The sequence below is a fragment of the Lolium rigidum genome, chromosome 7 (assembly GCF_022539505.1).
Source record: "Lolium rigidum isolate FL_2022 chromosome 7, APGP_CSIRO_Lrig_0.1, whole genome shotgun sequence".
In the NCBI taxonomy this organism is placed as follows: domain Eukaryota; kingdom Viridiplantae; phylum Streptophyta; class Magnoliopsida; order Poales; family Poaceae; genus Lolium; species Lolium rigidum.
In genome coordinates this window covers 74,756,923-74,828,327 of record NC_061514.1, presented here as the reverse complement: position 1 = coordinate 74,828,327, position 71,405 = coordinate 74,756,923, and the positions used below count along the sequence as shown (strand labels likewise).

The window sequence follows — 71,405 nt, the reverse complement described above, 5'->3', positions numbered from 1 at the left end:
TCAGCGGCCTGTCAACGATCAACGTCAGTTTTATCTTTTGCATAGCTAGGATGCACACAGCCGGAGAAGAAAAGGACTGCTAGTACAAGCCAGTTGACGAAACCTGCTGGTGCAAGATGAATGGGATCTACAACCAATGGCGACTGCGGTGGTGTCTATGATGGAGGATCCCGCGAACAGGACTTCGCCTACGCAAAGGAGAGGAGTAGGGATGAGAGACATCATGTGGAGGTGGCCGGCTAGGGTTTAGATGCCCGTGTCCCCTGCGCCCCCTCACCTTGCATAGGGACAGGGGTGTGTGGCCAGCTTGCCCCTCCAAGACATAGGGACGGCGGCCAAATGGGGGGAAGTTTCCTCCCCTTCCCCCACCCACCACAAGTTGGTGCCCCTTGGGTTGGCCGCATGGGCCTTGTGGGGAAGGTGTCGAGGCCCATGTAGACATGGGCACTCCCACTTAGTCCATGTTGGCCCTTCGGGTGGTGTGGGCTCCACTAGTGACCCCTCTGCGGGACATTTTAGAACCTTCCCGATACGATACCACAAAAAACCCAAAACATTTACTAAACCCTACAATTGCTTTCCCTTACATGAAACTTATTCTCCGGACCATTCCCAAGCTCATCGTAATATCCTTGATACCATTTGAGACTCTGAAAAATCTTTAGACCCATTGTAACTAATATCGCATTTTTATTCTAGCGATGTTGATCGTTAAGTGTGTGACCCTCTGGGTTCGAGTATCTGTGGACATGATCGAGACACCTCTGTAAGGGTACATTCCCCCTTCGTGTGGTTTTGGTAATTAATGACAATCACTATGAACTATTTTTTTTCATTGAGTTTTATAACAAGGGATTTTCCATAGTTAATGCTTGTAGTCCATGTGTTGGGTTCAAATATAGATGCCATGGAGATAAAGATTTACCTTGAGTATTGGCATCAAGATCATTGTGGTGTTATTTGCGAGACCGGGTTTTGGATATATAGTTGTACTATCAAGAGGGGCTCTCAAGTGAATAATTTTATCGTATCCGTTCGGAGAGAGCTCAAACCTTTGCATCGATGGGATCATCTTTCTTGGTCGTTATTTGGTTCTAATCCATGTGATGTTTTAGATCTTGTTGTGCTTATTCTCACGACAAGCTCTAGTTCATCGAAAACAGCTTTTGCATGAAAAACTTTTTGCATTTTAGAGGTTGGTAGTTTTACCGGTTTGTCTTATTTCTTTCATAATGCGTTCTTTATTACTTTAGTTTAAGCAATACAGCCGGTATCTGCATAGCTAGGATGCACACATATATTCCAAACAACAAGTTCCACAAGTTATAACCCAATACAAAAGAGACACTAGAGTAGTGTTCAGTAAAAAAACATAAAAGAGCTAAGGTGCGGGAGGGCCAATACGTAGATCACGTTGTCATCCATGTTGAGAAAAATATCCCTCGTCGTATCCTACAACCGTGTACACACCACCATAAAGAGATCTCGATACTCCACACATTGTAGAGGCGACCACAAATGGAGCGTAGCCGTGCACTGGTAAATAACTAACATATGGGAAGCATTTTTATTATTAAAAACCTTACCATTTCTACATAGCCAAAACGACCAAATAACTGCAATCGCTTCTATCCTAATAAGTAGCTTAAACCTAGGATTCACATCATTGAGCTAATTGCCAAATATATTCGCAACGCTACGTCGCTACGTGGTGGTTATAAGGTAGAACCTATCTGGATGGATGACCATATAGATCTGGCAAATTTGCACTGAAAGAAAATGTATTCTATAGTATCGTCTTGGTGACAAAAGACACACGTTTTACTCCCCTGCCAATTGCGATTAACAAGGTTATCTTTGGTAAGAATTACACCTCGACGCAGATACCACGCAAACACTTTAATCTTCACCGGTATCTTCATCTTCCAAATTTTCTTATTGTTATCAACTAGAACATCAGGTTGGATTAAAACATTATACAAGGAGGCCACCGAGAATAAGTCATTCTCAGTAAGATTCCAACAAAATACATCAGGTCCATGTGTCAAGTGGATTGAATCCAAACGTTGTAACAATGCATGCCAAGATGCTTGCCGAGGGCCAATGAGACTTCTTCTGAACTCCACATTCGGTGGAGATGTTTCTAACACCTTAGCAAGTGTATTACCTTTGTTTCTAACAAAGTAGCAGCAGTTTTAGAATGGGAAGCACCAAAGACTGTCAAAGAAATCCGAGGATTCTTAGGAATGGCAGGATACTATCGAAGATTCATTGAAGGATTCTCTAAGATAGCAGGACCAATGACCAAGCTGTTAAGGAAGAACACACCATTCGTGTGGTCTGATGAGTGTGAGAAGAGTTTTCAGACTCTGAAGGAGAAACTCACCACAGCACCGGTGTTAGCAGTTCCGGAAGTTGGCAAGGATTACACCGTGTACTGTGACGCATCCAAACATGGATTGGGTTGCGTACTCATGTAAGATCGGAAAGTAATATCATATGGATCTAGGCAACTCAGACCTCATGAAGTGAACTACCCAACACATGATCTAGAGTTAGCAGCGGTCGTATTTGCACTTAAAACTTGGAGACATTTTCTCTATGGAGCCAAGTGTGAGCTCTATACCGATCATAAGAGTCTCAAGTACTTCTTCACTCAGAAGGAACTCAATATGAGACAGAAAAGATGGCTGGAGCTAATCAAGGATTATGACCTGACCATCAATTACACTCCAGGAAAGGCTAATGTTGTAGCAGATGCCTTGAGCAGGAAGAGCACTGGAGTAGTTGAACAAGAAATGGCACCGGAGTTGAAGAAAGAAATAAGCCAAGCCCAGATACAACTTTGGGAGAAAGAAGCTCATGAAGGACTGTCGGCATTACAAGTAGCCGATGAACTTAGTGTGAACTTAAAGAATGAGATAATCATGGGTCAATTGGATGATCCATTCCTCGTGGAGGAGATGAGAAGGATTGATGAGGGAAGACCATCAGAATTTCACCGAGGAGAGTTGGGATCATTATGGTTCCAGAAAAGGATTTGCGTTCCGGATATTGATGAGATCAAGGAAGTTATACTCCGGGAAGCACATCAAACCCCATACTCTATACATCCAGGAAGTACAAAGATGTACATGGATCTCAAGGAATTATTCTGGTGGAATAACATGAAAAGAGAGATAGCACAATACGTGGCGGAATGCCATACATGTCAAAGGGTGAAGGCTGAACATCAAAGTCCGGCAGGAAAGTTGCAACCTTTACCAATCCCAAAATGGAAATGGGAGGAGATAGGAATGGATTTCATCACCGGACTACCCATGACTAATAAAAAGAAGGACATGATATGGGTAATCGTGGACCGGTTGACGAAGAGTGCACACTTCCTAGCAGTAAATCAGCAGGATAAAGGAGAGAAACTCATCGATCTTTACATCAAAGAAATCGTGAGTAAACATGGAGTGCCCAAGAAGATTGTGTCAGATCGAGGATCCGTGTTCACATCAGCATATTTGAAGCAACTACATGAAGTTTAGGATCCAAGTTAGACTATAGCACCGCCTATCATCCTCAGACAGGTGGACAAACAGAGAGAACAAACCAGATATTGGAAGATATGCTTAGGACATGTGCCCTAGACTTTGGAGGATCATGGGAGGAGCACTTACCACTAGCAGAGTTTTCATACAATAATATCTATCAAAGCAGCATCAAGATGGCACCATTTGAAGCTCTGTATAGAAGGAAGTGTAGATCACCGATATGTTGGTATGAGGCAGGATCAAGCAAGGAATTCAACCCTGATTACGTCCAAGAAAAGCAGCAGATCATTGACATTATAAGAGATAGGCTTAAAATAGCTCAAAGTAGACAGAAGAGTTATGCCGATCAAAAGAGAAGAACATGGGAGCCAAAAGTTGGAGACATGGTGTACCTTAAGGTAAGTCCGATGAAAGGTCTTCAGAGATTTGGAGTAAAGGGGAAGCTTAGCCCTAGATACATCGGACCTTTCAAGATATTGAGTCAGAACCGAGGGTTAGCCTTTGAATTGGATCTACCGGGAAGGTTAGCTCAGGTACATAATGTATTCCATGTATCTCAACTCAGGAAGTGTTTAAAGACCCCAGATGAGCCAGTATCACATGATGAGCTCGAGTTACAACCAGACTTGACCTATGATGTCTACGGGTGCTTCTATTCTTGTAGACAGTGTTGGGCCTCCAAGAGCAGAGGTTTGTAGAACAGCATCAAGTTTCCCTTAAGTGGATCACCCAAGGTTTATCGAACTCAGGGAGGAAGAGGTCAAAGATATCCCTCTCAAGCAACCCCGCAATCACGATACAAGAAGTCTCTTGTGTCCCCAACACACCCAATACACTTGTCGGATGTATAGGTGCACTAGTTCGGCGAAGAGATAGTGAAATACAAGTGGTATGAATGAATATGAGCAGTAGTAACGGCGCCGTGAAAAGTGCTTGTCAGGCGTGCGGTTGATGGTAGTAATATTGCAGGAAGTAAAGATGCGAGTAAAACAATAAACAAGCGATGATTGCAGTATTTGGAAACAAGGCCTAGGGATCATACTTTCACTAGTGGACACTCTCAACATTGATCACATAAATAAATAAGTTCTCTTCCTTTGTGCTACATATACTCTTGTTTGATAATGAACACCATTCGTTGTGTAGGGCTACAAGAGCACCTCAATGCCGGAGTTAACAAGCTCCACAACATTCGGCATTCATATTTAAGTAACCTTTAGAGCATAATAGATCTTTGCAATTTAAACCGAGTACTAACATAGCATACACACTGTCACCTTTACACTATGAAGGGGGAATGAATCACATCAATACTATCATAGTAATAATTAACTCCATAACCTACAAGAGATTATGATCATAACCTACGCCAAGTACTACACGATGCACACACTGTCACCATTACACCGTGAAGGAGAAATAGACTACTTTAATAACATCACAAGAGTAGCACATAGACTAATAGTGATACAAAGCTCATATGAATCTCAATCATGTAAGGCAGCTCATGAGATCATTGTATTGAAGTACATAGGAGAGAGATTAACCACATAGCTACCGGTACAGCCCTTAGCCTCGAGGGAGAACTACTCCCTCCTCATGGGAGACAAGCAGCGTTGATGAAGATGGCGGTGGTGTCGATGGAGAAGCCTTCCGGGGCACTTCCCCGTCCCGGCGGCGTGCCGAACGGAGACTCTCGTCCCCCGGATCTTGGCTTCACGATGGTGGCGGCTCTGGAAGGTTTCTCGTACCGTGGCTTTTCCCGTATCGAGGTTTTAGGTCGAGGAGGCTTAAATAGGCGAAGAGGCGGAGTCGGAGGGCTGACGAGGCAGCCACACAACAGGGGGGCGTGGCCCCCCTCTTGGCCGCGCCGCCACCACGTGTGGTGGCCCTGGGCCTCTCCTCTGGTGCCTCTCGGGTGTTCTGGAAGCTTCGTGGAATTCTAAGATGCTGGGCGTTGATTTCGTCCAATTCCGAGAATATTTCCTTACTAGGATTTCTGAAACCAAAAATAGCAGAAAACAGGAACTGGCACTTCGGCATCTCCTCAATAGGTTAGTTCCTGAAAATGCATAAATATGACATAAAGTGTGTATAAAACATGTGTGTATCACCATAAAACAAGCATGGAACATAAGAAATGATAGATACGTTTGGGACGTATCAACCTACATCGAGAAGCCAGCTAAGATTCTCGAGGAGAACTGGAAACAACTCAGGAATCGAGCCATTAAGTATTGCAAGATTCAATGGAAGCATCACCCCGAGAGGGAAGCCACCTGGGAAAAGGAAGAAGACCTGAGGAAAACATACCCCGAACCGTTCGGGTATTACAACCACAACTTCGGGACGAAGTTTTCTTTAAGGGAGAAAGGCTGTAATGTCCCAGGTTTAGAGTCGATCGAGGGGTAGATTTTAGAAAGGGATGTGCATTGCATCGTAAATTCTGGGGAAATTTCGCGCTTTTAAAACAAAACTGCATCGAAGGGGGACAAGTTTCTCTCTCGACACCTTACAGGGTTAGGGTTTTGAGAGTGCGACAAACTTGCTTCTCACCTAACTAAACTAGGGTTTTGAGAAGAGAGGAGAGTTATTGCATTACAACTTAAGTTGCATGATTGAATTCAAACACAAGTTACATTTGAATTTCAAATTCAAACACCATATGGATATCTCATAATTCAATATTGAGGTAATTCTTCAAACAAATATTAAATAATAAAGAATATGAACAATACAAATATTAAGTAAAGCTCATTAGAGAAAATTGGAGCTTGATTGATAATCACACAAGATACATTGTCTTTACAATATTCAGATTTGAAATATAAAATATTACAACACATTACAAGAATTGACAAAATGGAAAAAGAAAAAGAAAGAAAATTACAATGAAATAATCCATCCTAAACTACAAGTTGCTCTTCATAAAATCTTGGATCAAGATGATCTTGCACTTCATCTTGATCATCTCCGAGTTCCCTGCACACAAACAAAGCAAAACACAAGTTATGCCAAGTGGCATTGCCACTTGGCAGGTTAGCAAGAAAATTGGTTATTGGAGAGGATATGACCACAAGCTGCCGAGCTGATCCTCTCACAGCCCAAGTCCCAAGCACCAGGTACACACACACACACTAGCTGCTCACACAGCTAGTGTGCATGCACAACAACAACTCACACAGCCAGTGAGTCACCAAGTATTGCTAGGCAGTGTTGTCGACCAGAGAAGAAAGGGGCCAGACAGATAAAAGCCTCCACAGTAAACCCTAACCAGTCCATCGACACAAGGAGCTGGGTAAGTGCATCAAGAACACAAGAACACTTAGAACAGGAAGAACAAAGAAACCACCGGAAATCATCCAGGGACAGCTTCACCAAGAACTGTCAACTGTGAACAAGCACAAGATGGAGTAGAGCAAGCTCAAGCTAGCCAGGAGGAGCAGGGCAAGCTTAAGTCATCAATCAGAAGCAAACCTCTACACCAACACCAAATTTCTAGGAGCTGGAGTGAGGTATACCAGATAAACATGAGCAAACCATGGTTTTGCTCATAATTAAGCATGTGCATATGTCACAGAAGCAAAAGAGGGTAGAAACCCTAATTGTATCATCACTTGGCTACTAGCCATTTGGTGCAAGCAAAGAGGGGAGAGGCCAATAGGAAATCATCCAAGGGAACACTAGTTATGTCAAATCAGTGGCACAACTAAGGAAATCCAGCAAAGGATGAATTCACAGCTAGCCTAGCCCAAATCACCTAGCACCTTGATGGCGTGTAACTCACACGTTCGTTGGGAACCCCAAGAGGAAGGTATGATGTGCACAGCAGCAAGTTTTCCCTCAGAAAGAAACCAAGGTTTATCGAACCAGGAGGAGCCAAGAAGCACGTTGAAGGTTGATGGCGGCGGGATGTAGTGCGGCGCAACACCAGGGATTCCGGCGCCAACGTGGAACCCGCACAACACAACCAAAGTACTTTGCCCCAACGAAACAAGGTGAGGTTGTCAATCTCACCGGCTTGCCGTAACAAAGGATTAACCGTATTGTGTGGAAGATGATTGTTTGCGTAAAACAGAGAGAACAAGTATTGCAGTAGATTGTATTTCAGTAAAGAGAATTGGACCGGGGTCCACAGCTCACTAGAGGTGTCTCTCCCATAAGACAAACAAGCATGTTGGGTGAACAAATTACAGTTGGGCAATTGACAAATAAAGAGGGCATGACCATGCACATACATATCATGATGAGTATAGTGAGATTTAATTGGGCATTACGACAAAGTACATAGACCGCCATCCAGCATGCATCTATGCCTAAAAAGTCCACCTTCAGGTTATCATCCGAACCCCCTCCAGTATTAAGTTGCTAACAACAGACAATTGCATTAAGTATTGCGCGTAATGTAACTAGTGACTACACCCGTGAACATAGCACCAATGTTTTATCCCTAGTGGCAACAGCACATCCATAACCTTAGAGGTTCTTATCACTGACGAGGGAATACCTCGGCAATGCCTACGTATTGTAGACTAGGGTTTCGGGAGAGCGACGATGGAGATTCCGGGAGCGAGATTAGGCACACGGCGTACCCAGCTTCGGGTCCCCTCGGTGGAGGATCCCTACGTGCTGCTAGCAATCCACTATATGATCATAGATGTGTTTACAGGGTACCGCCGTAGGCGGAGCTATGTTGTCTCTCTGTTATCTATCTGTTGTCCCCTTATTTCAGGTGCCTTGGCTAGCTTTATATATGCAACCAGCCTAGGGTTTTACAAGAGTCCTAGTCGACTACTTCTTCGGGTTGTCTTGTTGGGCCTTCTCCATATTTGGTCTTCTCCATATTGAGCCGAGCCGGGTATACTAATAATGGGTACCCGAAGGGTATGCCCATGTCGGTAGCCCCGAGTTTATAGGGAAGTCGAAGACTTGCGTAGAAACTCCAAGCATAACCATCTCCGGAGTCGAAGAAAATACAAGGCGAGGTCCATGTCGTAGATCATGTGTAGCGTAGATGATGTCGATGATTCTTGAAATTATCGGGGAGCGCGCAGCGCTCCCGATGGGAGTAGCCCCCGAGTCTATGTGCAAGTGCTTGCACTTGGGCATAGACTCAAGTTGTACTACTCGATAAAGAACTTAACTATATTTCTGGAGGATTTGATGAAATCCATGTGCTCCCGATGGGAGTAGGCTCCACTCGAGTCGTAGAATCGAGTTGACTCTACAAACCTTGATTGTCATAAATGTTGTCGAAGTTATTTTTCTATCGGGTGCGCGACCAGCGCTCCCGATGGGAGTAGCCCCGAGGCTACGGCCAAGTGTTTGCACTTGGGTGTAGGCTCAACTTGCTTGTAATTGACTCCACAATTTTTCCTCTTTCTTATCGGGAGGGTGAACAATACTCTCGATAAGAGTAGCCCCCGAGCCTATGAGCAGGTGCTTGCACCTAGGCATAGGCTCAAGTTGTACTACTCGATAAACAACTTGGCGCAGCCCCTCTTTTTATCGACTCCGGGCCGTTGCTATTTTTATTTGACATCCATATCTATATTGTACAGGGATAATGGTAATTGGGGCTAGTTCATCTGACGGATAGGGTACTAGTTAACTGCTCTAGTGGCAATCCGCAAAAACCTACTTCAAGATCACGTCCCTTGACATGATCTCGGGATACTCGGTGCTAACTCGACAGGTGCCGCTTAAGGTCTTACCATTCCGTCGAGTCCCGAGTCATATTTTATCGGGTACCTAACGCGTCCGTTAGGATTTTTCTTCATATCCGTTGATACGGATAAAAGTAGCAGAGCGCAGTCTTCGGCGATGCCACGCCCAGCCAGAACGGATCCGGGGTCTTACCTTCGCAAATTTGCGGCATTCAGAAATTGATCGCAACTTTGGCGTTCTGAGAATATATTGTCGAGTGCCTTGTTCGGCTGATGCAATGACCCATTTTGCGGGTTCTTCTATTTTTCTGTCGGGCTTGATGAGACAGCCGAATATATTGGTTATTCTATATTGTCGGGTATATCACTGATGCTCTTGCTCGGAACAATATGACGAGTCAATGGAACCGAAGATTTGTCCATCTCTCTTCTTTTTTTTTTCCTTTTTTTTTCTCCTATAATTTCGTCGAGTTCCTCCTTCAGGAAAATTTATTTGGGTCCTCTTTGAGGACAATTCTTCGGGTTCTCCTTGAAGATAATTCTTCGGGTCCTCCCTGAGGATAATTCTTCGGGTTCTCCTTGAAGATAATTCTTCGGGTCCTCCCTGAGGATAATTCTTCGGGACCTCCCTGAGGATAATTCTTCGGGTCCTTCTTGAGGATAATTTTTCAGGACCTTCCTGAGGATAATTCTTCGGGACCTGTTCTTTCTTGAAGACAATTTCGTCGAGTCCTCCCTGTAGACAATTTAGTCGGGTTCTCTCTTATATACTTTGAATTTTGCTTTCTCCTGCACAAATAAACAAACTTTTTCTATCTTTTCCTTGACTCTCTTTTTCGCATGCGGTGTTAGATGCTCAGATTCGATGATATGTGAAGTGAATATATGCCGCGCAGCCCCCGAGCGTCGGGTGCGACAAAAGTAAATGATAATCAACTTTATGTGAAATAAAGGAACACTTAGCTTATTGGGTACAACAGAGTCGATGCGCGATGAAGATCTTCGAGTGCAGCAAAAAAGTCGAGACGAAGTAGAAACCACCAAATAATGAAAATATATGCCGCCAAATTATTGATGAAGAAATAACCGAGCCCCCGAGCGCTGCTGGGGTGATATCATGATTGTTGCTTAGACACCGTGTCGCAGTTGTGACCCGAGGCGAAATTATTGTTGAGCCCCCGAGTATTATCATTAAATATGAATCATATATTGAAGATGAATCCGCCGATATCATAGAGGATAAATTCATTGACCCGAAGAATCCAGTAATTACAATAGAAGATGAATCCGTTGATATTATAGAGGATAAATCCATTGATCCGAAGAAAAATAGTTCCAGTAATAACCATAGAAGATGAGTCCATTGACCCGGAAACACATCGGGTAATATTGTATAAGTGAACTAATTATTAACCAAAGAAAACCAATCCAGTAATCCGAAGAAATAAAATCCATTGAGCCGAAGAAGATAAAGCCACTAAGTCGAAGAAAATAATTCCACTGAGCCGAAGAAAATAATTCCACTGAGCCGAAGAAGATATATCCAGAGCCGAAGAAAAGAAATTCACCAAATAATCGAGTATATTTGTGGTAACGAAGTAATGGCGCATCTCCAATGTTGAGTGTATTTACTGTAATATTGTAATGGCACAACCCCCGAGTATTCGGGTATGACGAAATTAAATAAATAATTCAATCTTGGAGGAAGAAGAAAACTTAGCTTTTTTATCGGGTGCGGCAAAGCCCAGTCGTATCTCGGACGCAATCTGTAGTCATATGGCGCCTGGCTGGAAGTACTCGATGAAGAAGAGTCGATGTGGCGGATCTGCGCGGCGTTTAGCCAAAAATATTTGACACGGTGAAAGTAGTCGGTATGTAGGAGAGAATCGTCGAGTTCGCGGTGGGCGAGCCCCCGGGCGAGGCGTGTACGCGTTGTCAGGTTAACGACAGGCGAGCCCCCGAGCATGCGACTGTAGTCGTCGAACTAATCGGAGCTTGTTCCGATGTGAAGTTGTATTGGAGCACGGAAATCTGCGCGCAAATAATAGCACAAGCCAAAAAAATATTTAGTCAAACAAATTTTTCGAATTGGAAATATGAAACCTGATCCTTATGTCGGATGTCGAGTTTGCAGCGTCGAGTCTGTGATGGCGGATGTGCATGAGTCGTTGACGACGAAGCAGTAGGCAGATGTATTTTTTTTTCGTCTCAGGCATTGCTCCTGCCGAGATTTGATCTAGCTTTCTTTCTCCTCTAGTGCATGGACTCCTGGCACACACAAAAATTGCTGCGCTTTCCATTGCAACTCGGTTTTTCGATGCCGCGTCCCTCACATGAGTATACAGAAGAGGAGATTAATGTATACTGAATTAAATTTTATATTCTAGTAAGCGTAACGATCTAAAAATAATTCAATTGCATGGAGCAACGAATTGGAAAGAGATCACCTGGTTAGATTCACGTGAATCGAGATGCGAAGTGCTGGAGCCTGGATAACTTTTGGCTTGCAACAGATCGCTTTCTCTCTTGGAATTTGGACCGTGACGATAATTTCTTCTGGATTTCCCATCTGGTGATGGCCTCATGGTTATCTTGCTATCTTGCTATCTTTCCCGATCTGAAAAATCAGACTTCGTGCTATCTTGTTGCGTCACAGCTTCTCGGCATCGTTCACGCAGGCTCGTTGTAGATGGACTCAGATGTTGAAGATGATGCGTAGATCTCGCCCGAATAACAAAATCCAGTCGTCGCGATCCCCACAGACGGCACCAATTGACGAGGGAATACCTCGGCAATGCCTACGTATTGTAGACTAGGGTTTCGGGAGAGCGACGATGGAGATTCCGGGAGCGAGATTAGGCACACGGCGTACCCAGCTTCGGGTCCCCTCGGTGGAGGATCCCTACGTGCTGCTAGCAATCCACTATATGATCATAGATGTGTTTACAGGGTGCCGCCGTAGGCGGAGCTATGTTGTCTCTCTGTTATCTATCTGTTGTCCCCTTATTTCGGGTGCCTTGGCTAGCTTTATATATGCAACCAGCCTAGGGTTTTACAAGAGTCCTAGTCGACTACTTCTTCGGGTTGTCTTGTTGGGCCTTCTCCATATTTGGTCTTCTCCATATTGAGCCGAGCCAGGTATACTAATAATGGGTACCCGAAGGGTATGCCCATGTCAGTCACCCCTCCAGATTCACGGAGACATGAACCCACTATCGAGCATAAATACTCCCTCTTGGAGTTACTAGCATCAACTTGGCCAGAGCATCTACTAATAACGGAGAGCATGCAAGATCATAAACAACACATAGACATAGCTTTGATAATCAACATAACAAGTATTCTCTATTCATCGGATCCCAACAAACGCAACATATAGAATTACGGATAGATGATCTTGATCATGTTAGGCAGCTCACAAGATCCGACAATGATAGCACAATGGGGAGAAGACAACCATCTAGCTACTGCTATGGACCCATAGTCCAGGGGTAGACTACTCACACATCACTCCGGAGGCGACCATGGCGGCGTAGAGTCCTCCGGGAGATGATTCCCCTCTCCGGCAGGGTGCCGAAGGCGATCTCCTGGATCCCCCGAGATGGGATCGGCGTTGGCGGCGTCTCTGGAAGGTTTTCCGTATCGTGGCTCTCGGTACCGGGGGTGGCGTCACGGAGGCTTTAAGTAGGCGGAAGGGCAAGTCAAGAGGCGGCACGGGGGCCCGGACCATAGGCCGGCGCGGCCGGGGGTGGGGCCGCGCCGCCCTAGGGTTTGGCCACCCCGTGGCCCCTCTTCGTTTCGTCTTCGGACTTCGGAAGCTTCGTGGAAAAATAGGCCCCCGGGCTTTGATTTCGTCCAATTCCGAGAATATTTTCTTACTAGGATTTCTGAAACCAAAAACAGCGAGAAAACAGCAATCGGCACTTCGGCATCTTGTTAATAGGTTAGTTCCGGAAAATGCACGAATATGACATAAAGTGTGCATAAAACATGTAGATAACATCAATAATGTGGCATGGAACATAAGAAATTATCGATACGTCGGAGACGTATCGGCATCCCCAAGCTTAGTTCTCGCTCGTCCCGAGCGAGTAAAACGATAACACGGATAATTTCGGAGTGACATGCCATCATAATCTTGATCATACTATTTGTAAAGCATATGTAGTGAATGCAGCGATCAAAACAATGTATATGACATGAGTAAACAAGTGAATCATAAAGCAAAGACTTTTCATGAATAGCACTTCAAGACAAACATCAATAAGTCTTGCATAAGAGTTAACTCATAAAGCAATAATTCAAAGTAAAAGCATTGAAGCAACACAAAAGAAGATTAAGTTTCAGCGGTTGCTTTCAACTTGTAACATGTATATCTCATGGATATTGTCAACATAGAGTAATATAATAAGTGCAATAGGCAAATATGTAGGAATCAATGCACAGTTCACACAAGTGTTTGCTTCTTGAGGTGGAGAGAAATAGGTGAACTGACTCAACATTGAAAGTAAAAGAATGGTCCTCCATAGAGGAAAAGCATCGATTGCTATATTTGTGCTAGAGCTTTGATTTTGAAAACATGAAACAATTTTGTCAACGGTAGTAATAAAGCATATGCATCATGTAAGTTATATCTTATAAGTTGCAAGCCTCATGCATAGTATACTAATAGTGCCCGCACCTTGTCCTAATTAGCTTGGACTACCGGATCATCACAATGCACATGTTTTTACCAAGTGTCACAAAGGGGTACCTCTATGCCGCCTGTACAAAGGTCTAAGGAGAAAGCTCGCATTGGATTTCTCGCTATTGATTATTCTTCAACTTAGACATCCATACCGGGACAACATAGACAACGAGATAATGGACTCCTCTTTTATGCATAAGCATGTAAGAACAATTAATAATTTTCTCATTTGAGATTGAGGATATATGTCCAAAACTGAAACTTCCACCATGGATCATGGTTTTAGTTAGCGGCCCAATGTTCTTCTCTAACAATATGCATGCTTAACCATAGGGTGGTAGATCGCTCTTACTTCAGACAAGACGAACATGCATAGCAACTCACATGAAATTCAATAATGAATAGTTGATGGCGTCCCCGAGTGAACATGGTTATCGCACAACAAGCAACTTAATAAGAGATAAAGTGCATAATTACATATTCAATACCACAATAGTTTTTAAGCTATTTGTCCCATGAGCTATATATTGCAAAGGTGAATGATGGAATTTTTAAAGGTAGCACTCAAGCAATTTACTTTGGAATGGCGGAAAATACCATGTAGTAGGTAGGTATGGTGGACACAAATGGCATAGTGGTTGGCTCAAGTATTTTGGATGCATGAGAAGTATCCCCTCTCGATACAAGGTTTAGGCTAGCAAGGCTTATTTGAAACAAACACAAGGATGAACCGGTGCAGCAAAACTCACATAAAAGACATATTGAAAACATTATAAGACTCTACACCGTCTTCCTTGTTGTTCAAACTCAATACTAGAAATTATCTAGACCTTAGAGAAACCAAATATGCAAACCAAATTTTAGCATGCTCTATGTATTTCTTCATTAATGGGTGCAAAGCATATGATGCAAGAGCTTAATCATGAGCACAACAATTGCCAAGTATCACATTACCCAAGACATTTATAGCAATTACTACATGTATCATTTTCCAATTCCAACCATATAACAATTTAACGAAGGAGAAACTTCGCCATGAATACTATGAGTAGAAACCAAGGACATACTTGTCCATATGCTACAGCGGAGCGTGTCTCTCTCCCATAAAGTGAATGCTAGGATCCATTTTATTCAAACAAAACAAAAACAAAAACAAACCGACGCTCCAAGAAAAAGCACATAAGATGTGATGGAATAAAAATATAGTTTCGGGGGAGGAACCCGATAATGTTGTCGATGAAGAAGGGGATGCCTTGGGCATCCCCAAGCTTAGACGCTTGAGTCTTCTTAATATATGCAGGGGTGAACCACCGGGGCATCCCCAAGCTTAGAGCTTTCACTCTCCTTGATCATGTTGCATCATACTCCTCTCTTGATCCTTGAAAACTTCCTCCACACCAAACTCGAAACAACTCATTAGAGGGTTAGTGCACAATAAAAATTAACATATTCAGAGGTGACACAATCATTCTTAACACTTCTGGACATTGCATAATGCTACTGGACATTAGTGGATCAAAGAAATTCATCCGACATAGCAAAAGAGGCAATGCGAAATAAAAGGCAGAATCTGTCAAAACAGAACAGTTCGTATTGACGAATTTTAAAATGGCACCAGACTTGCTCAAATGAAAATGCTCAAATTGAATGAAAGTTGCGTACATATCTGAGGATCATGCACGTAAATTGGCTTAATTTTCTGAGCTACCTACAGGGAGGTAGACCCAGATTCGTGACAGCAAAGAAATCTGGAACTGCGCAGTAATCCAAATCTAGTACTTACTTTTCTATCAACGGCTTAACTTGGCATAACAAAACACAAAACTAAGATAAGGAGAGGTTGCTACAGTAGTAAACAACTTCCAAGACACAAAATAAAAACAAAGTACTGTAGTAAAATAACACATGGGTTATCTCCCAAGAAGTTCTTTCTTTATAGCCATTAAGATGGGCTCGGCAGTTTTGATGATGCACTCGCAAGAAATAGTATTTGAAGCAAAAGAGAGCATCAAGAGGCAAATTCAAAACAAATTTAAGCCTAACATGCTTCCTATGAAAAGGAATCTTGTACACAAATAAATTCATGAAAAGCAAAGTGACAAGATCGGGAAGATAAAACAAGTGTAGTTTCAAAAATTTCAGCACATAGAGAGGTGTTTTAGTAACATGAAAATTTCTACAACCATATTTTCCTCTCTCATAATAACTTTCAGTAGCATCATGAGCAAACTCAACAATATAACTATCACATAAAGCATTCTTATCATGAGTCTCATGCATAAAATTATTACTCTCCACATAGGCATAATCAATTTTATTAGTTGTAGTGGGAGCAAATTCAACAAAGTAGCTATCATTACTATTCTCATCATCAAATATAGGAGGCATATTGTAATCATAATCAAATTTATCCTCCATAACAGGCGGTACTAAAAGACCAATATCATTATCATAAATAGGAGGCAAAGTATCATCAAAGTAAATTTTCTCCTCAATGCTTGGGGGAATAAAAAGATCATGAAAACCAGCTTCCCCAAGCTTAGAACTTTTTATATTATTATCAACAATGGTGTTCAAAGCGTTCATACTAATATTACTACCGAGCATGCAAATAAGATTCCATAGGTTTTTTAATTTTCGCATCAAACAATCCATGTTTTAAATCAGGAAATAGAAATAGAAGCTCATTCTTGTCCATTATGCCAAACTAGTGAAATAAAAACATGCATGATATTAAGTAAAGTAAAACAAGTAGCTAACTTTTTTGTGTTTTTGATATAGAAAACAAGATAGCAAATAAAGTAAAACTAGCAACTAATTTTTTTGTATTTTGATTTAGTGCAGCAAACAAAGTAGTAAATAAAACTAAGCAAGACAAAAACAAAGTAAAGAGATTGAGAAGTGGAGACTCCCCTTGCAGCGTGTCTTGATCTCCCCGGCAACGGCGCCGGAAAAAGAGCTTGATGGCGTGTAACTCACACGTTCGTTGGGAACCCCAAGAGGAAGGTATGATGCGCACAGCAGCAAGTTTTCCCTCGGAAAGAAACCAAGGTTTATCGAACCGGGAGGAGCCAAGAAGCACGTTGAAGGTTGATGGCGGCGGGATGTAGTGCGGCGCAACACCGGGGATTCCGGCGCCAACGTGGAACCTGCACAACACAACCAAAGTACTTTGCCCCAATGAAACAGTGAGGTTGTCAATCTCACCGGCTTGCTGTAACAAAGGATTAACCGTATTGTGTGGAAGATGATTGTTTGCGGAAAACAATAGAACAAGTATTGCGATAGATTGTATTTCGGTAAAGAGAATTGGACCGGGGTCCACAGTTCACTAGAGGTGTCTCTCCCATAAGACAAACGAGCATGTTGGGTGAACAAATTACAGTTGGGCAATTGACAAATAAAGAGGGCATGACCATGCACATACATATCATGATGAGTATAGTGAGATTTAATTGGGCATTACGACAAAGTACATAGACCGCCATCCAGCATGCATCTATGCCTAAAAGGTCCACCTTCAGGTTATCATCCGAACCCCCTCCGGTATTAAGTTGCTAACAACGGACAATTGCATTAAGTATTGCGCGTAATGTAACTAGTGACTACATCCTTGAACATAGCACCAATGTTTTATCCCTAGTGGCAACAAGCACATCCATAACCTTAGAGGTTCTTGTCACCCCTCCGGATTCACGGAGACATGAACCCACTATCGAGCATAAATACTCCCTCTTGGAGTTACTAGCATCAACTTGGCCGAAGCATCTACTAATAACGGAGAGCATGCAAGATCATAAACAACACATAGACATAGCTTTGATAATCAACATAACAAGTATTCTCTATTCATCGGATCCCAACAAACGCAACATATAGAATTACGGATAGATGATCTTGATCATGTTAGGCAGCTCACAAGATCCGACAATGATAGCACAATGGGGAGAAGACAACCATCTAGCTACTGCTATGGACCCATAGTCCAGGGGTAGACTACTCACACATCACTCCGGAGGCGACCATGGCGGCGTAGAGTCCTCCGGGAGATGATTCCCCTCTCCGGCAGGGGGCCGGAGGCGATCTCCTGGATCCCCCGAGATGGGATCGGCGTTGGCGGCGTCTCCGGAAGGTTTTCCGTATCGTGGCTCTCGGTACGGGGGTTTCGTCACGGAGGCTTTAAGTAGGCGGAAGGGCAAGTCAAGAGGCGGCACGGGGGCCCGGACCATAGGCCGGCGCGGCCGGGGGTGGGGCCGCGCCGCCCTAGGGTTTGGCCACCCCGTGGCCCCTCTTCGTTTCGTCTTCGGACTTCCGGAAGCTTCGTGGAAAAATAGGCCCCGGGCTTTGATTTCGTCCAATTCCGAGAATATTTTCTTACTAGGATTTCGAAACCAAAAACAAGCAGAAAACAAGAATCGGCACTTCGGCATCTTGTTAATAGGTTAGTTCCAGAAAATGCACGAATATGACATAAAGTGTGCATAAAACATGTAGATAACATCAATAATGTGGCATGGAACATAAGAAATTATCGATACGTCGGAGACGTATCACACCTACAGCTAGTAATACCATCAGACAGATAGGCAACCTGTGCCTTTTTTTTTTGTCAACAGTAAAGCTCACTGGAAATCCAACAAGGGATTGTCCAGTGATGCATTCATCAAGCCACAACCAGCCAACAGGGGTGGGAGCTTCCTGAACAGCAAGAATTGCTGTTGAGGCCACCTCAACCACTGAAACAGCCCCAAATCACAAGCCTTGCACAATTATCATCACCAGAAGGGTTCAAATGATGGACTAGGGTACACAACCAAGGGTTAGCATCCATCTAGCCTGTCATAATTAAAAAGATGATCATAACTGCAAGCAGTTCACATCATTTATCCATTCAGCCAAGCAAGTCAACACAGATAAATGAAAGAAAAAAGTCCATTTTTGGTCCTTGAATTCTAGTGGAAGTTCACTTTTGGTCCTAGAACTTTTGTTTGGTTCAAAACGGCCCTTAAACTTTAAGAATGGTTCACTTTTAGTCCTTACCCCGGTTGAGCTAGGCAATTATCTGCCACGGGTGCCAGAAGACTCAAGGCGACGCTGCATGAGCACTGTGGCAGCACGATGTTGATAGGCAAAGCAAGCATGCCATGCCTTCAAGTGAATTGGGAGAGAGACATAGAGAGAGAGATATCGAGCGAGAGACTGGTTCGGGGACACAAGGGTTTCTATTTTTCATTAAGATGTTGGTTTCGACATCTTAACTAGTTTGGGCTTGGTCTAGTTCAAAAACAATTCGGTTGGTTGATTGTTTCTTCTTTCCATGTCAACGATTTTCTCAATTAAACCAAAAAAGGATGAAAAGTGAATTATTCCAAGAGTTCAAGGCCCGTTCTAAACTAAAGATAAATTTTAGGATGAAAAGTGAACTTCCTCAAAAGTTCAAGGACGAGAAGTGGACTTTCTTCTGAATGAAATACACAAGCAATAGATGCACCAGAGCCTTGCAGATGATCCAATGGATCATTGCAAGCATTAGCCGATGCTTAAGCAAGCACCATCACACACCAGGCCAAGCCTGTGTGATGCACACACAACACAGAGTGAGCAATAGTGAGGCACAGTTATGAAACAGCATCATTTACAAGCAACTGATGATCATGTGATCATCAGAAGCTTGCTAGAGCATGCCAGTGCATGCTAGAGCATCACTGAGCAGCAGAGCAGGAACCAGTCAATGAAATAGCCACATATAGTCAATAATTGCTCCACAGTTAATCAAATCAATGAATTATGATTGTATCCAGAAGCACTCCATCAAGGGATGGAGCTGTTAATGCAGCAGATAGGTTCAATTGAGCATGTCCATGAATTAGAGCACAGATAATAGCACATCAGGAGCACTGGCACTTGCCAAAGGCAAGGATCATCACAGCATGATCAAGCCAGAAGCAAGCCATTGCATACACAGGAGAGGCATGGATACAGAGCAACAACAGGAGTCAAGATAATTAAACAAAGCATCACAGTATGCTTATGAACAAAAGCTCATAAGCTAGAACAGCAGGTGCTAGAGAAGAACAACACAGCAGTAGCACAGCAGCACAAGCAGCGTAGCAGCAGCACAACAGCACAAGCAGCACAGCAGCATACGCGTATACACAGCTAGCAAGGCGTAGCAGCTGCAGCACATCGGCACGGCCAGCATCTCTACGAGGAGAAGCAGGCCAGTGGCCAAGCTAGACAAAGAGGAGGAGGAGGAGGAGAAGAAGTAGAACACGTAGAAAAAAGAAGGAGAAGCACATACCGGGGAGGAGATGGCCGACACGGTCATGGCGGCCACGGCGGCGCACGCCAGAGCACGGCGGCACCAGGCCTGGCCAAGCCAAGCCCTGGCGACCACCACAGCACCCCAGCGCTGCACCATGCGCCTGGGGAGCGCCAGGAAGAAGGGCCACGGCCTCTCCAACGCACGGCGGCGGCGGACGCCGAAGGCCTGGCGCACTGGAGGGTCGATGGCAAGCGAACGGCGACGCAAGCGTCAGATCGACGCGGACCATCAGGTCCGCCGTCGAGATGCGGTCCAGATCCGCACCACCTCGTCGCCGGCGACGGCCGGAGGCGGCGGAATTAAAGCGGCGACGGCGGAGGCGATTTTGGTCGCCGGAGCCCGAAGGGGATTAGGGTTAGAGAGTGAGGGAGGAAGACGACGCGACTGGGTCGGTTGGACCGAGCCCAGTGGGCTGGTCCAACCTAACCAGCTCGGCGGCCTGACAAGTGGGCCCGAGGGGTATTTTGGACATTTCCCAAAATACCAATTTAAGTGAGATTTTCTCTGAATTTTATAAAATAAATATGGCTCTAAAAAAATATGAAAACTACTCAGCATAAAATTCTCTATCATAATAAAATATGAAATAGAATTTTTGGAGACAAACAAGATTAAGTCTAAATTTAATGATTAAAATAATCAATTAAATCACACCTTATATTTTCAATAATAAAAATAAGTCCATAAATGCTTTGGGACTTTAAAAATACCTTGACAACATTTCAAGGTTGTATTTTACCCTAAACAGAGTATCCCTAAATTTTTCTTAGTATTAACCTCTCACACAAAATAATAAAACACCGGAAGGGGGGAACAAACCCTAAAAAATGGAAAGCATGCATAATTGCTTCTTTAACCATTGCCCTTATCGGACAATGATGCTATTTTTCAGCAACAGAGTACAAGGGTCAGTCCACACCATCCAACTGCAACACTTTGCAGTGTTCAGGTAAGTTCATCACTTGCTCATGTCATTTGAGTATTTTTACCAAATTACTTGCAAAGTACTATATTTATCACTATTGCATAAAAAGCAAAACCACTATTTTCATAACTATGAATATGACTAAATGGTGGGCAGTGGAACCATGGATTGTGTTGATATGGTGGAGGTTCCATTGCAAGGGTTTATATCCATCTAGGATTAAACAACAAATGTCGTCCAGTGATTTTCTTGTGCCGTAATACCCGTGTTGACCATAAGATCTGGAGTGAGACGGAATAGTCAATTGTATTTCCACCTCTTGTACATCAACGGATGCGCTTTACCGTAGACACTTGTAATCCAAGGGGGAAAGCAGTAGGCTGGGGAAGCCTTATGTCCCCACGGCATTGTCCGTAGACACTTGTCGCCCAAGGAGCAAGCGGTAGGCTGGGGAAGCCTTAAGTTCCCCACGGTATTGCGGTCTATGAGGGGTTGCATCTACTGGCGAAGGAGTTTGGTTCGATCCCAGACTGTCGTCGTGGCCGGGGTCCATCCTTAATTGGTATAAGAGGACCGGCGAGGACCCAGGGTCGGGGCATGCAACAAAGGGTGGGTGTGCGAGGTAGCGGAGGAATATGATTGGCTATGACCTTATACCCGGCCTCACACCGAAGGAAGTGTGGACGGGAAAGCTGCCCGGTTGGCACCAAGGTTAAGATCTCTTATGGGTAAAGCAACACACCTCTGCAGAGTGTAATGAATCGTGACCTATCACTCCCTGTTCCGGGTTTTGGAACTGCGAACGCTGCCGGAAAGGAACTCCATGAAGTTCTGGTAAACCGGTGAAGGCTGATGGACATAGTTCTTCTGAATAAAAGCAACCTTTTGAAGAAATGATTATGAAAACCTGCATTGGTATTAGACTTTCTGGTCTAATACCGTAGCTAGTGCATTAAACACCTCTTTTCTATGATGAACTTGTTGAGTACGCTCGTACTCATACCACTCTTAAATCCCCTGCTTAGACCGTTCGAATCGACCGGAGGAGGACAACGACGACCTCGAAGGAGCCGAAGTCATCGGCTATGAAGAACCAGACCTCTCCGGAGGTATCGAAGGAGTAGACTACCTCATAGTCTACGGAACCGGGGAGGGTTCCGGAGGAGAGCAAGCTTAGACCTATCGAGTAGTAGTAGTATCCGAGCAGTACGAACTCTTTGTACTTAGTTGCTCGAGGAGAATAAAATGTATAACCTAGTAAGACTTTTATATTGTAAGTTAAGTTGGGTTCGCCTCGAACCCAGGAGTATCCCTCTTAGGACCCAAAAGGAGCTCCGAGATGATATGTACATGTTGCTTGTAATAATAAGTGAATGAGTTATGGACCTGCTATGTTCTGTTGTACTACTCTGAGGGATGTAATATTTGCGGATTGGTACTTCGTGAATGTTATATCAACGACTGGCATACTACAACATGCAGTGGTATGCAGGGTCACCACAGCCAACAACGAGGTAATAAAACGATACTTCTGCATTTCAACGTCGATCTAGAGTTTCCACTACCTCCCGGTGTTGTACTTCCACCGCCGGTCATGCCACTGCTAGGAGAAGGCCTCCACCACCTCCCCGACCATAGCCGGTACCGCTAAATGAAAGGGAAACGTTTCGTCCTGGGCTCCCGCGAGTCCCAGGGCGAAACCTAGTTCGCCGCCGCCAGCCCCGTCCTCCTCCTCTCCTGCCTTGCCACCGCCAGGAGGCGCCACCGGGCGAAGCTCGGTCGGGGGCGGCGGGGCGTTTTCTCCCCTCCTCGCGGTGATGGCGGCGCGGGCGGCATCGGTGCTTGGAGGCGCGGCGCTGAGCAGGGGGCGTGGCGGCGCGGCCGTTCGACGACGGCGTGGCGGCTCTGCGGGCTGTGCGTGCTCGGGGCGGCGGCGGCTTCCGCGGAAGCTTCTGCTACGGCGGGCGGCGCGAGCTCAGCCCGCTGCGGTCTGATGGAGGCGGGCAGCGCGGCGCGAGGGTGGGTGGCCACGGCACCATGGCGGTCTGGCGGCGGCGCAACGCCCTGCAAGTGGAGCCGAACGGGCAGCGCGACCAAGGCGACCGCCTCGTGGCAGCGCGACTAGGGCGATCGCCTTGCGCTCGGGCCGGGGCAGGGGCCCCGGGCCCGGCCGAGCCCATCAAGTCCCCAGTCTGGTACCTCAGGCAGCCATGGGGCTGCAGGTGCCGCTCTGGCCTCTTCCAAGATCGTGGTGATGTTGCTGGCCGTCGAGCGCTCACGGACGCGGATCCCTTGCTCGGTTGTCCTCCGGGTTCTCTCAGATCTTCGGCGGGCGGAGTTTGGACGCCGGGGCGGTGGCCCTGGACGGTGGGTGGCGATGTCGACCGGAAGGCGGGTGGCGTTCGCTGGTGCTGGCCGGTCTTCTTGGCCGTGTGGACGGTGAGGAGTCGGCGGAAGGCTGGTTGTGGCGTGGTAGTGCTCCGGCGCTTTCTTCGTCTGTTCGTTGGGGTCTCCACTGTCCGGTCTCTCTGTGCCAGATACGGTATGGTTGGTCCTCGGACTGCCCGTTCTGCGTCCGTGCGAGTTCTGTGGGGAGTTGCCGAGTGAAATTCTTGGCTCGCCGTTCTCCTTCTTGAAGGGCTGGTGAGGTAACCCTCCCCCTATGCCTCTTTCTTTTACCTTGTTCAAGTTTGTGTAATCACCACCATTGTATCCTAACCGGTTAAAGACTTTATTAATTTAAAGTTGGGCTCTTCTCCAGCCTTATGTTTAAAAACCACCTCCCGACCAGATCGCTGCACGGCGTCACCAAAGAGATGTGTAGCTATCTGCTTCGATGTTGAAGGTCTCCATTTCTGCGAAACCTTAACTGACCCTCTGCGAAACCTTAACTTAACCTTAAGAAAATGAGCAGCAGACAAAGTCAAAACATCGCAGCAACCTCAATTTCATCGCAGATAGTCCCAGATAGCAGCTGCCTAATGCCGATCTGCCATTGCCAGGGTGTGACACAGTGTGGCACTCTGACACTTAACCACTCGCTCCTGTGATCCTATCATAATGTCATCGCCCACCTAAGATTTAGATTAGATAGTTTTGTCTGAATTCCTTTTGGACTTTGACTCCCTCAAGTCGTACGAGGGGCCAGGTGTATGGCCCAAACATAGCTGGTGCATCCATAATTGTTTGTCTCTCCACCCACCTTGTTCCGCACTCATGCAGCCGATTTAGAACGAAGACTCGCCGTTCGAGTCAATGCGTCGCACCATCGCGAAATCAGGATCGTATCGTTCACACGACACAATTGTGTACTCCACAAACATACAAACCACCACAGGCTTCAGTTACTTGCACAAGAGACGAGACGGAGGCGCAGCGGACGCCGCAAGCAACGCACGCTCGACCCGAGCGAGATGGGTTCTCTTCGCTTCCTCCTTCTCCCAATCCTCCTCTTCCTTGTCCTCCTCGGCGCCGACGACCATGCGGCGGTGCTGGCCGCCGACGACCAGTTCACCTACAACGGCTTCTCCGGCGCCAACCTCACTCTGGACGGCCTGGCCGCCGTGGCCCCGAACGGCCTGCTGGCGCTGAGCAACGGCACGAGCCAGGCGGCGGGGCACGCGTTCCACCCGACGCCGGTCCGCATGCGCAACGGTACCGTGCAGTCCTTCTCGGTGGCCTTCGTCTTCGCCATCGTCTCCAACTTCACCGTGCTGAGCGACAACGGCATGGCCTTCGTGATCGCGCCCAGCACCAGGCTCTCCACCTTCAACGCCGGGCAGTACCTGGGCATCCTCAACGTCACCGACAACGGCAAGCCCGGCAACAACATCTTCGCGGTGGAGCTGGACACCATGCTCAACCCGGAGTTCCAGGACATGAACAGCAACCACGTGGGCGTGGACCTCAACAGCATGCGGTCCGTGCAGAACCACTCGGCCGGGTACTACGACGACGCCACGGGGGTGTTCCAGAACCTCAGCCTCATCAGCCGCCGGCCCATGCAGGTGTGGGTCGACTACGACGGCGCCACCACCCGGCTCGACGTCACCATGGCGCCGCTCGACGTGCCCAGGCCCAAGAGGCCGCTCATCTCCGCACCGGTGAACCTCTCGGGGGTGGTGACCGACACGGCGTACGTCGGGTTCTCGGCGGCCACCGGCGTCATCTTCACGCGCCACTACGTCCTCGGCTGGAGCTTCGCGGTGAACGGCGGCGCGGCGCCGCCGTTAGATATCTTGAAGCTGCCCGCGCTGCCGCGGTTCGGGCCGAAGCCGCGGTCCAAGGTTCTGGAGATCGTGCTCCCGATCGCCACGGCGGCGTTCGTGCTCGCGCTAGCCGTCGCCTTCTTCCTGTACGTGCGGACGCGGGTGCGGTACGCGGAGGTGCGCGAGGACTGGGAGGTGGAGTACGGCCCGCACCGGTTCTCGTACAGGGAGCTGTACAAGGCCACCAAGGGGTTCAGGAACCGGCAGCTGCTCGGCACCGGCGGGTTCGGCCGGGTGTACAAAGGCGTGCTCCCGAAGAACAACCTCGAGATCGCCGTGAAGCGGGTGTCGCACGACTCGAAACAGGGGATGAAGGAGTTCATCGCGGAGGTGGTGAGCCTGGGCCACCTCCGGCACCGGAACCTGGTGCAGCTGCTGGGGTACTGCCGGCGGCAGGGGGAGCTGCTGCTGGTGTACGACTGCATGCCCAACGGCAGCCTGGACAAGTATCTGCACGACAGGACCCGGCCCGTGCTGGACTGGGCGCAGCGGTTCCAGATCATCCGGGGCGTCGCGTCGGGCCTGCTGTACCTCCACGAGGACTGGGACAAGATCGTCATCCACCGCGACATCAAGGCCAGCAACGTGCTGCTCGACGCCGACATGAACGGCCGGCTGGGGGACTTCGGGCTGGCGCGGCTGTACGACCACGGCGTCGACCCGCAGACGACGCACGTGGTGGGCACCATGGGGTACCTGGCGCCCGAGCTGGTGCGCACCGGCAAGGCGACGCCGGTGACGGACGTGTTCGCCTTCGGCGTGTTCGTGCTGGAGGTGACCTGCGGGCGGCGCCCGCTGGGCAGCTTCGCGGCGGACGACCAGAACGTGCTGCTGGACTGGGTGCAGGAGCACGAGCGGCGGCGCGCGGCGCTCGACGCCGTGGACCCGCGCCTGTGCGGCAAGTACGACGCCGACGAGGCAAGGATGGCCATCAAGCTGGGGCTCATGTGCGCGCACCCGCTGCCCGACGCGCGGCCCGGGATGCGGCAGGTGACGCAGTACCTGGAGGGCGAGGTGGCCATGCCGGAGGTGGTGCCGACCTTCTTCAGCTACACCACGCTCGCGCTCATGCAGAACGACGGGTTCGACTCCTTCGCCGTGTCCTTCCCTTCCACGGTCAGCACCGACGCCAGCCCCGTCTCCGGCGACGTGTCGGCCGTCTCCGGCCTCTCCGGCGGGAGGTGAATAATAAATAAACGTAGTAACGTATGATACGGCGATTTCTCTGTACTGTACACCTGTACGTTTTCTCGTGTACTTACTTAGCGTGATACAGAGCACTAGTGACACTGCTTACTACTACTAGAACCTAGTACTGGATGATTAGATTGATGCTCGTGTAAACTGCAACCAGCGAGTGCGATGTTTCTGAAGTCATCGCAAACATCAGCGCGACGTCCGGTTCCAGTGCCATGCTGCACGTCAGCAATGGAGATGCGAACAAACTGGTGTTTGGCTTTTGGGAATGGGGATTTTGGACTTTCTTATCTCGCGGTGGATGAGTGCGTAATATCTATTGTATCTTATCGTCGAGCTACCACCGCCCACCGGCACGCCGATGGCACTTTGTCACGGAAGGCGGCTCGGGTTGGATTGGATCCAGCGTGCGCGACAGCACCAAGACGATTAGGTAGCCACGGCTAAAAAGGATGGCCACGACGGCTGTCCTTGTTTCTTAATGAGATTTTTTTTTTTGAGGAAATGTTTCTTAATGAGATGCATCTAGTATTTCGTACCTAGCACAGCACGGGCATGGGCCTACTGGACTGCTGCGACGCCCCGCTGTTTTCCTATCCACTGCACATGCAAAGGTGGTCCGGAATGTACTTCCACGTTCCATTCCAGAAAACATTTATTCAAATTTAGATGCACCAAGATACTAAATTGAGCAAGACATTCTGTTATGCAATTCGGTATGATTTTATTTCATATTTGTGCTTCTAGTGTCATCTGCTTGGACGCTCGGATTCCCAATGTCCAACACCGTCGCAGAGAGATGAGAAAGGTGATCTACATTGGGGGACCTTTTCTTAGAGCTCGAGATGATATAAGGAAGTAAAGAGGGCCACCATTTGCAGAGAGAACACACACATAGAATTCTCTTACTATATGTGTGTTTTTATATAAAGGAGTGTCATGTATGTAGATGTGTGCGTTTGGAAGGTGTAGCCGACAGGCAGCAACTATCGCGCTTTGTGACAAAGAAAAGCGAAACTAATGCCCTTTGGTATACGCACACCTAGGATAAATGAGAACGTCTACTTGGGCCAAGTGACAATACTGGTATGCATGATAACACCATTTTGGTGTTTCTCTACGCAACTAAGGCTGGTGCCAACGCGGGCGGCAGCGCGGGCGGTACCGCCCGCCCGGAGGCGAGAGCGGGGCGAGAGGCAGGCGAGACGACAACGCGGGGCGGTGGATCCACCGCCCGGCGGTAGCGCCCGCTACCGCCCGGCTGCCGCCCGCGCTGGCGCCGAGAGGGGGGCGAGAGGAGGGCGAGAGCGAGGCGGTGCGCTGGCGGGTCGGGGCGAGAGCGGGGGCGAGAGGGAGGGGGCGGTCTGATTCGTCCACGTGGAGTGAGAGTGGGGTGAGAGTGGGGTGAGAGTAGGGTGAAATAACTTAATCTGAAAAAGAAATGGTGATGTGGAGCAGAGAGAAGTGAGAGCTGGCACTATAGCCCGTGCACTGGCACCGTGGGGTGAGAGTGGGGTGAGAGTGAAGGTAAAAGCTGACGTGGCGGGTGAGAGTGGGGTGATGCATTGGCACCAACCTAAATGTTGCCCATATAGAGGTTACTATAAAAGCATGACAATTGTGTGAATTTTATTATCCGTAACATGATCACCAACATTGTTGAGAGAGAAAGATTGATTGAACCTGTGAATCTAGATCCATTATTAACTAAGACGTAAAAACTTTGTCATGTCCTCTTATAGTATAGAGAATTTGGACATTTGTGAGAACCTCACAACCTTTACTTTGTTGCTTTAAAACTTGAAAACAAACCATCACCCTTTGCATGTTCAATTTGTTTAGTGCATACATAACTACAGTTGTGACACTCTAGTTTGAAAGAATACGTTGTTTTATCTTCTTGCCCCTGCGGTTCAGTACCCCATACTTCCACATTCAGAGGTGCTACATCAATCGCCTGCACTCGGAGGTATATCAAGCATGTTCGTAAAATCTTAGTGGGCCACGGCCCATCAACGGAGGAAAAGAAAATGACGGAGAGAATCAATGAGCCACTCTTACAGGAAGAAATGTGGATCAAGCAAAGGTCCAAGGTTAATTAATTAGCTAAAATCTAGTGATTGCAACATGGCTTATTTCCATGTTTATGCATCACAACAAAAGAGGATTAATGCAATAAATTTTCTTCAAAGGGAAGATGGCTCTCGTTGTGATAATGTTGATGATATTCAAAAAGTTTAATCTAAATTGTATACATCCGAAGCTATTCTGAATTATCAGGCCCTCTTGAACCTTGTTGGCGAAAATGTTTTGCAAGAGGACAGAACCTTTCTTGAAGAGGACTTCACAATAACAAAGTTGAAAAAGCTCTCTTTCAAATGCATCTGCGAAAGCCCATAGAGTGAATGGTTTCACTGTTAGTTTCTATGAGCGGTATTGGGACCTTCTAGGCAATGATTGTGTCAGGCCGTTCTTGGATTTCTTAATGGGGGAGACATGCCGAAGAAATTGAATGATACAACTATCACTCTTATCCCTCAACCAATTAAATAGTATAGACCCATCTCTTTATGAAATGCTTCATATAAGATAAGTACAAAGGCGTTCGCAAACAAAATGAGACAAGTGTTAGAAGATACAATCAGCCAAGAACAAAGTGCCTTTGTACCTGAACGTCTAATAAATGATAATGCCTTAGAGCAACTCCAATAGTATAGCCGGTTGTTGGCTATAAGAGCAAGTAGAATAAGTCCTAGTCAGCTGGCTACAAGGATTAAAATAATATATTTGTGTCTAGTTGGAGGAGAGAGAAGAGGAGAGAGAGTGTAGGTGGGCTCTTATGCAAGAGCTAGCACCCGCACGTGCTCCTAGACAAGTTGTGTCAATGAAATGTGGGTCATCCATTGAGAAAGTAGTACATTCTTAGAGCAATTCCAATAGTATAGCCAACTGTTGGCTATAACAAGATGTCATATCATTTGTAGTTATCATATAGCTAACATGTACAATAGTTAGCTATAAGAATGTAGTACTTTACTAATATATGGCCCACCTTTCACTCTCACAAGGTGCCTAGGAGCACGTGCAAGAGCTGGCTATTGCATAGTAGCCCACCTCCCTTCTCTCTCCTCTTCTCTCTCCTCCAACTCATCTAAAATATATTATTTACTGTCTTATAGTCAGCTGACTGGACTCTATTGCACTTGCTCTTATAGCCAACTATTGTACTTGTTGGCTACAAGTTAACTATAGCTGACATGACATCTTGCTTGTAGCCAACAACCGACTACACTATTGGAATTGCTCTAAGCAAGATGCCATGTCATCTATAGTTAACATGTAGCCAACAAGTACAATAGTTGGCTATAAGAATGTACTACTTTTTCAATGGATGACCCACCTTTCATTCACTCATCTTGCCTAGGAACACGTGCTAGAGCTAGCTCTTGCATAAGAGCAAGTACAATAAGTCCTAGTCAGCTGGCTATAAGAGCAAGTACAATAGAGTCCAGTCAGCTGACTATAAGACATTAAATAATATATTTTAGATGAGTTGGAGGAGAGAGAAGAGGAGAGAGAAGGGAGGTGGGCTACTATGCAATAGTCAGCTCTTGCACGTGCTCCTAGGCACCTTGTGAGAGTGAAAGGTGGGCCATATATTAGTAAAGTACTACATTCTTATAGCCAACTATTGTACATGTTAGCTATATAATGACTACAAATGATATGATATCTTGTTATAGCCAACAGTTGGCTATACTATTGGAATTGCTCTAAGGATTAAAATAATATATTGTTACCTAGTTGGAGGAGAGAGATGGGGAGAGAGAAGAGGAGTGGGCTCTCTTGCAAGAGCCAGCTCTAGCACGTGCTCCTAGGCACTTTGTGAGAGTGAATGGTGAGCCATGCACTGATAAAGTAGTACAATTCTATAGCTCACTATTATACATGTTGGCTCTATGTTAGCTATAGATGACATGACACATGGCTTATAGCCAAGAGTTAGCTTTACTATTAAACTTGCTCTAAGAGCACACTTACATTCTCTCTCCTCTTCTCTCTCCTCCAACTAGACACAAATATATTATTTTAATTTTTGTAGCCAGCTGACTAGATTTTATTGTACTTGCTCTTGGTGGCTTTCAAAAGCATTCATTCTATGAAGCGAAAGAAGGGGAAGAAGGGTCATTGTGTGGTTCATCTTGACATGACGAGACCGTAATACCGTATGACCGTGTCGATGGACCCTTTCTTGAAGTTATGATGTTAAAACTAGGATTTACTCGGAGGCTGTCTCAAGTGATCATGAAGATTTGTCACCCATGGCAACGCTGATACCAATCTACACAAGTGAAAGTGTTGACTGGCAGCCATGGGTAGATGACCCTGAATACAAGGCCGAAATTCAGCTGGCAAGGGAAACGTGATCGAGCAGGCTTTGCTGTCAGTAAATGCATGTTTAGTACGTACTCGCAACTCGCAAGCAAGTGAGTGGATTGGTACAGTCTACAATGCATGCTGCAACTTGCAAACGTCTCGATGATAATCTACATGTAGCACGCAGAGAGAGCATTGTTAAGGCTGGTCATAGTGGTAAGTATCATATAGTAGTATCATGCATATGATATTTGCATATGATACTATCTCATAGAGTAGTATCATAGCCCATGCTATATTTATTGTTTTTTAAATCTCAATCCAAATAGTACCGTATCATAGCACGTAAAACTGGAAAAACTAATTATAAACAAATGTTGTACATAAATTTGTATTGAGATTCTACAAATAAATAAATATTACTAGCATGTGATACTACTACATAATACTATGCATTGTGGAGATAATATCATACAGTAGTATCATATGCATGATACTGCTATATGATACAGTACTTCCCATTATAACTAGTCTAAGGAACACTTGATTACGTAGTTACTCTTTTGAGTGTACTGGACATTCTTAAACCAATCCCACTAAGTAAACAAAAGGTCAATTACTCTAAGAGAATGATGGCACTACCGAGGAGAAATGACTCAGTCCCGTGCACGAAACAACTACGTTTCTTTGCCTATCATTGTATCTGCTATTTCTAAAACTTGATGAAACTTAATTATATTTGCTAGCACGAATCGTAAAGCAAGAAATAATATGAATCCGATGGCAACTACATGTAGAGGTGTAAATAGATAGGATAATTTCCGCGTTGAAACCGGCTTCCGAATCCGTTTTAAGGTGTCCATATCCGATTTTAAAGAATCCGGCGGATAAGGATATCCGATTTCGAAGTGGTGCTCCAGATACGGTATAGGATATGGTATAGCAAATAGCATACGGATATGGATTATCCAAAATTTAATTAGGATAATCTGAAAGTTTTAAACCGGATAATCCAATTTTCAGTCAAAAGCTAATGCCAATCTCACAAGGTTAATAGTTATTGAGTTACCGAATTCATTTCGCGAGCATGGTTAGATCTATATCTATCAATGTTTGAGTTCTTCCATGCATTGTGTCTCTTTTTCTTAACTACACAAGATTAAAAGTTTAAATCCCTCTCAAGATTTGCAAAAATTATATTTATCTACTAGTGCAAGCATATATCCGACTATTTTTGTTTCCAGTCCAAATCCGTCCCGTTTCCGATTCGAATCCGCGGTTCGATATATCCGCATTCGAATCTGAAACCGTTTAATATCGCTCCGATTTGAATCCAAAAAATATATGTGGTAAAGAATATAGTAGAGCAAAATTCGATCCGATCCGATTTATTTACACCCCTAAGGAGAGGAACCCTCCAAGCTCAACCTGCCCAAGTGGTTCGGCCTCTCCCATTTCTCTTCCGATCGTAACCCGGTTCTTACTTCTTAGTAGCTGGATCAGGCCGTTTAGCCCAAATGTCATGGATCGCGGGCCATGCCTTACTTACCAGGCCCATCACAAAAGCAATTTCATCAGAAAGAACAAAGGGAAAGTGGACGATGAATCATCTTCTCCAAGCCTGCAGAGTCCAGAGCTCACACACCCATCCTCGACCAGCCGCGGCGAGCCGGTCGGGAAATATGGAGCCGGCGGCCGCCTCGAATCCGTCGAGCAAGAGGTTCGATCGCTCCGTCTCTCCCCTTTCCGGTCGCCTTTCGCAGAAAATTTGCCGGAACCTCTGTCACACTGCTACGTGTAATTTAGGATCGCTGTGGTTACCGGAGGGAACAAAGGGGTTGGGCTGGAGACGTGCAGGCAGCTCGCGTCCAGGGGGCTCAGGGTCGTGCTGACGGCGAGGAACGAGGCGAGGGGGCTGGAGGCGGTCGAGGGCGTCAGGCGCTCCGGCGGTGGCGGCCAATCCGATGTTGTCTTCCATCAGTTGGATGTCACAGACCCTGCCAGCGTCGGCCGGCTGGCGGATTTCGTCAAGAATCAATTCGGGAAGCTCGATATCCTGGTATATACATACCCCTCCTTTACGCTTTGAATCGAGGGCCTAGCAGTAGCAGATTTGGGCTCGGGCAAGCGGGCATTCATACTGTTCCACTGAGCTCGACAGAGAACCGTGCATTTTATTCAGACTCGTAGGCGTAAAGTTCAAATTAGAATCTATAAATACGAATAAATTATGCTTAGTTCATTGTTATATTGAAATGTAAAATTATCATTGGAGCATCTTTTAAATAAAATTTCCAGGCTTGTACTAGTTAAAGTTGTGATGCTGTTTTTACTGCTCTTGCAAGGAGAGCTCTGTTGTTAAAACTCATAAACTATGCTGTTCCGATTACCGGCTTCTCGTTGGGGTTAGTATAGAAGTGGTTTTTCATTATTCTTTTAATTCATAACCACGATCAAGTGATTTATGTTATTTGTAGATAAACAATGCAGGCATTTCAGGCGTTGATCGAGATCCAGCTTTGGTTGCCAAAGTTAAAGAACAGGTAACCAATGTGAAACATTTCTATTCACGAATTTTCAGTTTGTCAGTAGTTAATATATAACTTTGTTTCAGAATCAGGCAAACTCATCAAAATAATAATATTTTCATCTTTCTTGAGCTGTTTGTTGTTATCAATGAACCGTAGCATGGACATAAGATCATCATTTCTTGTAACAACTGGATCGTAGTTTAGCATGAGAGAACACATCACGCTGATGCTATGATACTAGATGAACCTAGAAGTTTCAAATTTGGATTGTAGAAATCATTCATCAACCGCAATATTGATATAAACATCATTACTTCTTGTATCTACTGGAGCATAGTTTAGCATTACAAAACACATCGTACTCATGTTGTAATACAGACTGAACATATAAGTTTGGATTGTAGAAATTGTTGATCAAAGTTCACAATCCTGAAATTGTGCTTTGCAGCTACCATGTTTCTATAGTCAATTATGCGTTAAATCTTAGAATTTTTTTCGTGTCCATATCACATAAGTAAGCAACGAATATGTTTCTGAAAAACTAGGTAAATAATTAGGGGTTGTACAAGTGGATCGTGCAACCTCACTTCTAGTTTAATTAGTCGTTTACTTTGTATTCACTAATTGAATTTTTTGTCAAGCGAATGAACTAGGATGGGGTTGGCCATCTCTGATAAGTTGTGTAACATTTAACCTGTCCATGCATGGATAGGTTGAAAGCATGGATGTTGATCAGAGAGTTCAATGGATGAAAGAAAATTCAAAAGAGACATACGAGGAAGCAAAGGGATGTATGCGAACAAACTACTATGGGGCAAAGCTTGTCACAGAGGCACTACTTCCTCTTCTTCAGTTATCCTCCTGTGGAAGAATTGTCAATGTCTCATCAGGCTTTGCACTGCTAAGAGTAAGTAATGCTAACCACGCAGCAACTCGACATGATATAGCAGTTTCACGAATTACATTTAACATTACCGAGGCCAAAATATTTCTGCTACAGCGCTTTTTATCTCTTCATTTTGTTGAGTTTCTTAGGAGTATCTGTGTATCGTTGGAATATGCTTTTCCAGTGATATTATTATGTGACTACTAAATAGCTTTTCTGGATAAGGGATATCTTCCTTTTCAGGGAAATAAGGTATCTCTGTTTGCGTACATGATATTTTTTTTCCAGTTTAACTTGTTTACTCAGAGGCAGTAAGGGTGTGATTGCATTGCATGTACTATAGGAGAGCATCTTATCACATTTTGTAGTGATATGGTCTTCCTACATCGACTTAGCATTAATTCAAAATAATTATGACACGAGTTCGAATTTTCTGTGATTGTGTGATACTTGAATGTTCCTATTGTTCCAACCCACATCGTTGATCCTCCTCACGTTATTTTCTCCCATCAGAAAGCATTGCGGCTCAAATTACAGAAAACTAGGGCAATGCACTGGTTCTTTTTTGTTTAATATATGTTGCTTTCTTGAGCAGAACTTCAACAGCGAAGAACTGAAGAAGGAATTTGATGACATTGACAACCTTACTGAAAAGAGACTGGATGAGCTGTTGGATTTGTTCCTAGAAGATTTCAAGGCCAACTTAATAGAGGCACATGGGTGGCCAACGGGTGGCTCATCGGCCTACAAAGTTGCCAAAGCTGCCCTCAATGCGTACACAAGGATCCTTGCCAAGAAGTACCCTACGATGCGCATCAACTGTCTGACACCCGGTTATGTCAAGACTGACATGTCAATGCACATGGGAGTATTGACACCTGAGGAGGGTGCTAGCAACCCTGTGAAGGTTGCTCTCTTGCCTGACGATGGTCCTACTGGTGCTTATTTTGACAGGAACGGCGAGGCCTCTTATGTGTGATCTTGCCATACGAATAAAGTTTCTGCCAGTCTTACTTTCAAGTATGAGACAAAATGAGTTATGCTGTAATAGATGTCAATAAAATGATGCAGTTTGATGTGTGCCCTCAATTAATCGTCATGCTGATGCTGAAGATGAACTGGTAGAACTTGTGAGCTCCTCTGCATTCTGCATGGAATCTTTTAAATTATTGCAATGGAGTAGGATATGCTCCGGCATGGTGTCACTCGTTATATTGAGATGATATTTATACCATGTTCGCAGGACCGAGCACCCACGCTCTGCTGTGTACCACTGCCATTTCGACCTGCAACGCCTTCGTCAAATTGGCATTTGAATTGTTCGATCAGTTGTCTATCTGGGTATGGGCACAGTCCAACGAGGCGGCAACACACACATGCACGTGTGGGTGCTGTCATGATATTGATATCTGTGCCGGACGAGGACGACCAGCACCACAAAGACGACCAAGATATGACCGAGTTGGTTATAAATCTCTTGCTCTCTTCCTCCCATAGCCGTATCTGATTGTGACCAACCCATCGATATCTGTGATCCTGTTGTTGGAGCTCGTGGTTTTTCACATCATGGAGGGAGCCATCTCCAGCCCGTCAAACACGAGGTTTGCCCACGAATGCTTTGCTCTTCCTCTTGACGCTGCCTTTTGCTAGAATGAACCTTGAATGTATGTATGTACTGCCATGATCGATCGTTACCATTGCTACTTTGCTAGGGTTGCCGTCGTCACCGGCGGGAATAAGGGGATCGGTTTCGAGGTGTGCCGGTAACTGGCAAGCGGCGGCATGATGGTCGTTCTGACGGCCCGAGATGAAGCGAGGGGCAGGGAGGCTGTCGAGAAGCTCAAAGGGCTAGGGGTCACCGGCATCATCTTCCATGAGCTAGAGATCACCGATGCTTCCAGTATTTGTACACTGGCTGACTTTCTGAAGAGCAGTTTTGGCAAGCTAGACATTCTGGCAAGTCTTTCGTTTCATTTTGTGCTCCAGCTGCTAGCTGCATAGAAGGTTTTTTTTTTTTTTGTTGAGATGTGCGTCGAAGGTTTTAGGCACTGCTGATAGGTAGTTGTATTATGTTAACCTGCAGGTGAATAATGCCGCAGTTGGTGGGGTTGAGTACGACCAAGAGCTCGATACCAACGAGGAAAAGGTGAGGCCACGTTGCTCTTTAGCAAGCCGAGTTTTTGTACTCCGTATATCAGATCAATGGACCTGAAATAAACACAAACAAAGGTCATTGATAAACTGAAAGTTACAGCAAAGTCAAAGCTGATCGAATGTTACGAATCATTGTAAGAACCATTGTAAGAACCTGGGGGGGCTTAATTTGTTCTCAGATTGCTCGGTCAAATAAACTGAACAAGTTTACTTGTCGGTGCATACAACAGTTTGGTGGCATGGATTTCCACCAGAGAGTTGAATGGATGCTGAAGAACGCCCAGGAGCCCATAGGCGCTGCAAAGAAGAGCGTGCAGACGAACTACTATGGCACAAAGCATGTAACCGAAGCCCTGCTGCCTCTGCTGCAATCTTCCTCTGACGGAAGAATAGTGAACGTCTCCTCTGATTATGGGCTGCTAAAGGTAAACGTTTGAGTCCTTTTTTTTCAATGATCATGTTAAGGCAATACTACCATACATAAGGGATTTCAAATCGAGCAATGCAGCATATCAGCAGCGAGGAGGTGAGGCAGGAGCTGAACAACATCGATAGTCTGACCGAGGAGAGGCTGGACGAAATGCTGAATAAGTTCCTGAAGGACTTCGAGGCTGGCGTTTTGGGGCCGCAAGGGTGGCCTACGAAGTTCTCGGCCTACAAAGTGGCCAAGGCCGCCATGAACACGTACTCCAGGATCTTGGCGAGGAGGCACCCGGCGGTGCGCGTCAACTGCGTGCACCCAGGCTTCGTCAAGACGGACATGAGCATGAGGTCGGGGGTGCTGACGCCAGAGGAGGGCGCTCGCAACGTGGTGAAGGTGGCACTGCTGCCGAACGACGGGCCGACCGGCGCGTACTTCGCCAAGGGCGAGGAGGCGTCGTTCCTGTGAGCTACCTGCCGTGTGTGCACCGTCCGTATGGCTGACGATCCAGCTTGATCGTCTGCCACTCACTCGCTGTCGCTGCGGTGGATGGTTTGTATCTGAGACTGTTGCTTGCTAGTTTGAGATCCCACAGTTATGTTGCATTGTTGCGGTACTTGTTAGGGTGTGAACTATTCTTTCCGTTCCAAAATGATTGAAAGTCGCAATACCTTCACTGTTCTCGGCTTTAGTGTACAGTATGGAGATGGAGTTAGAAGTTTCATTCAGTTTCCTAATACTAATTCAGGGAATGGATACATGCTTGTTCTGAACATCGTCTGCTAATTTGCTTGTGGTTCAATCTACTGTGCCTTAATGCAGTTCGTTTTAGTCTGTCAATGATCTTTCTTTCTTTTTCTGTGCCTACTGGATGAACTGTGCCCTAATCCAGGTGTATTGTGAACTGTGGTGCTTTCATAAAAAACAAGTCCATTGTGGATCTCCCTCCAAAAAAAATTGTGTCTTAATGCAGAAATCAAGAATTTTTGAAGAAAATGTTCAGCAAGAGGGAGCTGATGGGAATCATGCAAGGTGAGTTATCATTGCTCCAGAGTTCAGACTAGTTATCTCTGATGATTATTTTGAAGCTTTAGGTAATTTCCACTGTCCAAATTATTCATTTTTGTAATAACAATTACTTTCTCTGGTATGATGTTTGCTTGCGAATTTCTATCTATCTTCCTGAAGCCCCAAAGTTTATATTCGTTTTGTTCTAGTTAAGAATATTTAAGGTCTAAGAATGTAGTTTCATATGAGGGAATTGTTTCCTTAGCTGCAGCTATATTGTGGATGTGATCAATGTCTATTAGTCACATAGCCTACAGAAATTCAGTTCGGCTCCCGAGTGCATATGCTCCCTCCACCCAAAAACATCACTCCCTATAGGTTTTGAGTTTTGTAGCTTATATTACCCTCACCCACGAAAATGCGACCGGCGATTTCAACGATCTCATGATTGTTCATAGCCAGTGACTAATGAGCTTCTTTTACGCATGGTGGTATTCAGCTCCGTGGTCGGCGACATGGTGATGCTTGTGACGGGCGTGAACAGTGTCATGGTGGTGTTCGGCTTCGTGATCGACGACGTGGTTGTGACCTGCGTGAACGGTGGTGTCATGGTGGTGCGTGGTTTCGTGATCGCCGATGTGGAGATATGTGATGGGTGATCCCCATGTTACTATATAGATGAGGCTAGAAAAAGCATGCGACTAACAAAAAAAAACACTTGTGTACCACCATATGTAACCCATCAAATAAAGTTATTTTTTTACCTTAGAGCTTGTATGGAACGTGCAATACTTTTCATCTCCCCATCGCTGAGACGCAAAACTAAGAGCATTGTAATGTCCCAGGTTTAGAGACGATCGAGGGGTAGATTTTAGAAAGGGATGTGCATTGCATTGTAATTTACGGGGAAATTTCGTGCTTTTAAACAAAAACTGCATCGAAGGGGGACAAGTTTCTCTCTCGACACCTTACAGGGTTAGGGTTTCGAGAGTGCGACAAACTTGCTCTTATCTAACTAAACTAGGGTTTTGAGAAGAGAGGGGAGAGTTTGCATCACAACTTAAGTTGCATGATTGAATTCAAACCTAAGTTGAATTTGAATTTCAAATTCAAACATCAAATAAATATCTCATAAATTCAATTGTGAGGAAATTCATTAAGTAAATTATAAATAATAAACAATATGAACAATTAAAATAAAGTAAAGCTCATTAGAGAAAACTTTGAGCTTTATTGATAACCACACATTATACATTGTCAATTACAATATTCAGAATTGAAATAAAGGAATTATTACAACACATTACACAAATTGGGATAAATAGAAAAAGAAGATATAAGAAAAGTACAAGTATGAATCTATCCTAAATACTACAATGTGAATATCATCTAATCTTGAGCTTGAAGATCATCTTGTCCATTTGATCATCATTTTGAACCTGCACATAAACACAACAAACACAAGTTATGCCAAGTGGCATAGCCACTTGGCAGGTTAGAAATAAAATGAAAGTTGAGAGGATAGGCCAAAGCTGCCGAGCTGATCCTCTCACAGCCAAGTGCAAAGTATCAGGAACACACACACACACAGGCAGCTCACACTGCATGTGTGCATGCTCACCAGCACACTCACACAGGGGGAGTCACCAACACATGCCAGGCTAAGCTGTCGAGCAGGGAAGCAAAGGCCAGCCATATATAAGCTTTTCACAGCCAAAACCCTAGCTATTTGCTTCATCCATCGACAAGCAACAGGGTAAGTCACCAAGAACACCGAGAACAGCTAGAACTAGAAGAACAACCAGTGCTGTTCAACCTGTCCAAACTCACCACTGAACCAAACCAAGAATCACAAGCCACAAGGAGGAGCAGGGCAAGTCAAGCAAATCACCAGAAGCAAAACCTCTACACCAACAATATTTCTAGGAGCTGGAGTGAGGTATACAAATCATCATGAACAAACCAGATGGTTTTGTTCATAAATAAGCATATGCATCAAGCACACACATGATCAACAGGGTGTGATACCCAAGATTGTGTCATCATTTGGTTATTAAACCATATGGTGCAAGCAAGAGCAGAAAGGCCACTGGTCAATCATCAAAAGGGAACAACAGATATAACAATAATTGCATAACTGCAGAAATCCAGCAAGAGATGAAAGCACAAGTCAGCCTAGTTGCACACACTTAGCACCTATAGCTAATTGGCCATCAGACATAGACAAATCCTTGTCTATTTGATTTCAACATCAAAGGCTACTGGCAATCCAATAAATGGATCACCCAGAGAGCAGTTAGTGAGCCACAGCAAATCAACAAGAGGGGAGCTACCCTAGAGCAGCATATGAATATTGCCAGGGTCACCTCAACCACTAAAACAGCCAAACCACCAAGCCAAGTACAAATATCATCACCCAGATTAGGGTTCAAAGATGAGCTAGGGTCCCCAACCACTGTTGGCATCCCTCTAGCTCAATCAAGTTTATTACAAGAATCATCACTGCAAGCAGTTCATCTCATTTATCCATCAAACAAAGCAAGGTAATACAGATAAATGAATTATACAAGTACCCAAGTCACCAGAAACATGCACATGATCCAGAGGATCACTTCAAGCATCAGCTGATGCTTGAGCAAGCACCAGCAATGATCTGTGCCACACATATACACACAGATAAGTAACAGCAAGGCACATGCAACAGATAATCAATCCAATGACCAACTGTTGATGATCACATGATCATCAAAGCTTGCTAGAGCATGCTGCTGCATGCTAGAACTCATTCCAAGCATTAACACATGGACAGAAAATTAAATTAATCATATAACTGAACAATTGCATCACAGATAAGGGCATCAGGCAGCACAATTGTATCCAGAAGCACTTCATCAAAGAAAGGGACAGTTAAATTAACAACTAGGCTCAAATGAGCATGTCCATGAATTAAAGCACAGATAAAATCTCATCAAAAGCACTGGCACTTGCCAAAGGCAAGGATCATCACAGCATGATCAAGTCAGGGGCAAGTAATGACATATACAGGAGAGGCATAGTACACCAAGCAACAGCAGCAGCACACACGCATGCACAACAAGCGCAAGCAGCGGGCACGGCACAGCATCTCCATGGGAGAGGCAGGCCAAACCCTAGAGCAGAGCACAGAGAAGGAGGAAGGAGGAGATTATTGGAGGCGTGTACCTGGAGCAGAGCACCGGCGGGCCATGGCGGCACTTGTTGAGTACGCTCGTACTCATACCACTCTTAAATCCCATGCTTAGATTGCCTGAATCGTCTGGAGGAGGACTACGACAACAATGAAGGAGCCGAGATCATCGGCTATGAAGAACCAGACCTCTCTGGAGGTATAGAAGGTGTAGACTACCTCATCGTCTACGGATCCGGAGAGGCTTCCGGAGGAGATCAAGCCTAGAGACATCCAGTAGTAGTAGTAACCGAGCAGCCCGAATTCTTAGCATTTAGCTGCTCGAGGCAATAAATGTATAGTTTAATGAGACTTTTATATTGTAAGCTAAGTTGGGTTCACCTCGAACCCAGGAGTATCCCTCTGAGGACCCAAGAGGAGCTCCAAGACAATATATGTTTGATGCTTGTAATAATAAGTGAATGAGTTATGGACCCCGCTATGTTCTGTTGTACTACTCTGAGGGATGTAATATTTGCGGAATGGTACTTCGTGAATGTTATATCAACGACTGGCATACTACAACATGCAGTGGTATGCAGGGTCACCACAAGCATCCCCAGTCGCGTACCCTAAATCGTTCCCCAAACGGCACCTGATTAAGCGTTTGGGGGACGTTTTTTGTCCGTGCCGCGTTTGGGGGACGTCGCTCCCCAGTCGCGTCCCCCAAACGCCCTCCTCAAATGAATATTAGTGTACGAAAATAAATGTTTTCATTCAAATTTGGTTATATATTACAAAGTTTGAATGAAAAAGGCTAGATTTTATCTAACCCTAGCCTACTAACCGTCCGGCGGTGCGTTCGACGGTCCTGCCCCGTCGTCGCCTCCCCTCCGCCGCAGCTCCTGCTGCGCGCGCCGCCTCTCCATGCGTAGGGCGGTGGCCAGACGCCGCTGCTCCAGCAGTGCATCGTCGCCAACCCACCACAGCTACGCCGCCTGGAGGGAGAGCTCGACGGCGCGTCGAATCTACGCCTCTTCGCGGGCACGGGCGGCGTCCTGGAGCTTCTTCTCCGACTCAAAGGACTCGACAAGCACGCGTTGCTGATCGGCCGTCTCGTCCGGGTGCGGCCCGTCATCGTAGGACCATTCAAACTCATCATCGTCGTCGTCCTCCTGCTCCGCCTCCTCCTCCTCCGCCTCAGCCTCCTCCTCCTCCTCCTCCTCCTCCTCCTCCTCCTCCTCCTCCTCCTCCTTCATTCACGCCTCCAGGCGTGTCGCCAACGCGTCGGCCTCCACCGCCAATGCATCCGCCCGCCTCCCCCAGGCCGCCTCCGTTGCCGCTTGTTTATCTTCTGTCCGTTTGCAAAACTAATTTGAAGGATGGTTTTCTTTTCCTATAACATTCCTCCTCCACCCAATATTACTAATATATTCGGTAATTGGTTGAATGGAGTGAATAAGAAAGATAAAGAACATATTCGTCTGCAATTTGTTGGTCGATATGAACTAGTAGAAATGATATTGTGTTTAATAAACAGAAGGGAACCAATTTTTTGCAGGTTATTCTTCGTGCGGCGTATTGGATACAGCTATGGGCATACCTTCGAAGGAGCAGCGGGATACTATGGTTACTGGATGCAACCATCTATTGAGGGTCACACAGGATTGTTATTTCCAGGCTACTGGATGACGGCATATTAGAAGAATTGAAAATTGATAGTCTTTGTATACTTTTCATCTTTGTTTGGCTGGTCCTTTTCGCGACCTTAGATACTGCATGATTGTAATAAGTATACACTTTGAACATCTTTTTTAAATAAAGGACATGGCTGTGTGCATCTATTGATGCAGAGGCCGGGGCTATGCTTCCATATCGATAAAAAACAACGTCAAGTACATATAATATGAAAGTATATTTCATGAAGATTCTAGTAATGCTGATTTGATATTATAGATGCTAATATATTTCTTAAATTAGTTTGGTCAAACTTCATCATTTGGCTTTTAAAAACTAGGATGCACTCATTTGATAGAAATGGATTTGATGTACGTAGCACTATTTTCCGTTTAAAAATCTGGACTGCTCATGAGGCCATCCATGATGTGCATTGTGGCTGCTCATGAGGTCATCCATGATGTGCATTCCAAGAAACATTCGGGTTTAGTTTTGAAATTAGACTACAAAAAAACCTATAATAGAATTGATTGGAGTCTTGATAGCATGTTAAAATCTAGAAGATTTAGTGAAACGTTCAGAAAGCTTGTCAGATCCATTTTGGAAAAAGGATCTTTTTGTGTGAGAATAAATGACATCAATAGCTCATGTTTTGTGGCTGGGAAAGGGATTAAACAGGGTGATCCTCTCTCCCCCATCCTTTTCAATCTAGCTACTGATGTTTTTATAATTTTTTTTTCCAAAGCTGCTTCTCAAGGATTAATTGCTGGTCTTTTATCTGGAGCTATCTCAGGTGGTGTCACCAGTCTCCAATATGCTGATGACACCATCCTTTTTCTTGAAAAAGATTTAGATATGGCAAGGAATTTGAAATGGCTATTAACATGTTTTGAGCAAATGTCAGGCATGCGTATTAACTATCATAAAAGTGACTTATTGACTATAAATGTGGATGACGAAGAAGCCAATCTGTTTGCACAGATCTTTGGTTGCAAGTTATCTGATTTCCCATTTATTTACCTTGTGGTCCCTCTTCACTTTTCCAAATTAAGAAAATAAGATTTACAACCCATTTTGGATAAAATTATTAAACGTATTGCTGGCTAGAGAGAGGTAAGTTGCTCTCTTATAAGGGGAGGCTTATTCTGTTACAGGCCTGCATTGCTAGTATTCCAATGTATTTGCTTTCTTTTCTTAAATTTCCTAAATGGACTATTAAAGCTATTAATTCTCAAAAGTCCCATTTCTTTTGGGAGAATGTTGGTGATTCACATAAATATCATTTGGTTAATTGGGATCTTGTTTCCCAAAAAAGGAGTTTGGTGGTCTGCGTATTCAAAACATCAGGGATTTTAATCTCTGTTTGTTGGCTTCTTGGATTAGAAGATACCACATGGATAATAATAAAATCTGGCGTATGATAGTTGACTATAAATATGATTTATCCCCTAATCTACTTAGAGCTAATCCTCTTCAGTGTTCCCCTTTTTGGAAAGGGGTCATGTGGGCCGCATCTGCAGCAAAAATTGGCTATAAGTGGCAGGTGGAAAATGGTCGTAAAATTTTGTTCTGGGTTGACACCTGGATTGGCAACTGTTCTTTAGCTATCCTTTTCTAGAATTTATATTCTATTGTTAATGAACAATAAATTACTGTTGCCGATGCCTAGGATGGTACTGATCTTAAATGTTCTTTTAGAAGAACAATTTCCCCTGCTCTTTACAATCGTTGGTTTGAGTTGGTCTCTTTAATTAGCACTATCCGTCTCAATGCTGATGAGGATAGTCCAATTTGGTTGTTTCACTCTTCTGGTACTTACTTGGTTAGATTTTATATGGGATAGTTAATAATCGTGGGGTTATCCCTGTTCATACCCCTGCAGTGTGGAAGCTACATATTCCTCCCCGTATTCATATTTTTTTGTGGCTTCTTGCTAATGATAAGTTGTTAACTCGATACAATCTTAATAAAAGAAGACATGTAGATGACGTTTCCTGTTTGTTTTGCAATGAATATGAAACTGCTAAGCATCTATTTTTCGAATGTGTAGTTGCAAAAAAAATCTGGGATACCGTCTCATCTATTTTGGATAAGCCGCTTGGAGATGATTTTGAATCTATTGCTAGATGGTGGTTGAGTGAGGATAAAAACTCTGTTATTAATATTTTCTCCTCAGCTGTTCTCTGGACTATTTGGTCAGTTCGTAATGAGATGTGTTTCCAGGGTCTAAGATGGCTAGGTGTGAAGGAAATGTTACGAAGAACTGCATCTCTTACCAGGAGTTGGCGCCCCCTCTGCCTAGACAAGCACTCAAATCTCCTGGATGCAAACCTAAGGTTGCTGGACCATCAGCGTGGGGAATTGCTCCGGATAGCATGGATATGACTTCGCTGCTGATGGGACTTGCGGGCAAAGATCATGCAGGTATCCATCCAGCTGAAAGAGTGAATCTCTGGCGCCAGGCCATCGCATGTGGGAAGCTTACCAAAAGTGTTCACCTGTAATGTGGCCCAGTAGCTTCCACCATGTTTTCCTGGTTTTTGGTGCTTTCTAAGTTTTGTAAGACTTATGTGCTGAATGGACGAGCTCACAAAATCTCGTTAAAACTTTTGAACTTGGTTGCATTTTAATGGAACCTGGGATTCCACCCCTTCTCTCTAAAAAAATCTGGACTGACGTGATATCAACATGAATGAATGATATGAATCACCAAAAATGTGCGGCTCACTCGTAGCAATTTTCAAGTGCACGATTCTGCCACGGCGCATCCGCGAAATCGCCATCTCACATAGGTCCATCATTCGTCGGGGGTAAAACGAAGTGTATGTATGGCGTTTGTGGCATGATGTCCATTATTATCCTGTGCCGGACAACCACCACCACAAGGAGACAAAGGCGAACCGAGGTATCACCGGAGCAGTTACATAAACGTATCTGGTTCTGAGGAAAGCCACATCTGCCATCGTCTTCTTCGTGCTCGTGGTTTTTCACCCAGCTCATGGAAGGAGCCAACTCCGGCCCCCAAAACACGAGGTAGGACTATGCATACTGACGCCGCCGTGTATCCTCGCTAAATTTGGCCTGTAGTATAGTTTTATCATTATTCAGTATATGTACTGCTCTGATCTGTTGCGTTTGCTAGGATTGCCGTCGTCACCGGCGGGAACAAAGGGATCGGTTTCGAGGTGTGCAGGCAACTAGCCAGCGGCGGCGTCACGGTGGTTTTGACGGCCCGGGACGAGACGAGGGGCACGGCGGCCGTGGAGAAGCTCAAGGGGCTGGGGATCAGTGGTGTCGTCTTCCATCAGCTGGACATCACAAACGCTTCGAGCATTGCTGGATTGGCCGATTTCTTGAAGACCCGTTTCGGGAAGCTAGATATTCTGGCAAGTTTTTCGTTTCCCTCTACACCTGCTAGATGCAAAGGCTTTGTGCAATCGGCCGGTGAAGTGATTGATGTATATTCTCTGTTAATTTGCAGGTGAATAACGCCGCAATTGGTGGGGTTGAGTACCTCCAAGAACTCGATACCAATGAGGAAAAGGTGAGATGACGTGTTTTTTTTTTCATTCCTCCTCCTGTAGATGTGAGCTGAATCCGCTAGCTGATCCGATGTTGCGAATCCACGCGACTCTGCACTGAATTTTTTTGGACACACGAAACTGAACGTGTTTATCTGACCTTACATACAACAGTTCAGTGGCCTAGATTTCCACCAGAGACTCGAATGGATGTTCACAAACATCAACGAGACCGTCGACGGCGCAAAGGAAGGTGTGAAGACAGACTACTACGGCACCAAGCATGTAATCGAAGCCCTGCTGCCTCTCCTGCAATCTTCCTCCGACGGGAGATTAGTGAATGTCTCCTCTGATGCTGGACTGCTAACGGCAAGTTCCCATCACCAGTCATGCTATATAGTGATGCACCAAAATTTCCCCCATATCCTACCTTTGTAAGAGTTTCTCTTTTGATCCATGTGTACGTGCAGTTTATCAAGAACGAGGAGGTGAGGCACGAGCTGAACAACATCGACAACCTGACGGAGCAGAGAATAGACGAGCTGCTGGACAAGTTCCTCGAGGATTTTGAGGCCGGGACGTCGGAGGCGCAGGGGTGGCCCACCGTTCTCGCAGCGTATAAGATGGCCAAAGCCGCCATGAACGCGTACTCGAGGATCTTGGCAAAGAGGCACCCGGAGCTCCGTGTCAACTGCGTGCATCCAGGCTACGTCAGGACCGACATAACCATGGGCTCGGGTATCCTGACGCCCGAGGAGGGCGCGCGTAACGTGGTGAATGTGGCGTTGCTGCCGGAGGGTGCGTCGACCGGCTTGTACTTCGACAAGGGTGAGGAGGCGCCGTTCGTCTGAGAGATGCTTACCCTCGCCGTGGCTCGACCGCAGCTTACGACGCCACTGCCTTAACTGGTTTTGTGGTAGCTACACTGTTTGTTTTAGATGAGGATTTACATTGAATATTCATAATTGCGTGGGTACACCGCAAAAAAAAATCGTGGGACCTCAGAAAAATATAAGCCATAAGCCAGACTAAGAGGAAGAGTAGAATATACTAAGACGAATATTCAAACCATGTAGTGCAATGGTTACAATACAAGGAGTTTGAAGATCATTAGAGATCATTAGAAAACTCCAAGAAGAAGAGTAGATACTGAATTAAAAAAAATCGAGCTTCAATATTAGGAGGAAGAAGTTAAACCTTATTTTCATTAGGTTGTTTGGAAGTACCTATATAGTATTGTCATAAGAATACTTTGTGGATGGATTTCTTAATAAAACGGCTGTGTGCATCGATTGATGCACATGCTAGGAAAACCCCATTTCTAAGAAAATAGTATTGTCAGAAGAATGTCAGACCGAAAGTGGAGGTTTATACCTCGAGGAAGCAAAAGTTAGACTTTAACTTAAGTAGGGGAATAATAATAATTACTCGAAAGTAAGAGAACTTAAATAAGTCAAAGGTGAGGAAATTGGATGAAGGAAATATCCGGAGAACAACCAAAACTCAATAAAGCTGAAGGCCAAAAAATTTAGAACAGTTTAACATATAAAAACAAAACACTAATATGAAAATAACAGAGTATTTTTATCATGGAATCTAATAAGTACCAAAGTAGACCTAAAGAGATGAAGAAGAATCCATGATTTGATGGACTAAATGAGTCTAATATATTCTTGGAAAATAAACCACCAAGACTAGGCATGCTATGAAATACTTACTAAGTACCATTATTGAAAAATGGAAAGAAAATGTATGCAAAAGTTCCTTAAGGTCGAGAACCTATGAAAAAATAGAGAAAACTTTACCATGATGATTAATAAAACCTATAAGCAGAAGAAGATATTTGGATTAGTGGACCTTCGAAAAAGAAGACGGCAAGTTCATCGTGGTGGAAGAAATCATAGGATTGATGAAGGTAGTAACTAGTCATTCACACAAAAATGGATTTAAGGAAAAGTCTAGACACGAGGTATACCCAAATAATACCTATTGATATTACAACGGAGTTTAAGAAATGTCGTGATCTGTTCAAATCAGTTCTATATTCTAAAATGCGAGAGAGTTTAAATTTTGGAACGAAGTTCGGTTTAAGGAGGAGAGACAGTAACATCTCAAGATTAGAGACTGAACATTCATACATAGAATTTTAGGTGTTTGGTTTGTGGATATTTTGCAGAGAAAAAGACAAAAGGTCAGATACTTAGTCAACCGAGAATTACTCACTAGCTTCCAAAAACAGATTAGAGACTGAACATTCATACATAGAATTTTAGGTGTTTGGTTTGTGGATATTTTGCAGAGAAAAAGACAAAAGGTCAGATACTTAGTCAACCGAGAATTACTAACTAGCTTCCAAAAACAATAACCTCTGAGCTCTGATATTTCTTGGGATGGATGGCATGCATGCCTGCTAGCTTTTGGGATGGAGAAGGTTGTTGGAAGTTGTTGGAATTTGACATTTCCTATGACGAAAGGTATTTTTGACTGACGTGTCTAGTAGGAGGCTTTGAGATAGTAGTGTTTTTGTGCCTACATGCAACCAGCGCGCTAGTGTGCGACGTATCTAAAGGTATAAACGATGCCCCCCATAGGGGGATTCACAGCGATTTCAGCTTCTCAGCCGTCGGATCTTCTCGTCAGTGCGATCTGGTCCGTTCGTTGTTGATTGTCCTCCCACTAGATAAAGCCATGCAATGGTCGTGTGCTACCCGCCTCTGGCTGCTATTGGGCCTATCATCGTCTGGGCCCACCTGTCGGTGACTGCGGGTGAGAATGGTTTCAGTAGGCGTGGTTGGGCAGGACAAAAATATCCCCTCCCTGCCCGAGACAAAATTGCCCCAGCCAAACTGCCTCGCTCGTTCCCCTCGCGCCGCGCCGCCGCCTCGCGCTCCGATGTCTCCCCACGCTCGCCGTCCTCCTCCACAGCCAGCGGCCGCCTCGCCGAGCAACCGCGTCGCTGCCGCCCCACCCCCAGCCCCGCCGCTAGGAGGTCAGCGCGGGGGAACCGCATGAGCGCTGGCCGCCGGGTCGAGCCGTCGTGATCCCCTCCTCAATCCCCTCCCTTTTTGCTGGTCATAGGCGCAGAAGATGCCGCCGTACACATCGGATCAGAGAGCAATCCACCCAGAAGGATTCCATGGCGCCGCTATGGGGATGCGCGGCTCCCATGCGCACAGATCGAGGTTTGGGGTGGCTGGTTGGAGAGGGCCTGCTGCTGCTTGTGGGTGGAGGCGTGGGGAGCTGGTTCAGGTGGCGAGCGTGGTGTTGCAGGCCCCAGGCCGTCCGTCCGCGTCCCCGTTCACCGTCGTCGATCCCAGGCCTCTCTCTTTATTTCTCTCTTATTTCTTTGTCTTTGTTTTTCTTCCGCAACTTAGTCATGGCATGATGCAGATGAAGAGTCGTGCAACGAGGTGGAGCTGCCTATGCTGAAATTGGTGGCCCAGCCATGAGCGACGTGTAATCGGGTACGCCTCCATGGATCTGGATATGACTTGGTATTCTACGGTGTTCTCGTCCGCCTCAAGTTCCAGCTCATAGATGCTATCATTTGCATTCTTGCAAGTTTGTTTGCTCTGACCCTTCCTTGATTATCCTGCTATTTCTGAGAAATGTTTTAGCTATTGTCACTGATGTTTGCTTTGACGGACTTGCATGCTAGGATCTGCTATTGATTTAAATGCTGGGATTAACAATATTTTTGGATGCATTAGTTTGTGATTAGGCATGAGCGACGTGTAATCGGGTACGCCTCCATGGATCTGGATATGACTTGGTATTCTACGGTGTTCTCGTCCGCCTCAAGTTCCAGCTCATAGCTGCTATCATTTGCATTCTTGCAAGTTTGTTTTCTCTGACCCTTCCTTGATTATCCTGCTATTTCTGAGAAATGTTTTAGCTATTGTCACTGATGTTTGCTTTGACGGACTTGCATGCTAGGATCTGCTATTGATTTAAATGCTGGGATTAACAATATTTTTGGATGCATTAGTTTGTGATTAGGCACGATCCTGGATGTACTAAATTATCAAATTATATTTGACTTAAAGATTGGATGTGTACAGGCGTTGTTGAATGGATGTGATCTAAATCGAAATCCATGTATGCAGGCTGGTTAACTTATTGCCATTTTTGCCATTCCCTTTATTAGGTACCGTGGATATGATTTCCAGAGGTCTCAAATTGTTTATGGTTTAGGTGATTCTGTGATTTACTCTATGATGCTTATTGTTGCCACGAGACTATTTTTCTTGATTGATATAGGCGGTGTTGAGTGCTTTAGGTTTTATGCAGTGAGCAGTTGGATGCTAGAATTTGAATTTGGTTTTGTCATGACCTGGCTGGAGCTTAGGGAGTCGAGTTTACTCCAGCGACAAAACAAGAGCTAAGATAGCTCAAGGTAAATCAACTCAAAAGTTTTATTACCTCTATATGTGTTCTAGCTGAATGATGCTAATACATAAGATTTAAGATCTTCCAGTATTCCGCTGATGCAAAAAAGTTTTGGTGCCTCTATATGCGTTCCAGTTGCAGAATACTAATACATGATATTTAAGATCTTTGCTGGTATAGAGAGAAATAAATTATTTTTAGGATATTAAAGGCTGGCTTATTTTCTTTCTTTCTCCTAATTACTGCAAGTTTTTACGATGCTTCAGTTTGGGCACAACCATACAAATTTGGGTGCCATTGTTCAACTGCACCTCTGTTTTGGTGATATTTTTGGTTTATTCAGCGTTGTAAAAAAGGGTTTAGCTAATGGAAAAAAATCACGCTGTAGATATCCTTGATTTTATTTGCTTATGACTGAACCTGGGTATATGTCCTTGATTTTATTTACTTCTCGAGACAGTATTATTTAAATTTAGTATAGACTATTCTTGGAGTGGCAAGACTTGTGTGCCTAAAGCTAGAGAGGACATGAGAGGATATTCTACATTTGTTGTGTAAAGTATAATGTAAACATATTCAAGGAATGAGCACCATTGGGGTAAATCTCCCTTGAGCTACTTCCTTAAACTAAGATAACAAAAGTGATTTTGTTCTCTTCATTATTTTTTAGTCTCCTGATATATTTCTGAAATTATTGCTCTGATAATTGAGGCACATGTCACCACTCTTAATTAATATAGGTTGCATATGCATGGTACAATGGTAATAGACATGTACAACAAGGTTTGGACCTCCCAACAAGGCCTGCTCATACAGTATACATGGAGCTGCATTGGGCACTGCAGGATGCAGGGGATCAACCACTATAGGTCCGACATCGAGCCCTCTCCTCCGTTGACCTTGGGTCGTCACCAGCGCAGGCCGCCGCTCGGGCCACATGTTCCTTAAACAAGGTACCTCCCCAAATCCCAATCCATATTTTTTCCCATGGTTCCATGCTACGTGCAGCGGTTCGTGTTTTATTTGAGAGTATTTTGTTCCCTACGTGAAGCAATCATGCCATTGTTCTTCTCAGAACCGTAGATGGATACACTCATGTCAAGGGTTTGGGAGACTGATGCTGCAGCACATGGAACAAAAGGGGTTGGGTCCTTGTGGTCATCACAAATTTTCTCTTTATTCCCCTTTTTTTTTATTTCTGTTACTTATCACGTGACCGGTGCGTGCTGAATTTTAGGCCTCCGATGCGATGTGCTCAGCCGTGGTTTGTCAAGGTGGATGCGCACAACACCGTGAAGAAGGCGACTCTACGTGCCTGTGGTAATGGTAGTGCTCCCTCCCCTTCCAACAAATGTTGATTTCCATAGCAGATACATTCCTTTCTGGTCATACAGTTGATTTTGCTCTCTGATTTTTCAGTTTGTATTTTTGAGGAAGAAGAAAATGTTCTAACTAATATTGGGTCAAAATCTTGCTGTTCAAGAAGGTTTTGGTTGGAACTTTTTGAATTTAAGATATTTGTTTTTGTTCAGAGGTAACTACTATTGCAGCTACACCCCTCCATGTTTCATTCTTAAGATAAATTTGGTCCTTATTGTATATGTCTCTGAACATTATTTTATTGATGTGTGTTTTGTATCTATACTGAAAGTTGTTGTCTAGGTATCTCCTAAGGATTTCACAATTTCTGTAATTATTTTGCAGGTTGACCAATGATTGTTTGGGACTATCACTTACCATGGTCCTGATTTTTGTGTTAGTTTTTCTTTGGAATCTGCGAAGTGGAAATCTATTGGAGCACTTGAAGGTAAATATACCATATTTCATTTCATTTATTACTCGTAGTGTGTATGCCATTTTTATTAGATGACATTTCGATAGCCGGTCTCTCGAATAATCATCATGTTATATAGTAGCAAACTCCATGCTATCCAGTGGTAAAGTAGTTCTCCCATGTTTATTGATCTATTCCATGCCGAGTTTTTATGAGTTACCCAATGCACTAAGTTTTATTGGTTTGCACAAAATAAGGTATCTTATGTAGATGTTGCTTTTGGGAAGTGGAGTTTTGGCTCCTAGGTAGCTTATGTAGATGTTGCTTTTGAGAAGTGGACTTTTGGCTCCCGGGTCTAGATTCTTATTCCGTTTGTATGCGCTACATAAGTACAGTTTCTTGTTTTTATATAGAAGGGTATTATTTTATTTGGTCAAAATAAAAATAAATTATTTTGAGCTTTTCCATTGTGAAGTTAGGAAGTATACTGCTTTCATGAACTAGAAGAGCGCTACATAAATTTGGTTACTGAAGCAAAGATCTCATTCTTATTTATATGTTAAAGGGAAGTCAGATGTGTGATTAATGGTGATGAGTTTATGTTTCTTCACAGGCTAACAAGAAAACCAGAAACATAGCTTATGATTTGATTATCGAAATTGGCCGTTCTTGTGAAGATGCTGAAAATGATGGGAGGGAGGCCAACCTGCACCAGTTCTTTGACATGGTACTTCTATGTCATTATGCATTTCAATTTTCCTATTTTTCTCCTGATCTCTCCCTCGGATCATCTTTGTTTTCCCATTCCTTTACCAAGCAGTGAGTTTACTGTTTCTGTTCCAGGTCTGAAACTATTAAAAGAGTTGTTCCAGATCTGAAACAACTAAAAGAGCTATATATGGTACCTATTTCTCCGACCAGTGCGGTTTCTGTTTCTGTTGTTCCAGGTATGAAACTATTAACATTGATGCCATTTATTTAACAGCTAACTCCATACACAGTACAAGTTTAGTTATGAAGTTTCAGTTTCAGCTTCAGGCTAAGAAGATCAACTTTTGTTCGTAAGATGTTAGCAACTCTAAACATGGAGAGCTGTCCATCGTGAATGTATCTGAATAAATTTAGGCATCTAGCTTGGGTCCATCTAAAAAAAGTAAACATATGCATTAGATTTCAGTGTGCTTTCCGGTACATATGGTCAATTACAGAGTTAAACATTTAATGTGCTAGGACTAGGTGGTTAACCATCTCTCTTACTTAGCTACCTGAGATTGGGTTGATCGCTGCTGTTTAGTTACTAACTAATAGACTATAGAACAATGGTATTAAATTTTTTCCAGTACATTATGATGCTAATAACAGAGTACCGTTTATACATTTCTTGGATGATGCTTGCATTAAAAATATTCATGTGCATCCAGGAGTTCATTTCTTGGATGATGTTTGCGTTGAATACCATGTCACTCCACAAGAGCCTGAAGGCGTGCTGATTGTTTGCTTTTTCTGTTTGAGAACAGCTAGCACTACAAGAAAAGTTGCCATGGCCGATGAAGTTGAAGTCGCGCCGTGGTTGCTGGTGTACCATGGCCGACGATTTTGGTCCCTCCGTGGTGCATGTCAAAACTTTTTTTTTCTCGTTTTTGAGGCCACCTAGCCCGACGAAAGCGGCCAAAACGTCGCGTATGGTGGCCCGGGACGTGGTGCATCGCGAATTCTCGGGTTCGCCGGCCGAGTCAACGCAAATCCGCACCGCCGAGGGATGTAGGGCCCGGATGGCAGCCTCTCCGGCATTGTTTTTTTTCTCGATCGCGCCATCTCGTTCAACGTTCTCCGATCGAGCCGTTTACGATGCAGGATCATGGGTCCCGCATGTCATCCTCTATGAACCAAAATTCTTTCTATTCTTGGATTTTTTTTGACCCCCGATTTCCGGCTACTTCCTTTTTCTTTTGATCCCTTGCCGCCTTGGAAACGTTGAGACCGCTCGTTGCTAAATGGGACCCGCATGTCATCCTCTATGTGCAATCAACTTTCTTTTCTTGGAGTTTTTTTTGGCACCTCAAATTTGGTCACTTGCCTTTTTCTTTCGATCCCCTGCCGCCTCTCAAACGGTGATACCGCTGTCGCTAACCGGGACCCGCATGTCATCCTCTATGCACTATAAAACTTTCTTTTCTTGAATTATTTTTGGCACCTCAAATTTGGTCACTTGCCTTTTTCTTTCGATCCCCCGTCGCCTCTCAAACGGTGATACCGCTGCTGCTAAATGGGACCCGCATGTCATCCTCTATGTACTATAAAACTTTCTTTTCTTGGAGTTTTTTTTGGCACCTCATATTTGGTCACTTGCCTTTTTCTTTCGATCCCCTGCCGCCTCTCAAACGGTGATACCGCTTCTGCTAACTGGGACCCGCATGTCATCCTCTATGTACTATAAAACTTTCTTTTCTTGAATTATTTTTGGCACCTCATATTTGGTCACTTACCTTTTTCTTTCGATCTCATGCCACGTTTGAAACGTTGAGGAACCTGCAGGCTCATGGGACCCGCATGTCATCCTCTATGTACTATAAAAGTTTATTTTCTTGGTTTTTTTTCACCCTCCGATTTTTGGCAATTTCTTTTTTCTTTTGATCCCCTGCCGCCTCTCAAACGGTGATACCGCTGCTGCTAAATGGGACCCGCATGTCATCCTCTATGTACTATAAAACTTTCTTTTCTTAAATTATTTTTGGCTCCTCATATTTGGTCACTTGCCTTTTTCTTTCGATCTCATGCCACGTTTGAAACGTTGAGGAACCTGCTGGCTCATGGGATCCGCATGTCATCCTCTATGTGCTATAAAAGTTTCCTTTGTTGGATTTTTTTTCACCCGCTGATTTTTGGCTTACCTTTTTCTTTTGATCCCCTGCCCACTTTGAAACGTCGAGTAAGCTGCTGGCTCAAGGGACCCGCATGTCATCCTCTATGTACTATACAACTTTCTTTTCTTGAATTATTTTTGGCTCCTCATATTTGGTCACTTGCCTTTTTCTTTCGATCTCATGCCACGTTTGAAACGTTGAGGAACCCGCCGGCTCATGGGACCCGCATGTCATCCTCTATGTGCTATAAAAGTTTATTTTCTTTAAATTTTTTTTCACCCTCCGATTTTTGGCTATTTCCTTTTTCTTTTGATCCCCCGTCGCCTTGGAAACGTTGGGTAAGCTCGCTGACTCATGGGACCCGCATGTCATCCTCTATGTACAATCAACTTTCTTTTTCTTTTGATCTCAAGCCGCATTTGAAACGTTGAGACCGCTGCTCGCTAAATGGGACCCGCATGTCATCCTCTACGTACAATAAAGTTTCTTTTCTTGGATTATCTTTGGCTCCTGATATTTTGTCACTTGCCTTTTTCTTTCGATCTCATGCCGCCTTTGAAACGTTGAGTAAGCCGCTGGCTCATGGGTCCCGCATGTCATCCTCTACGAACAATAAAAGTTTCCTTTCTTGGAGTTATTTTTTACCCCTAATTTCTGGCTATTTGCCTTTTTCTTTTGATCTCCTGCCCCCTCTGAAACGATGAGGACGCTCGTTGGCAGGTCGGTCCCACATGTCATCCTCTATGAACAATAACAGTTTCCTTTGATGGATTTATTTTGAACCCCTAATTAATTTCTGGATATTTCCCCTGCCGCCTTGGAATCGTTGAGGATGCTCGCTGCCTCATGGGTCCCGCATGTCATCCTCTCGGAACGGTAAATGTTTATTTTCTTGGATTTTGTTGACCAAACGATTTTTGGCTTATTTTTTCTTTCGATCACCTGCAGCCTTTAAAACGTTGAGGACGCTGCTGGCTCACGGGTCCCACATGTCAACCTCTATGAACAATAAACACTGAGGCTGCTGCTGCCTCATGGGTCCCGCATGTCATCCTCTCAGAACGAAAATGTTTCTTTTCTTGGATTTTTTACCAACAGATTTTTGGTTTATTTTTTCTTTCCATCCCCTGCCGCCTTTAAAACGTTGACGACGTTGTTGGCTCATGGGTCCCCGATGTCAGCCTCCCCGTACAAGAAACATATGATATCTTGATTATTTTGCAGACAATAAACAATGTATTGCGCTCTGAGCTATTTCAAACGGATAATTAAATCTTTATTTTTACATAAACAAACTTATATGTTGAATCTCCTTGTTTTTTTGTCTTTGCGAAGCATAGGACTTTCCTGTTTTTTTAGAAAATTCGGAACTTTCCTGTTTTGGAGTGGGCTGAAATTGTACGAGTCAAAAGGCCTAGCAGGATAGTTCGAAGGCCCAGATGTCCGGATGCAGCCCAATTGAAATCTTTCTTCTTGGATTTTTTTCACCCCCGATTTCCGGCTACTTCATTTTTCTTTTGGTTCCGTGCCGCCTTGGAAACGTTGAGACCGCTGCTGCAAAATGGGACCCGCATGTCATCCTCTACGTACAATAAAATTTCTTTTCTTGGATTATTTTTGGCTCCTGATATTTGGTCACTTGCCTTTTTCTTTCGATCCCGTGCAGCCTCTCAAACGTTGATACCCACTACAAGAAAAGTTGCCATGGCCGACGAAGTTGAAGTCGCGCCGTGGTTGCTGGTGTACCATGGCCGACGATTTTGGTCCCTCCGTGGTGCATGTCAAAACTTTTTTTTTCTCGTTTTTGAGGCCACCTAGCCCGACGAAGCGGCCAAAACGTCGCGTATGGTGGCCCGGGACGTGGTGCATCGCGAATTCTCGGGTTCGCCGGCCGAGTCAACGCAAATCCGCACCGCCGAGGGATGTAGGGCCCGGATGGCAGCCTCTCCGGCATTGTTTTTTTCTCGATCGCGCCATCTCGTTCAACGTTCTCCGATCGAGCCGTTTACGATGCAGGATCATGGGTCCCGCATGTCATCCTCTATGAACCAAAATTCTTTCTATTCTTGGATTTTTTTGACCCCCGATTTCTGGCTACTTCCTTTTTCTTTTGATCCCTTGCCGCCTTGGAAACGTTGAGACCGCTCGTCGCTAAATGGGACCCGCATGTCATCCTCTATGTGCAATCAACTTTCTTTTCTTGGAGTTTTTTTGGCACCTCAAATTTGGTCACTTGCCTTTTTCTTTCGATCCCCTGCCGCCTCTCAAACGGTGATACCGCTGCTGCTAACTCGGGACCCGCATGTCATCCTCTATGCACTATAAAACTTTCTTTTCTTGAATTATTTTTGGCACCTCATATTTGGTCACTTGCCTTTTTCTTTCGATCCCCGCCGCCTCTCAAACGGTGATACCGCTGCTGCTAAATGGGACCCGCATGTCATCCTCTATGTACTATAAAACTTTCTTTTCTTGGAGTTTTTTTTGGCACCTCAAATTTGGTCACTTGCCTTTTTCTTTCGATCCCTTGCCGCCTCTCAAACGGTGATACCGCTGCTGCTAACTGGGACCCGCATGTCATCCTCTATGCACTATAAAACTTTCTTTTCTTGAATTATTTTTGGCACCTCATATTTGGTCACTTGCCTTTTTCTTTCGATCCCCTGCCGCCTCTCAAACGGTGATACCGCTGCTGCTAAATGGGACCCGCATGTCATCCTCTATGTACTATAAAACTTTCATTTCTTGAAGTTTTTTTTGGCACCTCAAATTTGGTCACTTGCCTTTTTCTTTCGATCCCCTGCTGATACGTCTCCGACGTATCGATAATTTCTTATGTTCTATGCCATATTATTGATGATACCTACATGTTTTATGCACACTTTATGTCATATTCGTGCATTTTCTGGAACTAACCTATTAACAAGATGCCGAAGTGCCGATTCTCGTTGTTCTCGCTGTTTTTGGTTTCGTAAATCCTAGTAACGAAATATTCTCGGAATCGGACGAAATCAAGACCCGGGTTCCTATTTTCACCGGAAGCATCCGGAACACCCGAGAGCCGCCGGAGGGGCCCCGTGGGCCCCGGATGATAGGGTGGCGCGGCCCGGGCCTCGGCCGCGCCGGCCTATGGTGTGGCCACCCCTTCGACCCTCTCGCGCCGCCTCTTCGCCTATATAAATCCTCCGTCGCGAAAACCCCGATGCGAAGAACCACGATACGGAAAACCTTCCGAGCCGCCGCCATCGCGAAGCCAAGATGCAGGGGACAGGAGTCTCGTTCCGGCACCCTGCCGGAGCGGGGAAGTGCCCCGGAAGGCTTCTCCATCGACACCGCTGCCATCTCCACCGCCATGTTCATCACCGCTGCTTGCTCCCATGAGGAGGGAGTAGTTCTCCATCGAGGCTCGGGGCTGTACCGGTAGCTATGAGGTTCATCTCTCTCCTATGTGCTTCAATACAATAATCTCATGAGCTGCCTTACATGATTGAGATTCATATGATGATGCTTGTAATCTAGATGTCATTATGCTAGTCAAGTGAGTTTTACTTATGTGATCTCCGGAGACTCCTTGTCCCACGTGTGTAAAGGTGACGAGTGTGTGCACCGTGTGGGTCTCTTAGGCTATATTTCACAGAATACTTATTCACTGTTGAATGGCATAGTGAGGTGCTTATTTATATCTCTTTATGATTGCAATGTGTTTGTATCACAATTTATCTATGTGCTACTCTAGCAATGTTATTAAAGTAGTTTTATTCCTCCTGCACGTGTGATGGCGTGTATTTCACACGTTCGTTGGGCAACCCCAAGAGGAAGGTATGATGAGCACAGCAGCAAGTTTTCCCTCAGAAAGAAACCAAGGTTTATCGAACCAGGAGGAGCCAAGAAGCACGTTGAAGGTTGATGGCGGCGGGATGTAGTGCGGCGCAACACCAGAGATTCCGGCGCCAACGTGGAACCCGCACAACACAACCAAAGTACTTTGCCCCAACGAAACAGTGAGGTTGTCAATCTCACCGGCTTGCTGTAACAAAGGATTAACCGTATTGTGTGGAAGATGATTGTTTGCAGAGAAAACAGTAAAAACAAGTATTGCAGTAGATTGTATTTCGAGTAAAGAGAATTGGACCGGGGTCCACAGTTCACTAGAGGTGTCTCTCCCATAAGACGAACGAGCATGTTGGGTGAACAAATTACAGTTGGGCAATTGACAAATAAAGAGAGCATGACCATGCACATACATATCATGATGAGTATAGTGAGATTTAATTGGGCATTACGACAAAGTACATAGACCGCCATCCAACCGCATCTATGCCTAAAAAGTCCACCTTCAGAGTTATCATCCGAACCCCTCCAGGTATTAAGTTGCAAAGCAACAGACAATTGCATTAAGTATGGTGCGTAATGTAATCAATAACTACATCCTTAGACATAGCATCAATGTTTTATCCCTAGTGGCAACAGCACAACACAACCTTAGAACTTTCATCACTCTGTCCCGGTGTCAATGCGGGCATGAACCCACTATCGAGCATAAGTACTCCCTCTTGGAGTTAAAAGTAAAAACTTGGCCGTAGCCTCTACTAGAAACGGAGAGCATGCAAGATCATAAACAACACATAAGCATAACTTTGATAATCAACATAACAAGTATTCTCTATTCATCGGATCCCAACAAACGCAACATATAGAATTACATATAGATGATCTTGATCATGATAGGCAGCTCACAAGATCCGACAATGATAGCACAATGGGGAGAAGACAACCATCTAGCTACTGCTATGGACCCATAGTCCAGGGGTAGACTACTCACTCATCACTCCGGAGGCGACCATGGCGGTGTAGAGTCCTCCGGGAGATGATTCCCCTCTCCGGCAGGGTGCCGGAGGCGATCTCCAGGATCCCCGAGATGGGATCGGCGGCGACGGCGTCTCGGAAGGTTTTCCGTATCGTGGCTCTCGCATGCGGGGGTTTCGTCACGGAGGCTTTAAGTAGGCGGAAGGGCAAGTCGAGAGGCGGCACGGGAGGCCCACACCACAGGGCCGCGCGGCCAAGGGGGGCCGCGCCGCCCTAGGGTTTGGCCCCCCCGTGGCCCCTCTTCGTCTCGTCTTCGGTCTTCTGGAAGCTTCGTGAGAAAATAGGCCTCGGGGCTTTTATTTCGTCCAATTCCGAGAATATTTCTTTACTAGGATTTCGAAACCAAAAACAGCTAGAAAACAACGAATCGGCACTTCGGCATCTTGTTAATAGGTTAGTTCCGGAAAATGCACGAATATGACATAAAGTGTGCATAAAACATGTAGATAACATCAATAATGTGGCATGGAACACAAGAAATTATCGATACGTTGGAGACGTATCAGCATCCCCAAGCTTAGTTCCGCTCGTCCCGAGCGGGTAAAACGATAACAAAGATAATTTCGGAGTGACATGCCATCATAAACTTGATCATACTATTTGTAAAGCATATGTAGAGAATGCAGCGATCAAAACAATGTGTATGACATGAGTAAACAAGTGAATCATAAAGCAAAGACTTTTCATGAATAGCACTTCAAGACAAGCATCAATAAGTCTTGCATAAGAGTTAACTCATAAAGCAATAATTCAAAGTAAAGGTATTGAAACAACACAAAAGAAGATTAAGTTTCACCGGTTGCTTTCAACTTGTAACATGTATATCTCATGGATATTGTCAACATAGAGTAATATAATAAGTGCAATAAGCAAGTATGTAGGAATCAATGCACAGTTCACACAAGTGTTTGCTTCTTGAGGTGGAGAGAAATAGGTGAACTGACTCAACATTGAAAGTAAAAGAATGGTCCTCATAGAGGAAAAGCATCGATTGCTATATTTGTGCTAGAGCTTTGATTTTGAAAACATGAAACAATTTTGTCAACGGTAGTAATAAAGCATATGCATCATGTAAATTATATCTTATAAGTTGCAAGCCTCATGCATAGTGTACTAATAGTGCTCGCACCTTGTCCTAATTAGCTTGGACTACCTGGATTATCACCGCAATACATATGCTTTAACCAAGTTTCACAAAGGGGTACCTCTATGCCGCCTGTACAAAGGTCTAAGGAGAAAGCTCGCATTTGGATTTCTCGCTTTTGATTATTCTCAACTTAGACATCCATACCGGGACAACATAGACAACGGATAATGGACTCCTCTTTTAATGCTTTAAGCATTTGACAACAATTAATTCTTTTCTCATTAGAGATTTGAGGATGTTTGTCCAAAACTCGAAACTTCCACCATGAATCATGGCTTTAGTTAGCGGCCCAATGTTCTTCTCTCACAATATGCATGCTCAAACCATTCAACTCGGTGTAGATCGCCCTTACTTCGGACAAGACGAACATGCATAGCAACTCACATGAAATTCAACAATGAGTTGATGGCGTTCCCCAGTAAACATGGTTATCGCACAACAAGCAACTTAATAAGAGATAAAGTGCATAATTACATATTCAATACCACAATAGTTTTTAAGCTATTTGTCCCATGAGCTATATATTGCAAAGGTGAATGATGGAATTTTAAAGGTAGCACTCAAGCAATTTACTTTGGAATGGCGGGAAAATACCATGTAGTATAGGTAGGTATGGTGGACACAAATGGCATAGTGGTTGGCTCAAGTATTTTGGATGCATGAGAAGTATTCCCTCTCGATACAAGGTTTAGGCTAGCAAGGCTTATTTGAAACAAACACAAGGATGAACGGTACATCAAAACTCACATAAAAGACATATTGAAAGCATTATAAGACTCTACACCGTCTTCCTTGTTGTTCAAACTCTATACTAGAAATTATCTAGACCTTAGAGAAACCAAATATGCAAACCAAATTTTAGCATGCTCTATGTATTTCTTCATTAATGGGTGCAAAGCATATGATGCAAGAGCTTAAACATGAGCACAACAATTGCCAAGTATCACATTACCCAAGACATTTATAGCAATTACTACATGTATCATTTTCCAATTCCAACCATATAACAATTTAACGAAGGAGAAACTTCGCCATGAATACTATGAGTAGAAACCAAGGACATATTTGTCCATATGCTACAGCGGAGCGTGTATCTCTCCCATAAAGTGAATGCTAGGATCCATTTTATTCAAACAAAACAAAAACAAACCGAAGCGCTCCAAGAAAAAGCACATAAGATGTGGCCGAATAAAAATGTAGTTTCAGGGGAGGAACCCGATAATTTGTTGATGAAGAAGGGGATGCCTTGGGCATCCCCAAGCTTAGACGCTTGAGTCTTCTTGATATATGCAGGGGTGAACCACCGGGTGCATCCCCAAGCTTAGAGCTTTCACTCTCCTTGATCATGTTGCATCATACTCCTCTCTTGATCCTTGAAAACTTCCTCCACACCAAACTCGAAACAACTCATTAGAGGGTTAGTGCACAATATAAATTGACATATTCAGAGGTGACACAATCATTCTTAACACTTCTGGACATTGCATAATGCTACTGGACATTAGTGGATCAAAGAAATTCATCCAACATAGCGAAAGAGGCAATGCGAAATAAAAGGCAGAATCTGTCAAAACAGAACAGTTCGTATTGACGAATTTTAAAATGGCACCAGACTTGCTCAAATGAAAATGCTCAAATTGAATGAAAGTTGCGTACATATCTGAGGATCACGCACGTAAATTGGCATAATTTTCTGAGCTTCCTGCAGGGCAGTGGGCTCAGATTCGTGACAGCAAAGAAATCTGGAACTGCGCAGTAATCCAAATCTAGTACTTACTTTTCTATCAACGGCTTAACTTGGCACAACAAAACTCAAAACTAAGATAAGGAGAGGTTGCTACAGTAGTAAACAACTTCCAAGACACAAAATAAAAACAAAGTACTGTAGGTAAAAACATGGGTTGTCTCCCATAAGCGCTTTTCTTTAACGCCTTTCGCCTAGGCGCAGAAAGTGTGTATCAAGTATTATCGAAAGATGAAGCATCAACATCATTACCAGCGGTGTTGGGAGTTTTATCAATTTTAGGCCTATAGTAATTCTTTGGTTTAGGCACCTTAGAGACATACATGAATTTTTGCTCCTTACCCACATAAGCTTTCTCATTAAATTTAAGAGAAGAAAAAGTTGAACCCAATTTTCTCATAGCTTCTTCAAGTTTACCAATTCTATGGGTTTGATTATCATGGATAGCACAAGTTTCTAGAGTAGCAATTCTTTCATTAATTCCTCCTAGGATTTTATCAAGTTTATCAGTATTATCCAAGTAATATTTCCAATTTAGTTTCAACGCTACAATTTTTCTCTATGGTTTCCAATTTTTTCATAACATCCTCAAGGGAGGTTTCACTTTTAGTTTCATTAACAGGTGGTGTTCCAAATAAACTCTCAATAATGCAACTAGCTTCTAAAGCGGGAGCACCTAGGAAGTTACCTCCCGCGAGACAATCAAGAACATATCTATTCCAGCTAGAGATACCAACATAAAAATTCCTGAGTAGGATAGTGGTGGAGTGTTTCTTAGTGCACCTATTATGGGCATCACTAATTCTATACCAAGCATCTTTTAAACATTCTCCCCCTTGTTGCTTAAATGAACGAACTTCAACTTCAGGATTACTCATTTTAGCGATAGTAAATAAAGTGAACTAGATAAAGTAAATGCAAGTAAACTAATTTTTTTGTGTTTTGATTTAGTGCAGCAAACAAAGTAGTAAATAAAATAAAGCAAGACAAAAACAAAGTAAAGAGGTTGAGAAGTGGAGACTCCCCTTGCAGCGTGTCTTGATCTCCCCGGCAACGGCGCCAGAAAATATGCTTGATGGCGTGTATTTCACACGTTCGTTGGGCAACCCCAAGAGGAAGGTATGATGAGCACAGCAGCAAGTTTTCCCTCGAGAAAGAAACCAAGGTTTATCGAACCGGGAGGAGCCAAGAAGCACGTTGAAGGTTGATGGCGGCGGGATGTAGTGCGGCGCAACACCGGAGATTCCGCGCCAACGTGGAACCTGCACAACACAACCAAAGTACTTTGCCCCAACGAAACGGTGAGGTTGTCAATCTCACCGGCTTGCTGTAACAAAGGATTAACCGTATTGTGTGGAAGATGATTGTTTGCAGAGAAAACAGTAAAAACAAGTATTGCGGTAGATTGTATTTCAGTAAAGAGAATTGGACCGGGGTCCACAGTTCACTAGAGGTGTCTCTCCCATAAGACGAACAGCATGTTGGGTGAACAAATTACAGTTGGGCAATTGACAAATAAAGAGAGCATGACCATGCACATACATATCATGATGAGTATAGTGAGATTTAATTGGGCATTACGACAAAGTACATAGACCGCCATCCAACCGCATCTATGCCTAAAAAGTCCACCTTCAGGTTATCATCCGAACCCCCTCCAGTATTAAGTTGCAAAGCAACGGACAATTGCATTAAGTATGGTGCGTAATGTAATCAACAACTACATCCTTAGACATAGCATCAATGTTTTATCCCTAGTGGCAACAGCACAACACAACCTTAGAACTTTACATCCATCGTCCCAGGTGTCAATGCAGGCATGAACCCACTATCGAGCATAAGTACTCCCTCTTGGAGTTAAAAGTAAAAACTTGGCCAGAGCCTCTACTAGAAACGGAGAGCATGCAAGATCATAAACAACACATAAGCATAACTTTGATAATCAACATAACAAGTATTCTCTATTCATCGGATCCCAACAAACGCAACATATAGAATTACATATAGATGATCTTGATCATGATAGGCAGCTCACAAGATCCAACAATGATAGCACAATGGGGAGAAGACAACCATCTAGCTACTGCTATGGACCCATAGTCCAGGGGTAGACTACTCACTCATCACTCCGGAGGCGACCATGGCGGTGTAGAGTCCTCCGGGAGATGATTCCCCTCTCCGGCAGGGTGCCGGAGGCGATCTCCGGGATCCCCCGAGATGGGATCGGCGGTGACGGCGTCTCGGAAGGTTTTCCGTATCGTGGCTCTCGGTGCGGGGGTTTCGTCACGGAGGCTTTAAGTAGGCGGAAGGGCAAGTCGAGAGGCGGCACGGGGGCCCACACCACAGGGCCGCGCGGCCAAGGGGGGCCGCGCCGCCCTAGGGTTTGGCTCCCCGTGGCCCCTCTTCGTCTCGTCTTCGGTCTTCCGGAAGCTTCGTGAGAAAATAGGCCTCCGGGCTTTTATTTCGTCCAATTCCGAGAATATTTCTTTACTAGGATTTCCGAAACCAAAAACAGCGAGAAAACGAGCAAGTGGCACTTCGGCATCTTGTTAATAGGTTAGTTCCAGAAAATGCACGAATATGACATAAAGTGTGCATAAAACATGTAGATAACATCAATAATGTGGCATGGAACACAAGAAATTATCGATACGTTGGAGACGTATCAACGTGTGCAAAGGTGACAGTGTGTGCACCGTGTTAGTACTTGGTTTATGCTATGATCATGATCTCTTGTAGATTGCGAAGTTAACTATTGCTATGATAATATTGATGTGATCTATTCCTCCTACATATGCATGAAGGTGACGAGTAGTGCATGCTATGTTAGTACTTGGTTTAGTCTTTTGATCTATCTTACACTAAAGGTTACTAAAATATGAGCATTATTGTGGAGCTTGTTAACTCCGGCATTGAGGGTTCGTGTAATCCTACGCAATGTGTTCATCATCCAACAAGAGTGTAGAGTATGCATTTATCTATTCTGTTATGTGATCAATGTTGAGAGTGTCCACTAGTGAAAGTCTATTCCCTAGGCCTTGTTCCTAAATATTGCTATCGCTGCTTGTTTACTGTTTTACTACGTTACTACTGCTGTGTTACTACTGCTGCGTTACTACTGCTTGTTTACTGTCCTGGGCAAAGCACTTTTCTGGTGCCGTTGCTACTACTTATTCATACCACCTGTATTTCACTATCTCTTCGCCGAACTAGTGCACCTATTAGGTGTGTTGGGGACACAAGAGACTTCTTGCTTTGTGGTTGCAGGGTTGCATGAGAGGGATATCTTTGACCTCTTCCTCCACGAGTTCGATAAACCTTGGGTAATCCACTTAAGGGAAACTTGCTGCCTGTTCTACAAACCTCTCGCTCTTGGAGGCCCAACACCTGTCTACAAGAATAGAAGCTCCCGTAGACATCAAGCATTTTTCACGGCGCCGTTGCCGGGGAGGAAAGGTAAAAGGCTCTCATACTACGGTCTCGGGTAAAGTATTTTTCACGGCGCCATTGTGTGTGTGCTCAAAGCTATTTCCTTTAGATCCTGCAATTGCATCTTGTTGTTTCTTGTTTACACTAGTTTGGCATAATGTACAAGAGTGAGCTTCTTATTCTATTTCCTGATTTAAAACATGGATTGTTTGATGCGAAAATTAAAAAACCTATGAAATCTTATTTGCATGCTTGGTAGTAATATTAGTATGAACGCTTTGAACACCATTGTTGATAATGATATAGAAAGTTCTAAGCTTGGGGAAGCTGGTTTTCATGATCATTTTAGTCCCCCAAGCATTGAGGAGAAAATTTTCTTTGATGATACTTTCCTCCTATTTGTGATGATTATAATAGTGGTCTTTTGGTACAACCTACTATGGAGAGTGAATTTTGTTGTGATTATACTATGCGTCCTACACTTGATGAGAATAATAATGATAGCTACTTTGTTAAATTTGCTCCCACTATTACTAATAAAATTGATTATGCTTATGTGGAGAGTAATAATTTTATGCATGAGACTCATGATAAGAATGCTTTATGTGATAGTTATATTGTTGAGTTTGCTCATGTTGCTACTGAAAGTTATTACGAGAGAGGAAAATATGGTTGTAGAAATTTTCATGTTACTAAAACACCTCTCTATGTGCTAAATTTTTTGAAGCTATACTTGTTTTATCTTCCTATGCTTGTTACTTTGCTCTTCATGAACTTGTTTATTTACAAGATTCCTATGCATAGGAAGCATGTTAGATTTAAATATGTTTTTTAATTTGCCTCTTGATGCTCTCTTTTGGTTCACATACTATTTCTTGCAAGTGCATCATTAAAACTGCTGAGCCCATCTTAATGGCTAAAAAGAAAGAACTTCTTGGGAGATAACCCATGTGTTATTTTGCTACAGTACTTTGTTTTATATTTGTGTCTTGGAAGTTGTTTACTACTGTAGCAACCTCTCCTTATCTTAGTTTTATGTTTTGTTGTGCCAAGTAAAGTCTTTGATAGTAGAGTAAGTACTAGATTTGGATTACTGCGTAGTTCAAGATTTCTTTGCTGTCACGAATCTGGGTCTATCTCCCTGTAGGTAGCTCAGAAAATTAAGCCAATTTACGAGCATGATCCTCAGATATGTACGCAACTTTCATTCAATTTGAGCATTTTCATTTGAGCAAGTCTGGTGGCCTAATAAAATCCATCTTTACGGACTGTTCTATTTTGACAGATTCTCGCCTTTTATTTCGCATTGCCTCTTTTGCTATGTTGGATGAATTTCTTTGATCCATTAATGTCCAGGTAGCTTTATGCAATGTCCAGAAGTGTTAAGAATTATTGTGTCACCTCTGAACATGTGAATTTTTATTATGCACTAACCCTCTAATGAGTTGTTTCGAGTTTGGTGTGGAGGAAGTTTTCAAGGGTCAAGAGAGGAGGATGATATACTATGATCAAGAAGAGTGAAAGCTCTAAGCTTGGGGATGCCCCGGTGGTTCACCCCTGCATATTTTAAGAAGACTCAAGCGTCTAAGCTTGGGGATGCCCAAGGCATCCCCTTCTTCATCGACAACATTATCAGGTTCCTCCCCTGAAACTATATTTTTATTCCGTCACATCTTATGCACTTTGCTTGGAGCGTCTGTGTGCTTTTATTTTCGTTTTGTTATTTTCATTCTCTGAATAAATTCATGCTTGTGTGGGAGAGAGACACGCTCCGCTGGTTCATATGAACACATGTGTTCTTCGCTTTATCTTTTAGTGTTCATGGCGAAGGTTAAAATTGCTTCGTTCATTTTTATATGGTTGGATACGGAAAATGCTACATGTAGTAATTGGTGTGATGTCTTGGATAATGTGATACTTGGCAATTGTTGTGCTCATGTTTAAGCTCTTGCATCATATACTTTGTACCTATTAATGAAGAAATACATAGAGCATGCTAAAATTTGGTTTGCATAATTGGTCTCTTTAAAGTCTAGATAATTTCTAGTATTGAGTTTGAACAACAAGGAAGACGGTGTAGAGTCTTATAATGTTTACAATATGTCTTTTATGTGAGTTTTGCTGCACCGGTTCATCCTTGTGTTTGTTTCAAATAACCTTGCTAGCCTAAACCTTGTATCGAGAGGGAATACTTCTCATGCATCCAAAATCCTTGAGCCGATAACTATGCCATTTGTGTCCACCATACCTACCTACTACATGGTATTTCTCCGCCATTCCAAAGTAAATTGCTTGAGTGCTACCTTTAAATAATTCAAAATTTATCACCTCTGATTTGTGTCAATGTTTTATAGCTCATGAGGAAGTATGTGGTGTTTTATCTTTCGATCTTGTCATTTACTCTGACAGACTTTCACAATGGACTAGTGGCTTCATCCGCTTATCCAATAATTTTGCAAAAAGAGCTGGCAATGGGGTTCCCAGCCCCGATTAATTAACTTGCATTAATAATTCTCTTCACATGTTTTGCTCCGATTCATCAGTAAGCAACTTAATTTTGCAAATAGACACTCCTTCATGGTATGTGATTGTTGGAAGGCACCCGAGGATTCGGTTAGCCATGGCTTGTGTAAGCAAAAGGTTGGGAGGAGTGTCATCCATAAATAGAGAAAAACTAAACTAAAGTACATGTGTAAACAAAAGAGAAGAGGGATGATCTACCTTGCTGGTAGAGATAACGTCCTTCATGGGAGCCGCTCTTGAAAGTCTGGTTGATGAGGTAGTTAGAGTGCCCACTACCATTCGTTGACAACAACAAACACCTCTCAAAACTTTACTTTTATGCTCTCTTTATGTTTTCAAAAACCAAAGCTCTAGCACAATTATAGCAATCGATGCTTTTCCTCTTTGAAGGACCATTCTTTTTACTTTTATGTTGAGTCAGTTCACCTATTTCTCTCCACCTCAAGAAGCAAACACTTGTGTGAACTGTGCATTGATTCCTACATACTTGCATATTGCACTTGTTATATTACTCTATGTTGACAAACTATCATTGAGATATACATGTTACAAGTTGAAAGCAATTGCTGAAACTTTATCTTCCATTGTGTTGCTTCAATATCTTTACTTTAAATTATTGCTTTATGAGTTAACTCTTATGCAAGACTTATTGATGCCTGTCTTGAAAGTGCTATTCATGAAAAGTCATTGCTTTATGATTCAGCTTGTTTACTCATGTCATTACCATTGTTTTGATCGCTGCATCCACTACATATGTTTACAAATAGTATGATCAAGGTTATGATGGCATATCACTTCAGAAATTATCTTTGTTATCGTTTTACTCGCTCGGGACGAGCAGAACTAAGCTTGGGGATGCTTGATACGTCTCCGACGTATCGATAATTTCTTATGTTCTATGCCATATTATTGATGATACCTACATGTTTTATGCACACTTTATGTCATATTCGTGCATTTTCTGGAACTAACCTATTAACAAGATGCCGAAGTGCCAGTTGCTATTTTCTTCTGTTTTTGGTTTCATAAATCCTAGTAACGAAATATTCTCGGAATCGGACGAAATCAAGACCCGGGTTCCTATTTTCACCGGAAGCATCCAGAACACCCGAGAGCCGCAGGAGGGGGCCTCGTGGGCCCCGGATGATAGGGTGGCGCGGCCTGGGCCCTGGCCGCGCCAGCCTATGGTGTGGCCACCCCTTCGACCCTCTTGCGCCGCCTCTTCGCCTATATAAAGCCTCCGTCACGAAAACCCTGATGCGAAGAACCACGATACGGAAAACCTTCCAGAGCCGCCGCCATCGCGAAGCCAAGATCTGGGGGACAGGAGTCTCTGTTCCGGCACCCTGCCGGAGCGGGGAAGTGCCCCCGGAAGGCTTCTCCATCGACACCGCTGCCATCTCCACCGCCATCTTCATCACCGCTGCTGCTCCCATGAGGAGGGAGTAGTTCTCCATCGAGGCTCGGGGCTGTACCGGTAGCTATGTGGTTCATCTCTCTCCTATGTGCTTCAATACAATAATCTCATGAGCTGCCTTACATGATTGAGATTCATATGATGATGCTTGTAAGCTAGATGTCATTATGCTAGTCAAGTGAGTTTTACTTATGTGATCTCCGGAGACTCCTTGTCCCACGTGTGTAAAGGTGACAGTGTGTGCACCGTGTGGGTCTCTTAGGCTATATTTCACAGAATACTTATTCACTCGTTGAATGGCATAGTGAGGTGCTTATTTATATCTCTTTATGATTGCAATGTGTTTGTATCACAATTTATCTATGTGCTACTCTAGCAATGTTATTAAAGTAGTTTTATTCCTCCCGCACGTGTGCAAAGGTGACGAGTGTGTGCACCGTGTTAGTACTTGGTTTATGCTATGATCATGATCTCTTGTAGATTGCGAAGTTAACTATTGCTATGATAATATTGATGTGATCTATTCCTCCTACATATGCATGAAGGTGACGAGTGTGCATGCTATGTTAGTACTTGGTTTAGTCTTTTGATCTATCTTACACTAAAGGTTACTAAAATATGAGCATTATTGTGGAGCTTGTTAACTCCGGCATTGAGGGTTCGTGTAATCCTACGCAATGTGTTCATCATCCAACAAGAGTGTAGAGTATGCATTTATCTATTCTGTTATGTGATCAATGTTGAGAGTGTCCACTAGTGAAAGTCTATTCCCTAGGCCTTGTTCCTAAATATCGCTATCGCTGCTTGTTTACTCGTTTTTACTACGTTACTACTCGCTGCGTTACTACCGCTGCGTTACTACTTGCTTGTTTATCGTCCCGGGCAAAGCACTTTTCTGGTGCTCGTTGCTACTATTTAATCA

The 71,405-nt window shown here is 44.2% G+C and overlaps 4 protein-coding genes and 2 long non-coding RNA genes across 8 annotated transcripts; all 6 read left to right on the top strand.

The window, feature by feature from the left end:
* Nucleotides 1–24,384: 24,384 nt before the first annotated feature.
* On the top strand, nucleotides 24,385–26,854 carry LOC124670534 (L-type lectin-domain containing receptor kinase SIT2-like). Its single transcript, XM_047207016.1, has one exon. It carries the CDS (start codon nucleotides 24,559–24,561, stop codon nucleotides 26,596–26,598), a length of 2,040 nt encoding a protein of 679 aa, XP_047062972.1. The 5' UTR covers nucleotides 24,385–24,558; the 3' UTR covers nucleotides 26,599–26,854.
* A 5,747-nt stretch (nucleotides 26,855–32,601) lies between these two features.
* Nucleotides 32,602–35,421, top strand: LOC124670536 (short-chain dehydrogenase/reductase 2b-like). The gene is made up of 5 exons (XM_047207019.1): nucleotides 32,602–32,707; nucleotides 32,794–33,046; nucleotides 33,465–33,530; nucleotides 34,231–34,425; nucleotides 35,000–35,421. The coding sequence occupies exons 1-5, from the start codon at nucleotides 32,670–32,672 to the stop codon at nucleotides 35,381–35,383; spliced, it is 936 nt and encodes a 311-aa protein (XP_047062975.1). The 5' UTR covers nucleotides 32,602–32,669; the 3' UTR covers nucleotides 35,384–35,421.
* Nucleotides 35,422–35,955: 534 nt separating this feature from the next.
* Nucleotides 35,956–47,445, top strand: LOC124670537 (salutaridine reductase-like). 3 transcript variants are annotated; one of them, XM_047207021.1, is made up of 5 exons: nucleotides 35,956–36,005; nucleotides 45,952–46,195; nucleotides 46,291–46,353; nucleotides 46,505–46,699; nucleotides 46,801–47,445. In XM_047207021.1, the coding sequence occupies exons 1-5, from the start codon at nucleotides 35,971–35,973 to the stop codon at nucleotides 47,179–47,181; spliced, it is 918 nt and encodes a 305-aa protein (XP_047062977.1). In that variant the 5' UTR covers nucleotides 35,956–35,970; the 3' UTR covers nucleotides 47,182–47,445. The 3 variants fall into 3 exon arrangements, with proteins under 3 accessions (XP_047062977.1, XP_047062976.1, XP_047062978.1); XM_047207020.1 differs by lacking the exon at nucleotides 35,956–36,005 and adding an exon at nucleotides 45,713–45,842; XM_047207022.1 differs by lacking the exons at nucleotides 35,956–36,005; nucleotides 46,505–46,699 and adding an exon at nucleotides 45,713–45,842.
* Nucleotides 36,599–37,733, top strand: LOC124670538 ((+)-neomenthol dehydrogenase-like). Its single transcript, XM_047207023.1, has 3 exons — nucleotides 36,599–36,633; nucleotides 36,789–36,983; nucleotides 37,067–37,733. Exons 2-3 carry the CDS (start codon nucleotides 36,798–36,800, stop codon nucleotides 37,445–37,447), a joined length of 567 nt encoding a protein of 188 aa, XP_047062979.1. The 5' UTR covers nucleotides 36,599–36,633; nucleotides 36,789–36,797; the 3' UTR covers nucleotides 37,448–37,733.
* A 3,265-nt stretch (nucleotides 47,446–50,710) lies between the features above and the next one.
* LOC124670712 lies at nucleotides 50,711–51,846 on the top strand. The gene is made up of 3 exons (XR_006992632.1): nucleotides 50,711–50,726; nucleotides 51,489–51,672; nucleotides 51,795–51,846. It is a non-coding gene; the product is annotated as an uncharacterized LOC124670712 (long non-coding RNA).
* Nucleotides 51,847–52,227: 381 nt separating this feature from the next.
* Nucleotides 52,228–53,884, top strand: LOC124679530. Its single transcript, XR_006995008.1, has 4 exons — nucleotides 52,228–52,253; nucleotides 52,424–52,526; nucleotides 53,107–53,220; nucleotides 53,337–53,884. It is a non-coding gene; the product is annotated as an uncharacterized LOC124679530 (long non-coding RNA).
* Nucleotides 53,885–71,405: the final 17,521 nt, after the last annotated feature.

Coding starts and splice junctions, on each gene's coding strand:
- LOC124670534 (XM_047207016.1), top strand. CDS start 24,559: ATGGGTTCTCTTCGCTTCCTCCTTCTCCCAATCCTCCTCTTCCTTGTC.
- LOC124670536 (XM_047207019.1), top strand. CDS start 32,670: ATGGAGCCGGCGGCCGCCTCGAATCCGTCGAGCAAGAG. Junction 33,047..33,464: donor TCGGGAAGCTCGATATCCTG/GTATATACATAC, acceptor TGTTATTTGTAG/ATAAACAATGCAGGCATTTC. Junction 33,531..34,230: donor TTGCCAAAGTTAAAGAACAG/GTAACCAATGTG, acceptor ATGCATGGATAG/GTTGAAAGCATGGATGTTGA.
- LOC124670537 (XM_047207021.1), top strand. CDS start 35,971: ATGGAGGGAGCCATCTCCAGCCCGTCAAACACGAG. Junction 46,196..46,290: donor TCGGGAAGCTAGATATTCTG/GCAAGTTTTTCG, acceptor GTTAATTTGCAG/GTGAATAACGCCGCAATTGG. Junction 46,354..46,504: donor TCGATACCAATGAGGAAAAG/GTGAGATGACGT, acceptor TACATACAACAG/TTCAGTGGCCTAGATTTCCA.
- LOC124670538 (XM_047207023.1), top strand. CDS start 36,798: ATGGATTTCCACCAGAGAGTTGAATGGATGCTGAAGAACGCCCAGGAG. Junction 36,984..37,066: donor CTGATTATGGGCTGCTAAAG/GTAAACGTTTGA, acceptor CGAGCAATGCAG/CATATCAGCAGCGAGGAGGT.